Genomic DNA, 72089 nt, shown 5'->3' with positions numbered 1-72089 from the left:
TAACAAGTCCATTTGTTTTAATCAGCTGTTATTTTAATCTCGCTAGTTGTGGATACGGACTTTGTCTTTCAGTACTATGTCCCCTCCCACCCTAAGAGTGCTCTCACATGCATTTAAAAAGACAATATTTAAATAATCCAGGTTTTAGGAGAGGCGAATCATTTGGAATCATATCACTGAAAACAGACTGCCTTAATCTTAAAATAATGGCATTTAGCAACAATAATACTTATTTCCCCTCTCTCACAACTATACTCAGTAGACAGCCCATTACCCGCCTAGTTCCTCCTATGATCACTGGGAATGAGATGCTGTCGTGTCACTTCACCGCTGAAGGGCAACCTTCCCCATTGACAATGGCAACGGGGACACCCGAGCCTCCCCACCCAGGATCTGTAACTGAATGCTCTTGGCTCTCCCAGCCTCGCATCAATTTTCTCAAACTGTCTTGCTTGACATCCCACCCATCAAGTGGTAGAACTCTGTGAAATCCTAATTTACGCTCTGAGTGGACAATCACCTTCAAGCACGACAGCAAGCATCTGTCCTGCAAAAACTGATTTCCAGAAAACTGATCTTTGACATTACAGAGTCACCAGGGATTAAACTAGTTTAACCATTTGTTATGCTCCCTATAGAAATCTCCATAAATTTTACTCTTATTTGTCTGTGAAACACCACAAGAGACTGCAGGCATAGTCACATGAACAAAGCACTTCTGCCCAAGTTCATAAGCCCCGATGAGCATAAAGGCAAGACCACTTACAAGAAGAGTCCTGGCTCTATGAAATGACAGAACAAGGCTTACAGAACTCAGCATATAGACAACCTACTTCATGCGGTGGTCACTAAAGTTAAGTAGTAGAAAGACCAGATGTAATATTTTTAATTGTAATATATAAACTCTAGCAGTTGGTTGTTAAAAGGCTGAAGGAGCACATTCTTGGCTCCGGGCTAGGTTTGGTTTTTTTTTTTCCCTTCAGTTCAGCATCACCTGACTGCAGATAAAGGACTTCGGTAAGATAAGAAGAATGGGGCAGGGTGGGAGGACACAACAGGGAAAAATCACAACGTAATGCCCGCAATTTCAAGAGCCCCAACCCACACATACAAACATGGGGAGACTGAGGCACTCTGCTTTGGGACAGCACAGGAGAGTTACTAAGCTGTTCTGTGCAGTTTGCTCGACTGCTTCCCAACGAGGAGGAGGACAAGGACAGAGGCAGCAGACACCTTAAAATACACTATAATTCATCCAGAGTCACAGAATAACTCATTGCTGTTGTTTAACCTGGGAGAGAATCCAGTTTAAGTTTAGGAAAGAAAAATGGAAGCTAGGTAAAATGCTGAGGAAAGCAAGGAAATTCCTTGTAAAATATATTCATGTCAAATTTCTCATGGAGTTTTATCCAGTAAAGTGGTTTTTGTTATTTTGTTCCACAAATAGTTTTTTCATCCTCAGCCTGTTTAATAATAACGACACAAACATTCTTACACATACAGGGTTTTACACAAATACGACAATCTTGGAAGTACTGAGAGAACTGATCACTACCATGACACAGCCAGAGTACAAGTCTGATTCCCGATGACATTAAGAAAGTCAGTGTTCTTTTTTTTATGCACAACTGACTATGAAAGCTTTCTGCCACAGGTTCGGACACCAGGAATGAGACACAGCAGGTTTATTAGTTCAGTTAATATCTATTCATCACATGAGAGCTGAAGTATGAGAAGAGACTGACTGTGTTTATCTACTTAAGACCAAGTAACTATGCTTAAAAAAAAGGCCAAACGTATCAACACATTAAAGACAGATGACTATAAATAAATATATAAAACAAAATAAATATACCCCACAGTAATAAAATAAGCATTGATCATATTTTATCAAGCTAAAAAGTAAACAGTTTGTCTTTCCCCTTTCAGAGTATGATGGTAAAACACGAACTCACACCTGCAATAAAAGTTTCCCCTCCCCTAGATTAAAAATCATCACATCTATTACCGTCATCAAACCTCATCTTATTACAGCCCAACATACCTGAATAACTTTGTCCACCTTCAGATCTTCCAGGGAAGGATAGAGAGACATTTTGATGCAGTCTCACTGGGTAGAGGGAAGACCAAAAAAAAAAAGGGGGGGGAGCAAACAACAGGGTTGGTCATCAGATATATTTACATAGCAGTACATCCTAAAACAAGCACAAAAGAATAAGAAAGAAAACAAAAAGTGTTAAATAAGTGATCTGTGACCTGCACATCTTAGCACTACAGATACCTGGCATTGCAGATAGATTAAATGGGCAGCCTTAATGGAATTTGTTAGCAATAATACCCTTTGCGTAATAGGCTTAATTGAATATGCTTAGCATTGCCAAAGTTTACATCTCAATGATGAGGATGTCTATACAGAGAAAACTGTTTACATGAAGTATTGCAAAGACAGACTTTAAGAGGCCAGAATGCAATGATGATGAGGGTTAAAAGGAAAAAAAAATCTAATCACTCTCCTCCTACTCCTCCTCCCAACTGGGACAGTATCTTATATGCAACTGTGGAAGCTTCCACTCTGTTATCCAAAGTATCCAAACACTTCCATTAGTTCAAGTATTCCAGAAAGAAGCCACTAAAGCGAACTGGCTTCTCAAGTCCATTTGCAACACAAGAACTGGCTTCCTGAGTCCCCTTGCAGAAAGGAACTATAAACCAGCAAGATCCAGTCAGTGGTGAGTTTCAAAACACACAGAGGCTTCAGGCTGACTCTCATGTGATGTGGGGAGAGCCCTGTGAGAACTCCTCAGGAAGTAATACAGCAAAATAAAAGCAAGGATGGAAAAAAAAGAGGCAAGCAAAACAAAAATCCCACTTCACGTGATCCTCTAAGGCACCACACACTGACACCCAGCTCTGCCAGAGCCAGGCACCTGAGGCTTCAGGAAAGCCCATTTTTCCAAAGCTCCTTCACACATTCTCACTGAGGTCAGCTGAACTTTCCAAAACCATAATAAAACATTTCACATCAACATATGGGAGCATATTAACAATGGGGGGAGAAGGACATAAGAAAACAAAGTGTGATACAGCTTTGCAAATTGGAAAAGGTACTGAGAACACAGTTAATGAGTTCTATTAAAAGCTTTTGGTTTGGGGATTAATTTCCTCATCCAAAGAACAGAGGTCCTTATTTGTGTAAGAACTTAGCAAAAATTTCAGACTAAGAGTGACCACTGCAAATCCTTGAGCTACTGCTTCTCTAAGTGCAGATATTGATTAAAACAAACAAACAAAAACACACCACAAAACACACACACACACTGATGCCCAATGTGATATTTCAGTAACACAGACATCTTTTCATATTACATTAAGCTCTCTGACAGCTTTTCTACTTGTTCAGGAGAGTGGCCAACAGCTCCAGTATCATATCAAACCACAATTAAAACTTTAAAAAAAGCATGCCCTAGATGGGACAGAGATCTAAACTGTGAACGCGTGGCCAGTTCTCTTGCAATAATTAATTGCTACTGACATTTTTGACTAATTGTTGCAACTAAGCCAAAAATAATCAAAGCCTGGAAGCCTTATAAATTAAACACAGAACTTCAAACTGGTTTTAAATGCGTGTTTTAATCCAGCACTGACCTGAAACAATCAAGTGCTTTTACTTAACCAAAATGGATCACAGCAAACGCAAGCCCAGGCGCAGCAAACCCCTCACTCGGGTAAGCGGAGCCTGAACGCTGCGTCCTGCTGCCAGCACCAGCCGAGTCGCACACAGCATCACACTCACCGTCTACGCTACAGATACCCCAGTACATCCCAGAGCCAGCCCAAGAACTGGCACAAGCTCAAAGTCAGCACAGAGGCACAGCTGGGAGAAGAGGGCAGGCTGAGGACGGTGCGTTCCCAAAGCCACCCTGTTTCAGGGCAATGAGGGGCACAGGAGCAGCGTCTTGCTGGTGGCGAGCTCTGACAGCCGCAGAGCACAGAACAAGGTCTGCCAGGTCCCTGGGCCCTGTGACCAGCTTCCACACCACAAACCCCAGTGTGTTCACACGTCGGCCAGCTTTAGTTCCCCTCCACAGACCACTTTCTGCATGCAATTATTGGTGCCGCTTGTCCCAGACCAGAAACCTCAACCTTCCTCTAACTTACAAAGAAGAGCGTGGTCCTTTCTATAGAAAAGTATTAGCAAACCCACACATGTCTTAGTTCTCAGATCATATCAGATGACACTCCAGCAGCTTATCCTCCTACTTTACAGTCTCCCTGGTCACATCCCATCCACAGCCAAGGGCTCACAAATGCAGGCACTTGTCATTGCTACTGGGGAGGTCCCCCCATCACAATCTCACTAGTTACTATTTTTGGTTTTCCGACTAAACAACCAGAATAAATGTCACCACTGTAATTGCATCCAGTGAGCTCTCATAACTTTGGGTATGGAGTTTTCAACTTCTACACAGACATTTGTAACACACCTTGTTAGGTAGTGTGAGATGCACAAAAATGCAGCATTTAGTTTAGAATATGATTTTTTTTTTTATTAACAAGTGCCACTGTCAGGGACCACCAGCAATCACCTGTCCACAATTTCTGTGCAACGTTATCCACAGTATAAAAAAAGGGTTTCCACAGGCACTGTAACGGCTCTTGGAATTGGGGAGTGGCTACCACAGAATGTGAGTCACTACAACCTCCTTTTCTCTCTTAAAAATCTACATCAACACCAGAATAATTTTACTTAATCACTTCCATATTCCCGTGCCTTGTGAGGAACACAAGTATTTAGGAAAGCAAAAGTAAAAAAGGCAGATTGTGGAGCAGGAAGGAGAGCCATAACTCAGCTAGTGACCCACACACCTGGCAGTGAAGACCTCTCCCCGTTTCTCAACACCTTGGTTGTGAAGTTCAACCACCAGCACCCATCAGCTCGTCCCACCACGCAGATCCTGTCTGCCAAAGGCAAGTGTGGGGCCACTGGCCAGAGATTCGTGGAAAGGCGTCACTCGTGACACCCTGGGGCTGCCAGCAGGAAGTGTTGTGTGTGGGAGGGATCCCAACTGCCCTTGGTGGCTCAGCTGGGAGAAGACCGGCTTCCACGCATACTCTCCAGGTCAGAAAGCACAGAGCTGAAGGCAATGTGGGATCCATCTGAACCCCAAGCCTGGCCAGCCTGTAAGCGACTGCTGCCCCTGAAAGCACCAGCAGCCAACACTGGGGGAGGTAAAAAAAAGCAAAACAAAACAAAAAACACCACCCGCAAGTGTTTTCTGCCTGTGGCACATGGAGAGATGACAGCAAGCCACAAAGCCAGCACCTGAACTGAAACACTGGTTTCCACTTCCACTTGGGTAGATGCTCATGAATTCAAAAGTTGATCTTGAAAGCAGATCCAGGGCAAAAACACCTGGAGGTCAGGCTAAGACAGAAGGAACTGGGCAACTGTTTTGCAAGACACGTTCTCCGCCAATAACTCAGAGTTTCCCTTCTGAGCCGTATCTAATTAGCCTCTGAGCAACTGCTCTCATTATGCATTTAGCTCTGAAATCTCCTGCCTCCATTTCAGACCCGGAGAAGAGCTCACTTGCCCGAAAAGGGGCGTCACATCCATTCCACCCCTACAGCAATATTTAGCCCGTGTAAGAAGCCATTAAAAATGCCCGAGTTCATTACAGACACCGGCCGAGAAACACGGTCCTTGCGCAACGACCCTGGAGCCTGAACGAGAGGTCAGAAGACAGTCCCACCCCCAAACCCAAGACCGCGGGAGGGTGCGCAGACGGGCAGGTATTTACTTGCCGTTTTCTCTGGCCGCAGCCCAAGGAGCCCCTCGGGGAGCCGGGTCCCTCTTGCCCGGCAGCGGCTGCCTCCCCCGGCCGGCTCCGGGAAGCGGGTCGCCCCGCACTGCGCCGCCGCCCCACAGGAGCACGACACGGCTCGGCGGCGGCAGCGGGGACAAGCGCTGCCCTCGCAAACGGCACAGCGAAGTCACCTCGGCGCCGGCCGGCCGGCCGGCCTCCCTCCCTCGCCTCGCCGCGCCCCCTCCCCGCTCCGCCATGTCCGCAGCTCCCCCCCCGCCTGCCTTCCTCCCCCCTCATGCCGCCGAGGATGGGCCGCCGCCCCCGGCCCGCGCACAAAGGGCCGCGGGGAAAGGGCCCCCATCCAGCCGGCCCCAGCCTCTCCTTTACCTCCGGCCCAGAAGGCAGCGGGGAGAGAAGCGGCAGCAGCGGCTGCACCAAGTCCCGGCAACGCCGCTATGAGGAGAACGGGGGCGGTGGCGGAACTGGCCGGGCCCCGCGCATGCTCCGCGGCGGCGGGAGGGGGCCGGGCCGGGCCCGGCGAGCGGGGAAGGGGCCGTAGCTGGGGGTCTGTGCTGGGGGTCTGTGCTGGGGGTCTGTGCTGGGGGCTGCGGGGCGGACGGGGGGGTCAGGCAGCCGGACGGCGGTGGCCCCGATCCGCTAGAAACGGTGCCGCTCTGCTCTCTTGTTTTACTCATTGTTCGCTTTTGCGCTGCCTCGTCAGCAATCATTTACCTTTATTGGTGAACAGCTGTCACCTTCGCAAAAGTATCCTTTCTTATTCATTTTACAACTTTTTGTGTTTCCCCCGGTAATTAAGCACGCCCAGGTAACTGCCTTGTTTTCTCTGGTTTCGTGTTTCCCGGTCAGGCGTCGGGGAGTTGCGACACGTCAGAGCCGGGTGCTGACGTCACGACACGTCAGAGCCGGGGGTGCCCACGTCAGCACCTGGAGCAGAGCATTTCTGAAGAGCTCCCGTGGGGAAGGCGTGATGACAAGTGTACCGGCGACAGGGAAATGCCAGAACAAGCTCGGAAAGAGGCTTTCATACTCAATTACCCTAGTTATCCCGTATTTGCCTTATTTTATAGCATGAACTTCTCTAGCATCAATTTCCAGTATTTAAAATCCTTCTCCACTAGACTGCCTATTGTCAAATCTTGTTCAGCATGTAGATAATTAAATGTGCTGAGCACCCTGGACCTTCTCTCCAGGTAAGAAACCAGGGCATTCACTAAACAGTTTATTTACCAGCACTGAGGAAGGAGCTCTGTTCCTACCTCCAGTCTCTTTCTCCTGTTGGCAGCCAGTCCCAGCACTTGTCCAGCTTTTCCATGGGACAGCTTAGCTCGGTGGAGCAGCAGAAATCAAATCCACCAAAAAACAGGGATGTTTTTTTCTGCTGGGTTAGAGAGCCAAACCAGCAACAGAAAGATCTCACAAGCACCAGTACTGGCCAGAGCAGGGGAAGGGAGGGTGTGGCTGAAAACGGGAGAAAAGAGGAGGAGGAAGGAGAAGTGGGTATGAAAAGGAAGGGTGATTCCCTTCCTTCTGGCACTAACAGGCTGTTTCTTCATTAGGGCTGCCTGCACAATTATAACCCTAGTTGAGCTAAACAGAGATTTTGTTGTGATGTATATTTTCCAATCCTCATTGCGTCTCTTGATCCTCTCCAGTTGCCAGCATCTTCGGTGGGCACCGCAGGGGCGTGTAAGGTTGGGATAGCAGCAGCAGCAGTGCTGAATACAGAGGTCCAGCCTCTCTCCAGTTGCTCTTAATGTTGCTGTGTCTACAACCGGCAATCAGCTGAGTCTGACACCTTCCTGTATGAGCATGTGAACCTTTGTCTACCGAGTCATTCAGTTACAGATCATTAAATATATATGAAGTGCAATGTTTGGCTTAGGGTATAAATTCACGAAAATCCTGTGTTCAGTGCCTTCTGGGCTGAAAGGAGGAAGAAAAGTTCTGGTTTAATAACAACAGCTGATTACTGCTTTTGTTGTGCTAAATTTTCTGTGTGGCCAAAGGTGATTGTTGAAATAAGTGCAGTAAAACGTTTAGAACTTTACATGCTCAGAACAAGGCTGTAACTCTTTATCCTGGAGAAGAGAAGGTTCTGGGGAGACCTTATTGTGGATTTCAATACTTAAAGGGGGCTTATTAGAAAGATGGGGACTGACTATTTAGCAGTGCCTGTTGTGATAGGACAAGTGGTGATGGTTTTAAAGTACAGTAGATCCAGACTAGATATAAGGAAGAAATTTTTTATTATGAGGGTGGTGAAACCCTGGCCCAGGTTGCCCAGAGAGGTGGTAGATGCCCTATCCCTGGAGACATTCAAGGCCAGGCTGGATGGCACTCTGAGCAACCTGATCTAGTTGAAGATTGCACGGGAGTTGGACCTTTAAAGGTCCCTTCTGACTCAAGACATTCTATTATTCTATGATTCCATGAGCTCAGTGAAGTGAAGCCCTGCACCCAGCCTGGAGAATCAAGACCACTGTAGTGTCTATATGGAATGGAAATCACAGGTGTGTGATTGACAGTTGTCCAGGTGCAATTCTGCTGGATGCTGGTGCTGACAACTGAAGGGGAATGTTTTCCTTTGGTTAGCCGTTGAATGCCCCTCTCATTTCGAATACATTGCTCTTTTCTCCAGAAAGCTAGGTTGTTATTTGCTATTTCTGCATTACTTTGTCTCTTGTCATGGTCTCTTGAGACAGCTTGCTATCAAGGTATCCATCTGATGGATGTCAGACCTGCACTGTCAATGCACACTTCCTGATTTTACCCATGAGTCTGTAATGGACATTCATTTTTGCTAGGACATCATAATAAAGAAAGTGGCTTCATATAGTCTATTTCTTGCTGGGCATACTCTGTGTGCACTATTAATAGTATGTCATCTAAGAACAAGCAAAGTCCAGGTTACAGGCAGCAGTTCTGGCACAATGTCCACCTGGGGGACATCTACCTTGGTAACAAAAGTGAATTTCATTTTCTCCAAAACATGAAATACAATTTCAATAAATATTTTGAAGAACAATATGAGGATGCATCCTTGCTAAAAACAGCTTTTGGAGAGATAAAATTAACCTTGTACTGAAAAGGTTTCTCAAAGTTATTGTTCATTTATATGTAGGAACGAAACAGTAAAATAGAATGATAATTTCTAGAAAATGACTACATCTAATCTGTGGAGCCAGTGCAGTTTGGTATGTCTCAGGGGCCTTGTCATTCAAATACAGAGACCAGAGGCAATTCCAACTGCAATTCTAGTCTAACCCATGGGTCTGAGTTTCCTTCCTGGGGAAACCAAAGCTTGGAAGGGGATGACACACGCTGCAGTCGCTCTGTGACATGAACTGATGACCTGGGACAAGGGAGATAATTCTGTGCCCTCGAATTCAGAGGGGGGCAGCAGAAGGGCCCAGCTGTACCTTTCTAAGAACTTCACTGAAATTGGGGAGCTCTGAGGAGTCGGAAGTGAATCACCCAAACAAATGGCTCTTGATTAGTGCCCGAGGTACTTGGAAAAAGATTATCTATTGTTTGACAGAGGTGGAACAAATGGCCAAGTTATCAGATTTTGCTCGTTGAAATTAGAACACCCATGGACAATAACATGGCAATATTCCATTGTCAATATACTATTTGTGGGGTCTTTTTACTATTCTTGTGCCAACTTTCAAAGAATAATAGAAACCACCTACTGATCTGTATCAGTCTCAACAGTTGCAAAAATCTTAATAAAATCATGCATGGTTGTTACCCAAAAATCCATGTTTCTCCTTTGAAGCAGGAAACAAGCTGTGCTTTTGTTCGTTAGGAAATTCTCCACCCATTCAACAATGAGATGTTATCTACAGTCACTCAAAACCTGTACGAGCTGTGCAAGATATCACCCTGCCAGTGCTGGAAGTAGAATAGTTGTATTAAAACGGTTCTGTACCTGGGGAAGTTACGAGGGAGTTAACAGGACCTGCTCTAAGCCAGGTGCGAGGAGTGTCCTGACGTATTGTTTGTATTTCTAGAACAAATCAGCCCCAAAACAGCTTAAGTAACTGTGCTGCATTGCACTAAGCTGTGCCAATACACCTCTAGACTTTGTAAATAAGACTTTTTGCAGTTTGCATCTAGAAGCAAGAATTTCAGCATGAAAACCTTTTATACAGAAGAAATTGCATTACAGGAGCTTCACTCCAGTAAAGCACTTACCATTAGAAACTGCTGGGATTAAAGTTGCCCAGGTCACTTTGTTTCTGACTTCCTGTTCGTATATGTTTTATCCCCTCTTTGACGGGCAATGTATGTATTACTTTCATTGTCCCTTCCTCAGCCCACAGGGTGGACGGTGCTCAGCGAATGTATAATTTTCCACTGTTCACTTGGCAGTTTCATGCCTGATTTCCTGTCTGCTATTCAAATTCGCCTCTAAAGATGGAAATACTAATGCTGTCACCGTCTTTTCTAAGTAACACTCCAGTGTCTGAGTGCTGTGCAAACAGTTACTAATTTTCTATCCTAATTCCCAGGATACAGACAGGGAATTCAGGCACTTCCCATGAATACACTCATGATGCATTATTTTGAGCTCTCAGCTCTACAAACTTGTGGCTCATGTTTGTGTGAGAATACAGAAGATATTCTGTTAAATCCCCACCTTCTTGACTTCACTCACAGTTGCGTGCACCCAACACTTCTGAAAATTAGACTCTAGGGCCTTTGTGGGGCAACTGGAAAATGAGGAAAATACAGGAACCACTTGTGGAGAGTCTGGCAAGAGAACTTGTTTATCAGGAGGGCTCTGCGGCAAAGGTGGGAACAGCATCCAACTGCTCAGCCTGACGGTCCAGGGCGTGAGCAGCAAGGTGTTCCTCTCTGCTCCTCAGCCATTAGACACCTTCCAGCCTTGACAAGAGATGAAGCAGAGGTCCTGCAGACAAGAGGCTCCTTCATGCAACGGCCCTGAATCAGTCCTAGGAGAGAGGAGACAGGAAAGAGAGCCGAGGAAGGGCTGGATTTGAGCTCTACGTGGGCAGGCGGGAGTGGTGAGTATGCTCTTCCTGTGCCTGATCCACAAGTGGGATTTCACTGGGAAGGACTTAAATAGCCTGAACAACTCTTTCATATCTCTGACGTACATGTTTCAGTCTTTAAAAACCTGTACTCTTTGTTTTCGTGTTGTAAAGACTAGAAACAGAAGGTAGGCATAGTAGAAATAAGGCATGTATTGCACAATAATGGTGATTTTTTACTGTTTACCTGCTTCCCTAGGAATTCAATGTTTTTTTCCTTTCTCCCAGTTCTCTAAATCAACATTTTACACATTCATGTTAGACACAGTCTAATTCAGACTGTGGTTACGGTCTCTGATTTAGGTGGCATTCTTGGTCTAGACAAGGCATGAAGCCAGACTAGAGGACTACAGACAGACCCCTCTGCCCTCGAAATATGGAGCCTGGTGGAGCCTGCTTCTGTGGTCTGCCTTTACTGGGTCACAGTGATACACTGGAGACAGCTGAACATGAAACTGCAACAAGAATTTAGATGGGTTTGAGTGCCACTGTCCAGGAAGCTCCACTGAGATCATTAGGCGAACAGTCCACTTGAGAAGGACACCCTGGCCACCTCTCCTTCCTACTTTGCAAACACAGGGCACAAGTGCTTGCAGCAAGAGTGGCACGAGGAAATGTGAGCTGTCACACTTCGATGGAAGCCTGGCACCTTGTCTTAAAAGGCCACTGAGGATAAATTTGAGCAGCCTGTGGGCTGGGGTGGTGGGATCTGTCTTGTACTGTTGTGGCCACTGGAGCTGTAACTTCTGGCAGAAGAGGAGAAGGAAAGCTGGAGCTTGCAGTGATGTCAACCACTTCAGCAAGGCCCACCAGTGGTGTGTGTTGGAGAATTATTATGGTGCTCCCAAGGCAAATTAAACAACTTTGTGCATATATATAAAATAAAAAAATTCATGAGCTATGCATTGGACAGATTCCCACCACAATATGCAGTTCTAGATGGAGTCTACAAACATGCATCACAAGCAGATTCTTTAAATACACATGCACCAGCACCAACCCCAAGAGTAGTTGCCTGGGGCACCTTAGTCCCACTGTGGGTCCATTCCCAGTCCAGCTCTGCTGCCCAAGGGTGGCCCCTGAGCTTAGGCCCTTGAGCATTCCCTTCCAGGATGGCTACAAGACAATGCTGAAGCTGTTTCTTATCTCATCACCAAGGGAAACTTCACTCCCTTGGAAAGAGTCTGTTCTGTCCCTGGCATTCCTGCTACCAGATAGTTTAACCCCTTCTTGCAGTTGAGCATCCTTGCCCTCCATGCCAGATCATTCCTCAGTCACAAATTGCCACTGCTGAGCAGTTAAAATTAGAATTTCCCTTTTGCATCTCTCACCACTGTAAGTCTTTAGACCAGCCTGAAAATTCTGGGGGAGGCTGTCGTGGGAACTTGAATTGCTGCGGGTGATCAGAAGGCGGCTTATCCAAGGGCATGGGCTGGTGTTGGCACAGCGCCCTGGCTTTGCTGGGGAGCTGCCTCCACACTGACTCAGCAAGTCAGATGCTTTCCGTGGAGTGGTGTTTTCTCAGGAGTGGTGTTTTTTGGAAGCCTGCCACCGCATTTCTGACTACACCAAACCTGTTTAACTCCTGAGATCAGACTCTTGAGTCATATGGCTACAGGAGCACCAATATTTGTCAATTTGTGAAGAAAAGCAATCATTTGTTCTCATTTATGAACCTCCCAGCTCTTTCAATGCTTTTGTCTTTTACCTTGTATTTTGTCTTTATCTTCCTCAGTTCCTGTCCTCTGCAACACCTACCTGTCATTTCTCATCCATAAGTTTTTTCTTCCTACATTACTGTGTTCTTTTTGTGTATTTCATTATTGCCTTTCTACTTGTTTAAGTCTCTTCATCTGCAAAGGCATAAGAGGTAGATCTCTGGTCTTTGCCTATTTAAATTTAAAAATAACATGAAAATATATAGAAAGAAATGGGTAAAATGCAATATGTCAGCAATTCTGGTAGTGGAAAATCAGTATGACTTGTTAAACATCAGCACATATGGATAGTTTTTCAAATTAGCCATCTGCATTCAGTTGCAATTTGATTTTCTCAGGCCAGAAAGCTGATTCACACATAAAGCTAGTAGGCTGTGCTGTGGACAGCTTGTTTATGGAGTCCCATATTAAGCTCTTTTTAATCTAATCTGGACAGTAGAGCAGCATCAAGCTTTGAAGTTGCTTTCATATTATGTCTATTACAACACCATGCCTTGTTTTTCCTTTCTTCTGCATAATGAAGATGTTGTTCACTGCCAGGGGTCCTTTGAGCCAGAAAAAAAAAAAAAAGGCAGTCTTTGGCTGCATGGAAATATGATCATGAAGACAAATACATCACAGAAGAGGACTGAAGTTATGACTGCCAGATTTCTCGTGCAATACAGAAAGGCCCTCATTCTTCAGTTCTCCACTTGCATCCTCCAGTAAATACTATAATACAAAAAGTAGCACATGGAGATGGGGAAAATGTAATATTCTAGTAGTAGAAGGACACTTGTATTTTCCCTTGGAAGGGCAAAATGTGTCTCAGTCACATAGCTGTGTGCCCCACACTTCTTTGAGTTCTTTGCATTTTGCACAGTCCAGTGAAGCTCAGATCCACATTAAAAGACACATTATGTACAACTGTTCTAGGCAAAATTTCCCATACCCGGGCAACAGGTTACTAGCGATCCACCAAGGATGCTCTCAGGGAACAATCCCTGAGTTCATATATGGATCCAAGGGAAAAATGATAGAAGATCCTGAAACAAGAGATCAACTGTCCAAGGAAAGCTGTGATGATAGATTCTCTCTGCCCACCGGGCAGCCCCCAGCATCTCCAGGTGGCGGATCCTTTCCAGTTGGCATTGTTAATCCAGCTTCTCCATTTCCCCCAAACTTCTGGAGACTTCTCCAATCCCAAAGTGACCACAATAGTCTCTGAAGTCACCATCAAGGGGAACTCACTGATGGTTTCCGACTACTGGTTCCCTTTTGGCCTCTCTCTTCCCTTAGCTCTACAGTGGATACAGCCTGAAGGGTCTCCCCTGTGACTACAGGTCCCAAGCTGGCTCCCAGCCCAAATGGCATCCCACCAGTAAGGTGGTGGACCTTTCCATTTAGATCCACGCTGCAGCGATGGAGGATGCCACTGCACAGGGTGATTGCTTCAGGAGCAAAAGGCAGCATGTAGCCAACTTCTCAGCAACCTGATGCTGAGGGGGCACAAACCCAAGCTACAGGGACCAGAGGGATACCAGCACCTGCACAGAGAAGATGGAAATAACTGCAAACAACAGAGTGGTTCTGAAGATACCACCCTTCTCACAGAATAAGTACTGGCATCACTGGTTATTTTTAATATTTGCTTATGTGCCCACCCAGTCCTTTACCATCTGACCAGCCACTCTCTGCCTTCTCCCATTCTGTTGGCAAAGCCTTGCAGCAATCTTCCAGTCTGTTAAATCTAAAACCAGACTGATTTCATCTACGTGCCTGCCTTAGAGGAGAGAACAGCAAAACAACCCTCTCTCTGCTGTCCTTTGGTGCCCATTTAAAGTGTCTGATGAAACAACAGCCAAGGTATGGTGAAAAGGCTGTATGCTCTCATGGTGGTGGTTGAGCCTCTTTGCTGATTTGGAGCCTTTGGTTTGATTTACTTGACCAGCTTTTTCTCTTTTCCCTGACAATCATGCGATTTAAATTTCCAGCAAGACACATGCAGAACTATCTTACTTGGATATGTAAGTAAAAAGGGGGAAGGTCTTACATATGTTTGTAGAAATACACTTGGGCATACATATTTTAGATGTATCAGGAGTGCAAAAAGAAGCTTTCAGGTGTCCCCTCTTAAAATGCTTTAGTTTGTATTTGGTGAGGCAGGATTGGAATTAACAAAGTGGAACTTTTTTAATATTTAGATTTTTTTTGTTGTTATTTTAGACCTTTGCAATACACGAGGACACCTAATCTGTTCTGCTGGTGAATATTCAGTCTATTGCGCTATAGAGCTGGTATGAAGATAGAAGGAAAAAAAAAAAAGTGGATAGAGTGGGTATCAGGTCTTCAGCACCATTTCACTCTACATATCTGCTCCTATTGTCTCATACTACTTGCTGCTGCTGACATTAGCTTGGGTGTGTAAGGACCTTTCGACATCTCAATCTCTGTGGCTTCTAAATGAAGACATAAAGTGAGTTGTGAGTATGATGAAGTAGGGGATATGAATTAAGAGCTAAACTTAATGGATGGCTAACACAGGCAGATGAATCCATGCAACTAATTGTAAAAGAGCAACTAGTAAGCTACAATGCTATGTGGGAGACAGGATGGGGAACTCAATTCAATGCAGCAGCACAAGAAAAGCCAAGGAAGACAAAGCAAGGCACAAAGTGCTGTTACATTCTCTGCTCCACCTGCTGGGGCAGCCCAGAATACCTTATCATGTTCATCCAGACAACAGTACTGTAGTAATCTTCTACTGGCTTGTTACCTAGCGACCTTTCTCCAAATAATTATTTGATAGGAGTGAGCTGCATTATTTTTGTAATCACATCTGAGCCTTGATTTCTCCCTGTTCAGTGTTTTGAGTAGCTGCAATTAGGCTCTTAGGTGTAATAGGATAATATAGAAGCTGATGTTTTGTTATCAAGTGATATGATTCAACTCCACAGTTAAAAAAAAAAAAAAAACAAAAAACAAAGCAAAACAAAACAAACAAACATTGCTCTAAGAAGGTGCAGTTTGCTACACTGAGTGAGCAGTAATTACTCCTCATGGTTTAGTTTGCATACATTTGCTTTCCTTGCTTTGGTTTCCATCTAAGTTCTCTTTTGTCTCTACTTTTGTAATTGCCCTCTTTCTTTACAGTTTCTTCTCTGTGATACCTAGAAACAAGTAACTTAACCAAATCTTAATATTCCCAATTGTTCCTAGCAACCATAGGTTTAGTAGTTCATTTTTCTACTAGTTTTAAGAGAGCCTGTCATGCCAGAATGCAAAATATTATTATAATACTTTCATCTGAATGAAAGGATGGTATTTGTTAATGAAATCTAGTTTATAATGCTTGATATTAAAGAGTAGATAGTGGCATTGTAAGTTCAAGGTTTTGACAGAAAGGTTACTAAATTCTGAACTGACATTCCAAAAGAACAAAGGAAATCCCAGAGAGAAAATGAACTATATGCTGTAAGCAAGCAAAGTTAATTGCTTGATATATGAGCACTTCTGAGGATACTCTGAGATAAATATGTAAATATTAACTTGGTCGTTAGAGGAAACATCTGTCCATACTATCACTTAAATGCTCAGGGGCAATTGTCCTGAAACAGGATGCACATAAACCCAGTTCCCCAGCCTGTGCAACTTTATAAGCCACCAACATTGATTATCCTAATGCAAATACAAGGCATTGTATATGCAGAGTGCTTCATAATGAAAAAAAGTGGCAGGGTCAAAGATATCACAAAGATATCAGATGACAAGAGAATTGTGCCTCTCCCATACTACATTCAAACAATCTACAGAAAAATAAATAATATTTTTTAAAAAATAAATCTGAGCGCACTATTTTCCTGGAGCCAGATGACTCACAAATTTTGCAGAAGGCAGAGTACAATGTAGACAAAATCTGCCCTTTGAACAACCATGACAGTTGCTAAAATAGAGCTGTAGCATGTTACTGTACTAGCATGAATTTATTCTAGACTGTGTAGATCATTAAATAATTAAACTGATTGCCATTATTCTCTGCAGTATCTTTAATATTGTTTTACTCATATTCTTTTAGATACTCTATTCTTATCTAGGTATACAAGACTTCCACCTTTTCCAGTGACCCAAGAAAACCAGGGAAAAGGTGAATCCAGCTAGAGATCTGTTGGATTTAGTTTTGGGATCACAGTTTCTCTGAAGAAGACACTACATTTCTGGCCTGATTACTTGATAATGGCAGCCTGTTTATGTTCTTTCAACAGAGCTTTAAAATGATTGAGAAAATAAGACAGGGTAAGAAGAGGCAGCAATCCAGAGGTGCTGTAATTCCATTTTGTGATAGTAATTTTTCCTCAAGGGGAAACCACAGTGAAGGCAATGGTGTGTCATTGTTAGAGGTCAGGTCTGTTGTTGCTGCTGGACACAGCAGCCAGCATATCCTCCCCTCCCCTCCCCTCCCCTCCCCTCCCCTCCCCTCCCCTCCCCTCCCCTCCCCTCCCCTCCCCTCCCCTCCCCTCCCGCAGCATTGCTGATGCTTTCCAGTTTCTAGATGTATGGTGGCTGTGTCCAGTCAACACTGATGTTGGACAAGGACCTTCAATTTCTGGACTGTCCGCTCAGCACAGGATCCTGTGTGATGACAGCTGTTGTTCGTTTCTAAACATAGCTGCTTCTCATGGCTGGAGAAGAGGAAAACCCTGATTCTATTGAAGTCAATAGCAACATTTGCACTGATCCCTGAAAAGCCAGGTTTTGAGCTCAACCTCCAGGAACATCAATGGTCTTACCCAGCATATCAGCACAGACAGCAACCCACAGCCTCCAAAACACCCAGGCTCTGAACAAACCTAAGTCACTCTTCCCCAGAAACTAATAGTATAATGGTTTTCATGAAAGCTATACATGTATTTAAATACAAATAAAAATACTTAGGCACGTAAAATAAATACCATTTTTGTTCTTTAAAACAAGAAACACATACTGACTAGCACAGTTCACATTAGAATGCACCACACAAATCCGATTCAAAGTTTACCAGCAGGTGGTGACATATAATTATTTACTAGCAATGTTCTGGCTGCAAAAGATTCTAAGCTACAAGCAGCTACGCCATACAAATTTTTGTTTAGGCTTTCTTTTCATATTTCTCCACCTTTCTGAGATGTCTTTTACATGCTTCACAGCTGCAGAAATGTTTCATAGCTGCAATTGTGTCTCCTGGCTGTAGCATGTCAGACTGCTCCTGCCCTGTGAACTACAGGGCTGCCATCACACTGCTGAGTTGTTTTTTGTGTGGTTTCTGTGTTTTTCATCTGTTGATGAAAAATATTAGCCCAGTTCTCACAACACATGCGAGAGAAAAAAATGTCAATCATTTCTTTATAGGGTGTATGTCTTATTTAATTCCAGTGAATAAACATGTTTTATTGTTAGCTGTGTGCAAATTTGCTATTTACTCCCAAATGTCATCAGCAGCTTCTCGTAACTCCATTACATCCTTCTGTGCCCCAGTGATGCTGAGCTATGAAGCCAGCAGTAACCCTGGAAAAAATTATTCACCTCAGCTTGTCTATTTAAATACCATGTATGGGTCATGACTAATGAAAGCCATATAGCTACAACATATTGGATGATTAGTGAGTTGTTTCCAAGCAGCTGTATGAAGCAAGCCAGAAGGCTTCTCTTTGGATTCAGGAATCACCGCAGGTCCTCTCCAGAAGTAAGCTGGGCCTGTTTGCTTTATGGGAACAGTATTGGCTCCACAGAGGCCACAGCCAAACATACTTCATTGGCTGGAGCAGAGGTGATAGATAAGAGTGCTTCTGGCAGCCTCTGCAGTCAGTGTCCATATCGAGGTGAAAAATGTCTTGGTGCCCTTTTGGGGACAGTAGTGCAATGTAACCATGCATCAGTCTCAGCACATGACATGTCCTGACCCTGAAGGCACAAGCAAAGCCATATCTCTGCTGACCTTGCAACTGGTGTGGACAGCTGGGCATAGGTAGAAGCAGATGCTAAACACATCATACTGGGTAAAATGTCAGCACACTGCTTTGTCTGCATCAATGTTCTCTTGAGTTCTCTTTTTGGACCGGTTCTAGCTCAGTACGTGCTAGAGTTTAACCAAAACATCAAATAACAATTGTTAAACCAAAAGATCTAATGACAGTTGTTGAGAGGTTTTCCATTTTCTAACTACCACCCACTGCACTGCTGAGTTTCTCCACTGTTCTTAAGGGATCAACACCTATGTTCAAACTTGCAATGATGAAGGCTTATACATTCAAAGATACTTGGTGCGTTATTCCTGCTGGTGTCATTGGCCTGAGGGAGACTTGAGCTCAAGTCATGTCAGTTCTTTGCACTAATATTCTTCATATCGTTTATGGTAGGAGTTTCCCTCACAAATTCAGTATGTTTTTCTGACTGCATCTGTAACTCCTATGAGTTGCTACTTTGGGCTGAAGCAAGAGAGCCAACCCCATACACAACACACAATGTGCTGCAGAATATGTAATATCTGTCAATCAGTGTGACAACATGGTGCCTTCAAGCCGTGCTGTACAGATTGATGGCAACTGCCTGTGCTTTGGCAATGGGAAACGGGACCCAGATGTCATGTCTCTGTCTGTCTAAAACTGAAGAGCGCTAAAATACCATATCCAGAACATCAGGGTACCCTACTGGTGCTGCTGAAAAAGTCAGGAAAGCCTAATGCCCACTGATATAAATGAAAGAAGAAACACACTTCTCATCTGCTGACTTTGTGGGAGTATCTGTGGCAGACAATGCTCTGGCTTATGTTTCTCAGAAGAACTTATGTCACAGTCTGTAGCCTACTGTAGTACTGGCTGATTTGGGGCTATAGATTGGCCTGTTTAAGAAATTATATGGGAGTTCATCTAGCATTCGGAAGGCCTTTAAAGTATGTGAGAGTGACTCTGTTCAGTCATAATAGTTGTTTATCAAGGGCACTACCACATAAAGATCTCTTAAATGGAAAAGAGGGGGAATATTTTATTTTCCTGACAGAAAAAGCTATTAATTAAGGTAGGCTGCCAAGGAGCTCTGGTTCTTTTCCTACATCTGGTTACACTTTTAGTATGTTATATATGTACAAATCAAAACTAGAAAGAAGGTAAGAAGCTTTAGAAAAGTTAGTCCTGTTGTGACACCAGGATGCTGTTTATAAATGATGTTCTCATCATATTGCAGCACAACTACCCAATGCATGTAAGGAAAAGGCATGTGTGACTGGCAGCTCTATCTGGTGCAACACGTGATAGTGTGAGGAACCACAGGTATCTGTTGCTGGTTAAACATTATTCCTGTGTATTACATACAAAACTGATGGAAGCTTCTTTTTCAGTGTTGGTTGGACATAAAAAAGCTGAGACCTACACATGCATTAAGAATTAGGCAGAAACAAAATGGTCATAGTTTTTTAGGATGAAGATAGGAAGTGGTCAAAAATGATACACAGAACTGCGATTTCCTATAATGGAAACAAACAGGAAATGGGAAAGCATAGATTTTATAAAGCAATTCTAACAGTCTAAATTCAGCTGTTGAAAAAACAGGTTTTTTCTAGGAAAATATTAGACACACCTGTGCTTAAATGAAAATGAAGTGGAAGACTGGATCTTGAGCTGACATGCAAAAGTTGTTGGCTATTAGATTGAGGGCAAGCCTCAGTCCTGTCAGAAGTTTTTTCTTCAGCACAGAAACTTAAAAATTGCCTCAAATGTAATGACGTTTTCACAGAGCTATCCCATGCCTCACTGTCTTCCTTGGTTTCAAGCCAGGAAAATATTCCTGTCTACCAGATTTGCAGCTCAATGTCTTCAGGGTAGTGCTTGAAGGGGCAAACTTTGGTGAGAAGTCCAAATCTTTGCTGTTTTATTACACAGCTGTAGGGACACCAACAAAAGCAGGTACAAAAGTGAGCCTGGAAAAATGACTAAAACCCATCAGTTTCTGCCTTAGAAATATATTAGGCCATAGATGAGTAATGAGACATCACTATATGCTACCTGAGCTGGCTCTTCAATGGCTCAATGCCAGGTGCTAAGAGCAAGCCAAAGTTCGAAGTCTCACTAGTTAGGAAAAAGGGGAGAAAAGTTCAATCTTATGTGATAAAACTAGCGCCATAATAGAAATAACACATCTGTGCCTTTTTTTCCTATGATCATCCAACAATCCTCACTATGTGAGTTAGTCATGGTACGTGTTCATTTCAAACAAAAAGCAGCATAGCCCTCACGACCTTTTCCTTAACTTTTCTTGAAGTCTTTAACCAAAACGCAAGAGGGGATTTCTATTAAATGTTCGCTAAATTCATCCCAGATTACACTTTCCCCTCTTCTGAGTACCAAAAGTGCTCTCCTACTCCCCAGAGTTTAGCCCTGAGGGAAAGCAGAAGGGAGAAGCTTGACATTCTATCTGTCAGATAAGAGCATGTCCAGGAGCAGTCCCAGCACTGACTCCCGAGCAGCTGGAATGTCTCCTCCAGTTACCTGATACCTGGATTATCTCCAGCCCACAGCTAGTAGGCTTTTTGTTTCAGCCTCCCATTTGGCCCTTTGCAGTAGGTCCCCCACTTAACCCAGTCCTCTCGCCCACCCAGCTCTTCCTGACTCCCTTCCTTCCTTTTCTGATCTAGATAATTTCCCCCCTGAATTAGCAACAGTTGTCTCTCCTGTCTTTCTCCTGGGCAGCCTGCAAGCAGTTATACTTGATGTGCCCCTCCTTTAGGGTGAGGAATATGCCTACAGAGCACTGTAGAAGGGACTTAGCAATATACGGACAGCGTATAGCGGAACTCAATGTGGATGATAGGAGAAAATGGGTACACAGGGATCTATTTAAGCAGAAAGGACTGAATTAGAGAAAAAAACAAAGCGGGGGGGGGGGGGGGCTTGCTCCTCTGAGTGATGAAAATTCAATACATTTTTCAGAATTTTCCTGAAATTTTCCAGACATCATATTCCAAGGCTGCACAGTGGACTGAATTGGTGCTGTACAGCTTGGAACAAAGGCAGAAAGAATAATAATTAAATGGGAAGGTAAATGGTGGATTGGGGATCCAAGGACATAGGAAACAAAATAAAACAAAAAACTGTGGTTGTCTAATCCTGCTTTCTCTCTCATGGTATATTATAGAAACCCCTTTTTCCCTTTCTACCAGAGAAATGTTATTAGAGGGAGTAGGTCCATCCATCCCTGCAGCCATCCCTTTACCTGCAGCCAAACCCCCCAGCATTCCCTCTCACAGTGGCACACCAGAGCCAGGACGGTCCACATGAAGGAGAAGGGAGGGGATGAGCAGGATGGCTGCTACAGGACAACACAAACTGCAACCACCTTTTAGCCCAGTCGGAATCCTCTGGATGCCTGTCAGTAGCCATTTCATAGATTGCTAAACTTGAACTATAAACTGCAATTGGTAGATCTGTAGGATAGATAAAAACACACCTGACAGACCTTCAAATTATCAACTGTTACAGCTCTTTGGTTACTTTGGAAACACTACTGATAGGTGACATCAGCTCAAGGCCAGGTCTGCAACTGTCTACATCAATCCAGTGAAGCTCTCTGCAGAAAGATGTCAGCACAGAGGCAAAACAGGCTCTCTCCAGAAATGGTTAATCAATAGCTTGCTAGTTGGGCTGAAGGCCATTAGATACAGTGGTGCACCTACTGTATATAAATAGTGACATGTCTTCTGTGTCATTCCCAGTCCCCTCTCCTGCCATACTGGTAGTTACCAGTTTTCCACTTGGAAGTTTTTGACCATTACCAGAAATGGTTGTAGCATCGTGGATCTGGGGAACAGTGATAATACTCTGTTGTGGTTTTTGGTTTCTTGTAGGGAGGAGGAGGAAGAGGTAAGGAATCTATTTGCATCTCAGTGTACCTAGTCTTTATTTCTGTCAAATATACTGTGTACATATAGCTAAAAAAAGTGTAATCTTAAGACTGCCACATGGACAGATGCAGGATAGCATGGGCAACAATGTAGTTTGGTCTTCTAAGAGATTTATTTTACAACAGAATTTTATGTATGGGCTTTTTAATAATAGTGAGGTAATACCTAGACATAGCTGTAAGTACAAGTTATGCACAAATGCGGTCATTAAAATATGAATATGCATTTTCTGATTTCCCAAAGTACTGGGCTGTAGTTTTACCTGCATTCTAATCACAGCTAATACTTATATCTAATTATAGTTTAATACCTACTTACAAACATTTTCATATTATCAGTCTATCATCTCTAGTTCCACTGTTGAATACAGATAATATTTATGTACCTTACTGTGTCAACTATGTATTTCTTGAAAGCACATCTGCTGGCACATCTACATAAGAAGCAAATAATTTGCTTAACTATTGTAATTTTGTATTTTTCAGCAGTCATTTTCTTGTTTTACTTTTAAAAGTTTAATAAAAAAGGTGAAAATAGCTAACTTTAACCCTCAGGAATTTATTATAAAAGATAAAGTATTGTCTGAAAGTTATTTAAGTAGCCATAGTGTCCCTATGCAGGAAAGTAGTTTTCTGACTCAGAATAAAAAATATCATTTAAATGTATACTTCACTTTAAGCATATTGTTAACTTAAAGCATGTGCTCAACAATACTTCACCTCAAAGACTAACTCTTATGCTTGTTGAAGATCATGGCAACTTTCCCACTGTTTTCAGCAGGATCTGGTCCAAATGGGATGTGCCAATAATAATAAGCTTTCTATACTAAAAAAAATATTCCCATTGATATTCAAATTGAATTGTAAATACCATTGCCTAAAAATGTATCAGACAATATGAATTATATGGATTATTCATTTATGGGACAATTATTTAGCAGTACATGTTAGCTAGGGGCAACAATGTTTCATTCAAGCAAGTGAAAGATAAATTTCTGACCCAGGGAACAGAAAAATTATAAAATCAAACTATGTTTTATTATGTTTATTATAACACAGGCTGTTAAAGCTAGTCTTGTATACTGTAGACCTTCACAATAGGTTTACTCTTTAAATGAGAGAAAACGATTTGTCAATATACTATTTTTTGGTTAGGTTTGGCTTTGTTTTTTTTTTTACATTTTCCATGTTCCAAAAATCCTAGCATCATAATTTAATTCACCTGGAAGTCCTGGAGGAGACAGCTTTATACACAGCTCTAAATTCAGCTTTTGTTTGTGTTTTGTAGGCGACAAGGTGAGCCGCCCCTTGAAAATGGGTTCCTCCCATACCTGGGCTGTGCCTTGCAGTTCGGTGCGAACCCCCTTGAATTCCTCAAAGAAAAGCAGAAGAAGCATGGCCACATTTTCACTTGCCGAGTAGCAGGGAAATACATTCATTTCCTCACTGACCCTTTTTCCTACCATGCATTGATACGCCAGGGAAAACACTTGGACTGGAAAAAGTTCCATTTTGCTACTTCTGCCAAGGTACCACTTAAAAATTGGTTTTAATATCTAATATGCAAAGTATCTGCTGGTTCTATTGGTTTAAAACACTAGGGTCCTTTTTTCCCTTAATGGAAAGGAAATTTGCAGTGATTTGAATTGTCCAAGAATGATATTATTTAGTCATTTAGTATCCCAAATTGCTAAAGTAGAAACACAAATATCACCATCTACAAAATGATAATACAGCTTGCTGAAGCTGAAATCTTCTTCAGGAGGTGCTCACCACTATGGAAGACTTGGTCTTAGTGCCTTAAAAACTGACGCAACACAATAGGAGCTCAGGCAAACTCTTACTGAAATGAGCAAAAAGTATCCTGTTGATGTCGATGGGAGTTGAATGAAGGTGTAGGTAACCACCTCCATTTATTTGTAAGCATCTATCCAAATCTATTTTCATTTGCCTACTTAACTGCTATGGTTTACTGAGAAAGTATCAGTTCTAGTATTAATAGCCCTTATTATGCTTCCCCCTATTAAGCTATGAAGTTTTACTTTGGCTTTTTCCATTAGACTTTATCATCAAGGTTATGGCAGGCCTTATTTATCATGCAAACAATTTATTTTGTGACAGGCTTTTGGGCATCGTAGCATTGACCCAGCAGAGGGAAACACCACTGAAAATTTTCATCAGACTTTCATTAGAACCCTTCAAGGTAATGCCTTAGATGCCCTCATTGAAGCAATGATGGAAAACCTACAATACGTCATGCTGCAGTCAAGAATGTCTAAACTTCAGCCTAATGACTGGGTGACAGAAGGACTTTATACATTCTGTTGCCAGGTGATGTTTGAGTCTGGCTTTTTAACACTTTTTGGGAAAGAATTTAGTTCAAATCACGATAAAAATCTCTCATCGAAGCAGGAAACTGAGAGAGCTCATATCCTAAATGCTCTTGAAAACTTCAAGGAATTTGACAGGATCTTTCCAGCCCTTGTGGCAGGGCTGCCTATCCACCTCTTCAAGAGTGCCCATAGCGCACGTGAGAAGCTGGGAGAGGCCCTCCTCCACAAGAACCTCCTCAAGAGGGACAACCTCTCTGAGCTTGTCACCCTCCGCATGTTCCTGAATGACACTCTATCAACCTTCAATGACATGGAAAAAGCAAAGACCCATGTGGCAGTGCTCTGGGCCTCCCAAGCCAACACCATACCTGCCACATTTTGGAGCTTGTTCTATCTTCTTAAGTAAGTCCCAATATTTCTTGTTTCCAAACATGACGAATGTTTGTTATCTTTCAGAAACCAGTTAATTAATAGAGGCAAATTCCACTGCTTGATACCTCATCAGTGTGAGAAAGCTTACTGATTACAACAGAAGTGGCATGTTGTTCTGGACTTACACAGAAAACTCCTTCAGTTATCTGGGACAAAGTACTGGTGGTAGCAGAGAGCAATTCCGTAGAAGTTCACGAGTTTTTTTGAATAATAAAAAAAATACTCCAGGGCAATGCTACACTTTGTCCAGAAAGCTTTGGAGTAAATCTATAGGATATGACATTAAAAGTGCTGGTTGCAGTCAGAACATTAATTGTATTCAAGGCTCCCAATATAATTGGACATTTTTAGACCATCTCACCACGGCAGGCAAAATGAGCTTTAACTTCACTAACGTTTTCACAGGTACTTAACAGAAAATAGTTTATATTTTCACAGATCCTACCAAAGTTGAAGTGTAGACTGTTGTTACTCATGAGAGGAGTGCACACACAGTTCAGATAATACTATTAAATGTTCATTTTAGAGTAGGCCTCTGTGGAGTATAATCTGCCTCAGCATGACTTAGTCTTGAATATGTATTTAAATTTCTGACATTTTTATTTAGCCAGTGGCTTGCATCCTCATATCTACCTGCCAATGCTAGTATCTGCAGTTCTTTAGTACCTTTCATTCCAAGAACACATTGTCTTTAGGTCTTCTGGCATTGGAGTCTTTTAACACCCTGATTGGTTGTGCCTTTATCAAGACACAATTGCATCCTGTATTATTATCTATATGTGTTTCACCATAGCTCACATATTCAGTGTCTGTAAGAAAGTCTAGACAGTGAAGAATACTATGTGGACTTTTAGTATTAGGAGGATTCTTTTCAGCTAGACAGAATATTGCCACATAATAGGACATCATCCAGGATAAGTGATGTTATAAAACTGATCTATGATCAGGTTCCTACACTTCCTACCTGCAGTGGGACTATTTCCTAATCTACAACTGACTGTTTTATTTCTTATTCTTGGCACTGCTTTTTACCTATTTATTACCTGAGTTATGCATTCACCTGAGTTCTGTCCCACTTGTCACTGGAGACAGAATCAAATCCTTGGGGTTCTTTTCCTTTTTTTTGAAGCTATTGTATCTTTGCCAAGACATGAAAAAGTGTATTTCAGCATTTTGCTTTAACTTTTTCATTTTAGAAGGTTGTACTTGTCAGTTAACAAACTGAACTTTAGTCAAGAAGAAAGCTAATGGCAAAACATTTTTAAACCATTCTTTAGCATAAAATCATGTTATTCTTCTGCTCTTTTGATCTTAGGAGTCCAGAAGCAATGAGAGCTGCTACCAAAGAAGTGCAAAGTATTTTGGAAAGTGCTGGAGAGAAGATCAGCTTAGATGACAAACATATTTCCTTGAACCGAAAACAGCTGGATAATATGCCAATACTAGGTAGGTATGGTTATTTTATGCAGGAGTACCAGAAATCATCCCACAGCTTTCACAGTCTTCTATTTGTTACCATATAAATGCTTGCTATGGAATTACTATGGAATTTGCCAACACACACTAGAACAAAAACTTCTGTGTTCCTTAGCAATAGTCAACACAGTCTCCCTAAGGTCCCAGGTGATACTGACAGCATAAAAATTCACAGCACTTTTCTGGTGGTTAGTGGCATGTCTCAATACTGCTACACAGCTATACAGCATAGTATTGGAGATCCATGGAAAACTCATAACAATATTTTGTTTAGTAATGACTTTAGGTGTTTCCCAATTTTGTATCCTAATTCTTATGATGTGAAGCAATATGTTCTAATACCATTATTTTTATTTCTTCTTAAGAGATTTAAAATTGTAGGCACATTTTTCAAAAGTGTCTAAGTTACAGAGAGTTTTGAAAATGTCACCCTATAACTATCGTTCTTTTAAAAAACCCATCAGCTTATATTGAAACAAAAAAACCCCTCAAGTAAATTTTTATGAGTACTGTTTTCTATGCACCGTCTCTCAAAGTTTCGGAAAATGCTGATCACTGCACTGTTTTGTTGTTGTTGTTGTTTGGGGCTTTTTAAATGTATCCAGTTTTGACTGGTTTGTTCTTTATCTCAGAGTGAAAACGTGTCTCACTTTCAAATATTCTGTTGCATCAAGTCTAAGTATTTTTCTAGGGGAAGCAGATTATGTTCTTGGTGTTATCTGCAGAGGAGATAACAATGCTAAAAAGAAATGAGAAAGATACCTTCTTAGGCATTTACAAAGTTATTGTTAAAATATTTCTTCTGATAAATGCAGAGTTTGATAATGGGTTTGAAAGAGTTCAAAATGTGTGACCTTCCCCAAGGACAGGTGCATCCTATTTCCCTGGTAATCATTCATTTTCCTCTCCTGACAGACAGCATCATCAAGGAGGCAATGAGGCTATCAAGTGCATCCATGACTTTCCGAGTTGCCAAGGAGGATTTCACTTTGCACTTAGAGAATGATTATTACAACATTCGCAGGGATGATATTGTAGCTCTTTATCCTCAGCTCTTGCATTTTGATCCAGAAATCTACACTGATCCCTTGGTAAGTATTTATTGAAGTGCATTAAACTCTGTGCTGAAGCAGAACCTAACATGCCTTTAAACAGAGCATTTGTCGGGGTGCCCCCATAGCTGGTTTTCTGTCGTACTTCAGTCTGTTCTTACACCTGGAGATGTAATGATAGGCAAGAAAAAGAATAGTGTCGGTGCCAGCACTATCTGCAAAATATGTTTTAGTGTAATCAGAAAGTGTGCTATCAGCTCAAGAGAGCCTTGTACTGACTGTCTTCTTCAGTGAGGAAAGATTACCATTAAAGGGGGGTTTGAGGGAGGACAATGGTAAGGATAATATTTTCCCAAAGGCACAGAATGAGAAATCTTCCAGTTCTGCTGCATGAACAAGAATGCAGGTTATAATCCTTTTTTTAAGAAATCAGAAAAGAAGATCCATAAGCAAAGAACTTGAGATCATGTCCCACATACCAGAACTTCAATATTCATATATCAACTAACTCTTTTGTGGGTTTAATTACAGACATTCAAATATGATCGCTTTCTCAATGAGAACGGAGAAGAAAAGACTGACTTCTACCGCAATGGTCGCAAGTTGAAGTATTACTACATGCCATTTGGGACAGGCATAGCAAAATGCCCTGGCAGGTTATTTGCTGTCCATGAAATTAAACAATTTTTGGCTTTGATTTTTTCATATTTTGAGATAGAGCTTGTGGACAAAAATGTGCAATGTCCTTCTTTAGATCAATCCCGTGCAGGACTGGGTATTTTGCAACCAGTCAATGACATTGATTTTAGGTATAGACTGAAATGTGTATGAATATATATTTTCTACTATGCATATAAAATATGTACTATATAAATACACTACATAACGTATACTTTATATATATTTTATGTATATATGCAAATGAAATATTGCAAGTCTTCGGGGAAAAGCTATATGAAGATGCTAATTCATCAGTCTAATGAAAAATGCATGATGTATACTGTTATGGTGTCAGCATGCAGTGACTTTAATGCACTGTATTGATACAGATGTTTCCCCTTTTACCAGCCATTTTGAAATGCAAGTTGAGATTCTGAGTTGTGCATGCATAGTAGTTCTTTTTTTCCTGTCAGCAAATACTTCCCCAGAGCAAGTTAGAATTTCATCAGCTAATTCAAAATAATTGTCCAAATTCAACTACAGTTAAAACTTGTTCTTTTTTATAATTGAAATGCTGAGGATGGTGGTTCTCCCCACAAGGAAAATGAAAATTTTGTTGTATAAAGGCTGATTTGAGGTGGAGAGGGAAGAATTTCCTGGGGAAGTACCTTTATGGTTTTATGAAAAACTAGAAAAAGACCTGAAGAAAATCTACAAAACTGTTCACGTTCTAGTGAAACTGCAAAACTTGTATTATATTCATTGTAATATATTTCTTTTCAGAAAGTTGTAACTGTATTAAAATAAATGATATTGCCTGAACCAAATGCATAATCTGACTGTTTGTCATTTTAATGTCTTAAAGTTCTCAGAGATTTACACCAAAGCCACTTAAGCCAGCTTTAAACCAGCCAGCTCAAATGTCAATATGGAGATAATTACATAGCTACTGTATATTCACCAGTGGTTCTGGTTGGAATTTGCACCATTCTCTGAACTCAGTGTTTCCATAAGCCTCCATCAGTCATACTCCTTAAGTCTTCCTTGTCTAATTCCATTAAAGTTATCATGAGTGATGTGCCCATGGTGGCATGTCTGTTAGAGCAATTGTTCCAGGAATAATCTAAGATGGTTCTCTGTACCATCCCTATCCTTTTCTGTTTCAAATAATGGATGGATAGATGTCACAAAAGTCCATTTTTAATGAAACATCTTCAGGCCGAAAGAGAAAGCTTTCTTATCATCTGCCAATGAAAAGAACAAATGGACTTAAAATACTCTTGTTATCCTGGTTTTGTATGTTTCTAAGGACTTATGGTTTGACCTATTGTCCTTGAGTCAAAAGTAAGCATCATCACAGAAGATCAGATACAGGACTATTAGATGTTTTCAAACTTCACATTCTGGCAAGACATCCAGTCTAGCTGATGGAGCTTTTCCTAAACATTGAATTCTGGATTGAGTCCTAGAACTGCTTTAAATTATATAGAATCAGAGAATCGTAGAATTGTTTAGGCCAGAAAACACTGCCAAATCCGTCACTAAACCATGTCCCTAAGTACCACATCTACACGTCTCTGAAATACCTCCAGGGATGGTGACTCAACCACTTCCATGGGCATTCTGTTCCAATGCCTGACAACCTTTCTGGAAGGAAATTTTTCCTCATATCCAATCCAAACCTTGCCTGATGCAACTTGAGGCAATTTCCTCTTGCCCTATTGCTTGTTACTTGGGAAAAGAGACTAACACCCATCCCACTACAACCTTCTTTCACGTAGTTTTAGAGGGTGACAAGGCCCCACCTGAGCCTCCTTTTCTCCCAGCTAAACAACCCCAGATCCTTCAGCCGCTCCTCATCAGACTTGTGCTTCAGATTCCTCGCCAGTTTTGTTGCCCTTTTCTGAACCCTCACCAGCACCTTAATGTCTTTCCTGAGGTGAAGGGCCCAAAACTGAACAAAGGATTTGAGCTGCAGCCTCACCAGTGCTGAGTACAGGGGCACGATCACTTCCCTAGTGCTGCTGGCCACGCTATTTCTGATACACACCAGGATGCTGTTGGCCTTGGCTACCTGGGCACACTGCTGGCTCATGTTCAGCCGGCTGTCAACCAGCACCCCAGGTCCTTTTCCACTGGGTTTTCCCTGTAGAGTTGCATGGGGTTGTTGTGACCCAAGTGCAGGACCCAGCACTTGCCCTAGCTGAATCTCACACAATTGGCCTCCACCCAACAATCCAGGCAGTCCAGATCCCTCTGTAGAGCCTTCCTACCTTCCAGCAGATCAACACTCCTGCCCAAGTTGGTGTCATCTGCAAACTTACTGAGGGTGCACTTGATCCCCTTGTCCAGATCATTGATAAAGAGATTAAACACAACTGTCCCCAATATTGAGCCCTGGGAAACAATGACTGGCCACCAACTGGATTTAACTCCATTCACCACAACTCTTCGGGCCCGGCCATCCAGCCAGTTTTTTACCCAGAAAAGGGTACGGTCATCCAAGGCATGAGAAGCCAGTTTCTCCAGGAGAACACTGTGGGAAATGGTGTCAAAGGCTTTACTAAAGTCTAGGTAGACAACATCCATAGCCTTTTCCTCATCCCCTATCCATTTTTCTTCTCACTAGCCACTGCGCTAAATATTCAAAGGTAAATAAAAAGATTCTGTAGTGTGTGAATATGTATTACCTGTGTGTTGTCTTCATAATTTATTTAATCTTCTTTCATTTTCAAAGGAGAACAGAGAACAACAATTTGTTGCCATCTGCAATACTTATAACATTAAACTATTATGTAAGATACAAGTGGTTTTGAATAATTAGAGTACCTTGGTTCTCTTGGTAAGCTAAGCATCCAGTCTTTAAGTACAGCTTGTTTTCATACTTTTGTCAATAATATTTTTGCATTATTTATATAAATTATAGCACATTCAGTGTAAGTTAGCACTGACTCGGAGAACACGTGAAAGCCTGACATTCTCACAATTACTTGTCTTCTGGCACACATTATTACCATTAAAGTATCTACTCCCCCATTCTTAAACAAATCCTGCTTAAAACAACAGTTTTTGAGGGTAGCAAGGCTATGCAATGTTTTAAGCAAAATACTCTTTCTTGATGGAAGGGAATTCAACACAGAATTACAACAGCAGATACAAAAGGTAAGAAGATGACTGCTAAACTAATTCTAGGTTCCCTGTAAAATTAAGCCTTCTTTTACAACCACTTGTCTCCTTCAACGGACTGCTCTGGACTGCTCTGACTGTGGTTTAGTGTTTTCTTTCAGTTCCCTTGGTCTATAAGAAATTGAAGTATTCAGTAGCTCCTAGAGTTGATCTGACTTTCAGCTACCCAAAGAATACCAACACTGGAATTACATTCTCAGGGATGTGCCTGACTGGCCCAATCTCATCACCCAGTCTCCCCCACAATGCCAACAGTGTTTGCGTTAGGTCAGATGCCTGTTTTCTTCCCTGGGACACTGAAGACCAGTCTTCCCTCAACTACTAAATCTTACCCTTGTTATAGTCCCTTTTCACTCCTTCTGGACACTTGCCACATGGGCAGATCTACAGAGTGTATTAGGAAAGGCAATGACGTGGTCTCTCTGTTCCTTCAAACACTTCATAGGGACTTTGGCATTTTAACTATAAGTTCAGCTGCCGGGAATTGTGACACATTTTTCATTGCAGCAAGCTTAATAGGGGGTAGGAAGAAGGCTCAGTTTCTGTTGGAGGTTTACTTTTTCTTTTTCAGTGAGGATTAAATCAGTCTTTAATATTCAGAATGTACCAGATAAATGCTACAAACATGTTAGATTTTGACTATAGCCTTCAGCCAATTTTGTACCAGGAAGATAAAGAGTAAGCAAATAAAAATTCTGAAGTTCTGTCAGGCTGGACTTTTATTTACAAATTTATGTTTGGCTTTGTAGTCAGTGCTTAAATTGTTGGCATTCTAGAACAAAAAGTGCTTCATTGCAACTTGCATAAATCCCTATACATTTCTAAAGGAAATAATGTAAATTGATAGTCTTAAAAGTCTATTTGCAATTAAAATAACTACATTTAAAAAAATGTAACACATATCGATGTCTATGGTGAACAACTTTGCTTTAAAAATATTTACTCAAATACGCAAAGTACAATGCTTAGTTTTCAAAGAAATATTAATAAATCCAAGTCCAATGGAAAAGAGATCTATTACTGCTAGGGCAGATATAACTAAGGAATGGCCAGAACTCCCAAATGTTCATGCAACGCAACTATCTTGTAATAAAAACAATACAGATCTGCATACTTTAAAATGGCCAGCTTTAGTACTTCACATTGCTCTCCTGGAGAGCTAATTCACAGGTTTCCTAACAGAGGCAGCGATACCATTCCCAGGCAACAACAACAACAGAGGCAGACCTGAGGGTCCGTATCCATCCCACCCAAGTCCAGCATCCTAACTGCAGCGTCATCACAAATTGGCTGCAGCCAGTACTGGTGCCAGACCATACTCAGGGTCGCACAGTGGTGGTTTGGGTTCTCCTGTCGAAACTCCTGCAGGAGCATGGTCCTCACCACTCAGCCTCCTGTCACTCCTCTGTTGCTGAGGTAGCAATTCTCCATGGACAGCTGGACCCATAACCTGTGGATTGATATTCAGTGTACAAAACAACAGAGGTGACCAGCTCTTTTTTCACAGTTCTGAATTCATGTAACTTAAGGAGGGTATCACCACATCACCACATCTTCAGAGGCTTCTGCGAAGCAATGACACTTTTTAATGTTGAGTTAATGTTATGCAGCTGAAAAGATCCAGTATAACCTCCTTTGCACTCTTGTGACAAAAGACATATAGAGGAACAGTTTGAACAGTTTTGGATAGGGATTTCTTCTTCTTCTTTTTTTTTTTTTTTTGTATTGGTCTATATACAAGTACTTTAGTTTGCTGCCATGGATGCATTTCTAACCTCAGTTAAACCCCTGTTGTTAGGGTCACACAGATGCAAGTCAGGGGAGAAGAGAGTACAAAGTCTGTGGGTGCTGTGTTCAGCTAATGTAATCAAATACTTCAGCAATCGATAGTCATCTGCCTTGCTAGGGTCATGGACACAACGAGGTTATCACAAGGCAGTTCTCTTCACCGCCTCTCCTAATAGCAGTATTTTTCTTAAGACAGGAGACCAAAATAAATAAGACTAAAGACTGTAAGAGCGATGAGAAAAAAAATTTGCGTAGATCCAGGCTGGTGGGAAGGAGACAGCCTCTGCCATGGGTTGTGTGAGTATTTCACATTACACGCTTATTAGATAAAATGCATAAAGCGATATGGGCAGACGAAGGGCAAAGACCTTGCCTCCCGAGTGAGAGCCCTAACCATTAGGTTAGCTCAGGCATTCACTCCTTTTCTTCAGGAATCTGTAACCTGTTTTCTCTGAAAAATGGAACAGATCCAACAGGACAATTCGCTTGACTCCCCGATGGCCCCCTTACCGCTAAAATGCTCTCTTAGCTGAGAAAAGAGTCAACATCGACATGGCATTGTAGAGGAGGGAACTGAGTCCAGTCTCTTCCACACCCCAGGGGACAACTCTAACCTTGTGGTTCTCCTGTAAAGGTTAAGTAAGAGCAAGAGGTTCCTCCCTGAGGGAGGTACAAACACATTTTAGGTTAGTCATACCAAGGAGTTTAAGTGCTTATTTGGACCCAGATGAGCTCTGCATGGCGCTAGCCAGCTGCCTCTGCGCAGTGATCTTTGGATTAGGAGCAAGACACAGGCAGCTGAATGAGAGCAGGTGGCTCATAACCCAGCAGAATGAGGCATTTTAGCTAAGCAGATGGAATCTAGGCAGTGAAAAATTTTGTAGTTTTCAGGCTAAAAGAAATCTTTACCTCATCATGGAGTTCTTGTAAGTGACATGATGACCTTACTAATGAAAATAGACATCTTATCGGAAAAAAAGACAGTTTTACATTTCTGAAGCCCATTATTTGTGCTTCACAGAATCACACAGAATCACAGAATCGACTGGGTTGGAAAAGACCTCAGAGATCATCGAGTCCAACCCTTGGTCCGTTTACTAGATCATGGCACTAAGTGCCATGTCCAGTCTCAGTTTAAAAACCTCCAGGGACGGCGAGTCCACCACCTCCCTGGGCAGGCCATTCCAATGCCTGACCACTCTCTCTGTAAAGAATTTCTTTCTAATATCCAGCCTAAATTTCCCCTGGCAGAGTTTAAGCCCATGCCCCCTTGTCCTATTGCTAACTGCCTGGGAGAAGAGACCAATCCCCACCTGGCTATAACTTCCCTTCAGGTAGTTATAGAGAGTGATGAGGTCACCTCTAAGCCTCCTCTTCTCCAGACTAAACAACCCCAGCTCCCTCAGCCTCTCCCCGTAGGTCTTACGTTCAAGTCCCTCCACCAGTCATGTTGCTCTTCTCTGGAAGAGCAGCTATGCTGGCCATAGCTGTTGTGCACCAGCTTGGCTTCATCCACCAAGAAACTACCCCAGGTAAGCTTTTGCTGGTTGTTAAGGGCCTCATAAAACTGCCCTGGGCAGAGTCATCTGCCTCCAGCAGGCTGGACCAGCTCCTTTCCAGCAACACGAGCAAGAAGCAGCAGCAACCACACTTGAAGGCAGCAGCATCAGGCTTGGGAGCAGGAGGATGCAGCATGGAGGGGCTTTTGGTTGTTGGCACCTGGCCCTTGTGAGCTACAGCACACTGCTGATCCTCTCAAAGTTAAGGTTCAGCCTGGAACTCCTTGACACCATGAAGCTGACACTATCCTAGACACGTTTTAAAAGGATGAAGCTGCCACTGCATTGTGTGGGGGCTTGATCTGAGAGGTTTGCTTTGAGGAGCACCCCCCTGGCAGAGGGAGAGGACTCCTCCTCTATGGATCCTGATGGGTTGAGGGTCAAAGCTGTGTGCAAAGCGCTGCTCTTCTCAGTCAAAACTGCAACACTTCTGTGCTCAAACAGAATCAGAACTGTGGGCATTTAGCAACAGAGCTGCCCATGAGTTTGGGCAGCCACTCTTCAACTTGTCAGCTGTGGTTTTGGTGACTGTGGTTTTGCAAAAAGATTTTTCAAGTCCTACCTAAAGCTCTTAAACTGGTTTTGGATTTTACTGTAGAAATATCAGGATGAAGTGCTGTTTATAAAAAGATCTTTTATGCATGTTTCCAAAGACAAAAGAGAAAGCAAAAAGAGGAAGAGTCATGGGGCATTTTTTCCTGAAAGCATGAAATAAATTATATATAGATAAATATAATTATAGCTTAGTTATCAGTTGGGTGCTTCAAAAGATATTGTTCATGGTCTTGTTGTAAATGGATAGCTGTAGCAGTGTAAATAGGTATTAATTTATTGATGGTGCAGAGTGCTACAGTCACATGTCAGCAGCCTGAAGATAGGGCCAAGATCCTTATTCACACCACAATAAGGTCAACACAGTTAAGCAGCACACAGAAAGCACATGATTATAATGATGCCTGCAGCGTGTCCCTCTTCGGCTAGCTGCATACAAGAGGCTTGGTGGTAAAAGCAGTCGTTGTCTCATTATAACCTTGGAATTAAACAATAAAAAGGTTACATACTATTAAGTGCACTGATTGTCAGTGTAAATACCCAGCTTGCTAACTGTTGTTGACTTATTCTGTTTTCTGCCAAGACAGACAACACTGTGGGACACACTTCAAAGCAAATGGTCTTCAGTAGTCCACCTGTCATGAAAAAAAGAGGTCACTTCAGAGCGATTCACTGAAGAGACACAGATTTTTAAAAATTAAAAGTTCATTTTACATAATTCACAAATAAATAAGATCCTACAGATCCTACTTAACTTTTAAAAGATAACAGTAATTTCTGATTTTCATGTCATCAGATAGCAGGATCCCATAGAGATTTTGAAAGATCAAAACACCTTGGCTGACTGAATCCCTCTTGTTATGAGAGCTCTTCAGTGTGGCGAGCCATGTAATTATTTCTCAGTAGCATTTAAGTAACAGCTGATTTGGAAGGGATTAGATATCTCTCAGTCTCCAGTAACTGCAGACAGGAGACATATAAACATCCACAAAAACATGATTAAAGACTGTAGACTGGAAAATGTCATGCTAGAGGTTCACTTCAGCCTGGGTTTCTCTTCTGAATAATGCCCTGCAGGTGCCAACAGAAGTACATGGGGTTATGGCAAGCATAAGTAGAGCTTCCTTGGGCTTCATACAAGACTCCTAAGTAGTGGACTTGCTCTCAGAGGTACTCAACCTACAAGTGCTCAACACATTTCAAGGAAACAATTGGTTTTCTGTGAGGTTTTGGAGGGTTTTGGGAGGCTCCCATCCTTGCATTAGCTACTGGTGACCACCTCATGTGAAGTGCTCCCTGGTGGGAGTGTGAGGCCCAGCCCCACCACCCCTGTGATCTGCCTGTGCCGGTTGCACCATGGCCAGCCTCACTTTTGGTTGGTTTAGGGAGAGATTAATTGCAGATCCCCTGTCTCTTCTCAGCCCGTGCTCCATACAGACATTTGGCCTACATAGCACCTTTTGAGTGCCTCAAAAGGTAAATCAGAGCCTGCAAGAGAACTGTGGGCAGATGCAAAAATTTGGTGCCTGTGAAAACTTTGTCACTGATCACCACAGGTTTGTAGGAGTGGTCTGAAGCACAGGGTGAGGAACACTGCCGAAAGGGTTGCAACAGCAAGTGAGGAGATCTGGGCCTTGCCGACCTACCATGACTTCAGCTCTGCTCCCTTCTTTAATTACGATTGCTCATTACACCAAGGAACACTCCTGCCTTATGTGACATTTCAGCTTGACTGCTCTACCCAAGAGAAGCCTCAGGAAAGGCAAACAAAAAAATGCATCTTCCACATTGAACTGACTCATTTCATGATTATTTTATTTCCCGGATGTAATAAGTTGGAACAAGGAATAATAGCCTTATGAGGATTAAAAGCTGATTTTAAAAAAGACAGGGGACACCATTAACGACACAAGCAACAGTCAGTTATCTGAGTTCTGTTAACTGTGCCTCATACTCCTGGTACATAAGCTTCTTACAGGTATTATTTAGACACAGCAAATCTGTGTAAACAGATCAAAACCACTGTTGTCCATTGAAGCTATGTGTCTGGAGTTAGAAAGGATTCTTCTACGTCTACAAAGAGACTATAGTTGAAGGACTTTTCCTGAAATCTGTTGATACAATAAAGCATTAGGAATTCCGCAGAATCTGCAGAAACCACAACCAGATGCTATGGATGCCGGATACAGATATACAGAGATACGCTAGACTGCAGAGGTATCTGCAGAGCTATCTGCAGATATTAGATTCCTAGTGGAGGCATTGCAATGCCAGAAGGCAGATGCATGTTTGCAATTCAGAAGACCCAACTAACTGCTGAGGGTCCTGGTGCAGGCAGAGCAGAAGTGAGGGCTGAAGGGCCAGCCCCATCTCACCCCACGAGTGGTTTCTAATGCTAAATGATGGCACAAGTTACATGTTTATTCCTTGGCCTCCCTATTAAGAACATTTTTACTATTGTTATTTATTATTGATATTATTTCCACATAAATCAGGACTTTGTTATAATTATACAGAGAACAAAACCACCATGCTTCTCCCAAGGATGTCACAATCTAAGGAAAAGACAACGTGAAAACCACCCTCCTAGAGGAGGGCAAGGAAATCACAAGGCAGTGTTGCCAGCATTCCAGCTTGTGGTCTGAAGAGACCAACAGGTTGGTTAATACCAAGTTTGTCACTGACACTAAAGCATCTTGGTCTGGTCAGATGTAAAACATGAGAATTAGACAGTTAATATCAGATGATAGATAGGTGGGGATTAAGTCATTAAGCTCATTGTAAGTGAAAAACGAACTGTTTATCTTTGGTGCTATACAGGATGCAGGAGAAGAAGGTAAGGGAGGAGGGATCACAGTATAGATAAATGACCTTTGCAGCAAAACTACAAACGGATGTAACAGGACATGAGAGCACCGGAAAATTGCTACAGCACAAGAAGGGAGCACTTGGATCAATGTTTTGTTAGAAGAATGGCTAGGAAAGGCTATATCTTAACAGCAGCAATGCAGAAGCCAAGACAACATTCTAAGAAGAGGAGTACCACTGTGACAGAGATTGCTGATGGGTGACCAAGGGTGAGCATGAGTTACTGTTTTTGAGACTTTACCTGACTGAAGACATTGGGAAGCAGTGTCACTTGAGTGAAGCAAGTATAAATTCAGTTGATGAGAAGCCAGAACAGCACTTAAAAGCAGTACTCTGGAATGTGATTTTAAATGGTGCCTCCAGCAAGCTACGAAGCAAGAAAGGGATATGGCATGATCACCACTGAAGTAAGCTTGCAGTAGGTAACAAAAGAGTGAGGGAGAACAAAAGGTTAAAGGAAGAAATGACAGACAGGATGACTCTCGGAAGATACAATAGGATGGAGTCAGAAGAAGAGGAGAGCGAAGTAAAAGTGCTGATTTACTGGAAACCATGAACCTCAATCTACAGAATGGACCTCAGATTCTGTTCTTGAACAGTTACTGCTGTAAATAAAACACAGCAGACTGAATCCACATGCATGTACTTATGCAAATATTTGCTACCACACTGATCAAAGTTATTAGGTGATAATGTTCAGCCTTGGAAACTGGCCTTGAACAGCGTTTATTAAGGTGTTCCACTACTACAGCTATTGCTAAAGATCAGTACACCAAACTGCACCATCAATCAGCCTTGAACCTTTGAGCAGAGGACTACCAGTAAAAGCACATAGAAAATAATGTATCTGCAGCCTGCCAAATAAAACACACATGAAACTACCACCAGCACTATAGAACCATTATTACAATTTATCTATTGTCAAAGACATGCTGGGTAACAAAAAATAAATGCAGAAATACAGAATTTTCATTGCTTGTTTTGCTTATCTGGGGGATAATCATAATGTTTTTGAGGCAGGTGTTTTTCATAAATTAATAGCCTTTATTTCATGTTCCCAGCTTCAGTGTAATATAGATTTTTGTAATGAATATATAGTGACCATACAAGAAGGAAAGGAAAGGAAAAAATTAGGTGCCAGACATATAGATGAAAATTATTTATGCTGTAGTCTGAAAAATAAAATATTAAATTGTGCCACCACAGACTATGGGAAGATATAACTAAAATAGTTTAAAGTCTTATTTTGAGAGTGGCAGAGTCAGAGTCAGATCACAAATTAAGGAACCTATCTGTACATGTCTGTATATGAACTAGGTTTCAAAACTTGCAATATAGCAAATGGAGATCTGGCCAGCACAAGCAGAGAGCTCAACACCAGCAGCTGCCAAAGTATATGTGTCTATAAACCAAATAAATCTCTAAACTGAAATGATGGCACTAACAAGGAGTTTGACTGAAATCCAAACACAGGTATCTAGACCCATTGGGAACACCCTGTGGTATTCCATGTAATCTCTAGACTCCCTTCATAAAGGCACGTGGATCCCATAAGTCAAGTGTCAAATCTACCAACTTCATGGTGTCCTAAGAGCCTGAAAAACATCTGGGATCTGACTGTGGGATGGCAACCTTAGCAAGCCCTAAGCCTCCACCAACTAGAATGGGAGCTGGGCACCTTGCTCCTACGTAAACTTGTATGGGTAGATACCTATACTCAAGTGTCCTAATCTTTGAACTGAATCCCATTCTCAGAGTTTTGAGTACTGTCAAAAAACCACAAGCTTTGAATTCAGCTTTGGTCACTGGCCTTTAAAATAAATTTTGATTTCTACAGGAACAATGGCTATAAATTTTGTGAAATAAAAAACCTGCCCTGGAGACTTTTGCTCTGAATTACCTTCTGAAAGGAGATCCTGGAGTCACAGTGTTCTTGGTTTAGGCATCATATCATGTTATTTATGCATAAGCCAAGGGAGTCAAGTTTGCACAGATCTGGCAAAACACTTTGGCCAACAGCTTTTGTGGAAAAAAATACAAATTGTAGTCAATCAAAAGTTATACATGCTTTGTGTTTCCTGAATCACTTGGATTGGAAATAAGCAAATTATTTTTTTTCCTTTCACTGTATTCAAAATGACACATTTCTGGTTTTCTTCCCATTTAAAAAGATCTTTCATTTCAAAATTACTTCAAGTTAAAGGATTAAAAGATGAAAAGCACAGCACTTTGTTTCATCTGATCTACACTGGCTGTCACAATGTTTTGCTTTGCTGAAGATTCTGATATATTTTACTTAGATTGGCTAAATGGCTATCATCCAACTCCTTCTGAAAGAAATTATTTTCGTAGCTTCCCTAGTAACTAAAACTTCTCTTTTTCTATTTTAACTATAGAACCATTAACTTTTTCCTACCATGCATTCAAATATTGAAATCTACGTAGACTCATAGCATTTTATTTTGAAAACATTTACCAGACACTTGTTTTTGGAATTCTTACACAGTAAAAGTTCCCCAAGACACTTGGCGTTGGTTTGCTTCCAGTGTTGTCTACATCAGTAAGAACGTAATCTGAAACTTCTACCACAGAAGAGAAACCAACATGTAGTCCTCTTAAAAGCCTCCTCTATAACCTCTACTATAAGGACAGAAAATGGCTTTGTGTATTTCTGTTAACTTGAAATCACAGAAGAGATATATCGGGGCAGATTCCAATAATTATTTTATTGGGGCAGATTCCAAGAATTATTTTCTACCTATTTCTCTATGCACAAATACAGAACCATCAAAGTACAGAGATGTTTCTGTCTACTGACATTAAATTTTGCTATGCAGTGTCTCATGACTATCACAGCCATCCTGTTCAAATTATTTGGTGAGATGCATGTCGCACAAACCCTTTACAGTAAAAGTTCAGCTGCAGAAGTGCATCTTTCTTGTTTTCTTTAAAATATAACAGAAAAGACCTAACCAAATTCCTAATCACAAATCAGTCACTGACTGTCATTTTGTAATACTACTCTACTTTTTGTTTTGTTCGCTGTTCATTCTATTAAGCTTCTGTGTATTTATGTTTGGTGCTACAGATGTTTCTTATAAACATGAGAATTTCATTAATTTGTTTGTTTTATGTAGAACTACAGAGAATAACCTCTGCTAACAGAAAAGAAATAAAAGTGCCTGTCTCACTAGGTTCATGGGTGCAAGTCAAATCTGTCTCCATCATTACTTTCCCCCTCTAAACCCCAGAAAGAAACCTGAAAACATCTGGAAACCTGAAGACATCTGGAAAACTCTTCTGGGTAGGAGCTATATTCTACCCTAAATGACAGTCTCACTAATGTATCATTGAAAACTGAGTTGTATTAAAAAAAATATAATGATTCTGTGCGCAAAGACTATGTTTAGGCTTTAGGGTGTTTCTGTTTCTTAACACCTACTCCCATCCTTTGTGAAATAAGGTGTATCAAGGCCTTGTTCTAAGAGTTGTCACTGGTGGCGATGCTGCCAACAGGTCCACAAACTTCCATCATTTCATTTGGCATGTGCATCACAGTTACCTGTTTTTTCTGAACCATGGAAATCCCAGAATCATAGAATAGTTTGGGTTAGAAGCGACCTTAAAAGGTCATCTAGTCCAACCCTCCTGCAATGAGCAGGGACATCTTCAACTAGATCAGATTCCTCAGAGACCCGTCCAAACTGGCCTTGAATGTCTCCAGGGATGGGGCATCTACCCCGTCTCTGGGCAACCCGTGCCAGTGTTTCGTCACCCTCATTGTAAATAAGTTCTTCCTCATGTCTAGCCTGAACCTTCCTTCCTTTAGTTTAAAAACATTACACCTTGTCTTATTGTAACAGGTCCTGCTAAAAAGTCTGTCCCCACCTTTCTTATAGGCAAGAGCCTTTAAGTTCTGGAAAGCCACAATAAAGCCTCCCCGGAGCCTTCTCTTCTCCAGGCTGAACAAACCCAGCTCTCCCAGCCTGTCCTCACAGGAGAGGTGTTCCAGCCCTCTGATAATCTTGGTGGCCTCCTCTGGCCCCTCTCCAACAGGTCCATGTCTTTCCTGTACTGAGGACCCCAGGACTGCATGCAGGACTCCAGGTGGGGTCTCACCAGAGCAGACAGGGGCAGAATCACCTCCCTTGACCTGCTGGCCACATCCCTTTTGATGCAGCCAAGGATAAGGTTGGTCTTCTGGGCTGCAGCGCACATGTTGCTGGCTCACGTCCAGCCTTTCATCCACAAGTCCTCTGCAGGACTGCTCTCAATCCCTTTACCCCCCAGCCTGTATTGATACCAGGAGCTTCCCTGACCCAGGTGCAGGACCTTGTACTTGGCCTTGTTGAACCTCATGAGGTTCATGTGGACCCACTTCTTGAGCTTGTCCAGGTCCCTCTGGAGGGCATGTCATTTGCTGAGGGTGCACTTGATACCACTGTCTATGTCAATGACAAAGATATTAAACAATACTGGTCCCAATATGGACCCCTGAGTGGCACCACTCATCACTGATTTCCATACAGACACTGAGCCATTGGCCAATGGTCTCTGGATGTGAACATCCAGCCAATTCCTCATCCACTGAACAGTCAACTCATCAAATCCAATTTAGAAAGAAGGATGTTGTGGGGGACTGTGTCAAAGGCTTTACAGAAGTCCAAGTAGATGACATGCTTAGCAATTCCATCGTTCCCTGATGCTGTGACTCCGTTACAGAAGGCCACTGGGTCAGTCAGGCAAGACTTGCCCTAGGTGAAGCTTATTTCATTACCTCATACTCCATGTTTCTCACCTGCAATTTCACAGATTTCCTGTACTACCACGTATTTAAATACAACCTGATCTGTTTGTCCCTTATTAAGTCTGGAGAGTTGGCTGCAAGGACCTAGGGTACAAATAAAGAAGATGCAGCTTCCAACCAAAATTATTCCATGATTCATCCCTCCTGTTTTATCCCAGTCTTGGTTCTGCAGGAGGGAAGGGAAAGCTTTTAGTGACTGATGCAGTGCTCACAGGAAGAGGTTCATAAGCACAGTCACTTTTTGCTGCTGGAGGTTTGTGTTTTGGTTTGGTTTGTGTGTGTGTGTGTGGTGTTTTGTTTTGTTTTTTTTTTTGGTTTTTTATGCTTGTTTTCCTTTTAACTTCCTCATCTAGAAAACACCATCAGCTCACAGAATGAGAACAAACTCCTGCTGACTTTTGCAGCAATTCACTCTGACTGTTCTGCTTTAGAAAACAGATAAACAGGAAGGAAAAAAAAAGCAGAAACAAGAGAAAGGAGAAGTTGTCCCACAGCTCGATTGCAGCTTTAGCAGTCTTTAGCACATCATGGGTTGACATATCAGCTGCAATGACAGCTAAAATCCCATTACTGGGATGAAATCCTGAGAGCTGGCAATGTTGTTAAAGAACTCAGAACTTAGATTAAAGGTGATAATTGTCCACTCAAAAGATGTTGAGGAAAATGGCATGTTCTAGCATGCAAAAGACAGAAAAGCAATGGGAAAAAAAATAAGTCCATCATCTAATATTACCATGAGATCCAGCCACCACTCCCCCTAATGCTAAGCAAGGTCCTTTCTTGTTACCATTCACTTATGTCTACTATGGTATTGCACTAGAAAGATACTGTGGTCAGAGTATTTTAGCTCACTGAGTAAGAGAATAGTCTCATGTCTCCAGAGCAAGTCTTGCCTTTTACCTCTGCCTGAAAATTAAAGGACTCCATTTTGACCAGAGCAGGGCTGAGAAACATCTAGACACCAATATCATTAGAGTAGTGGCAACATATTCAATGTCTTTAAGATGAAAAATTTAGCTTAGCTATGGCAAAAAAGGAAATGCAGAAAAAGGAGTGTAGAAAGCAGAATCCATTAGTGACGTTTGCATCAAACACGACAATCTTTCACTACTGAGTTGAAGAAGAGTTGTTTTCGTTTCTGCCACTTTAATACGTCTTCCAAAGGATTTCTTAAATATGCACAAAAATCTGGCTCTCAGAGAGGTGAATCCTTCAGATACAAACTATCACGATCCATCCTCAAGGAAGTAATTTTTCATCAGAAAACAAACTGCTACATGATCAGCCTAATTAGCCACTAAAGCAACTCATTACTCAAACAGAAGTATTAATTGCAGAGGACCAGGTAAAATGGATGAGGTGCAATGTAATAGATGAGACCCCAAGAGTACAGAATGAAAATATGTTGTTAGAAGACTTCCCTTGGTTTCAGTGACAGATCATCAAGTAGGCAAGAATACAAGAAAAGCCACGACATACATGAAAGACAGGCAGCTCCCTGTGTGGGAAGCGCAGACTGCAAGCTCTGTGGGGGCTACAACAGCACAAATAGGAAGGTAGTGACTTTTATCATCACATCTGTTGAAACTTTCTTGCAGAAATACCTGATACAAATTGCACTATGTTCCTTCCTCAGAATGACAAGAAAGAAGGAGAAAAAAAATCTCACCCTAATCATTTGCTATGATCAACTTGAACGGTGTTTGTAATCAACTGCGCTATGTAAGGGCAAACCAGAAAGGAAAGCCGGGCTCTACTGGTATTAGCAGCTGCTTCTCAATTGCTTAACTAACATTCAAGTCTAGTCTTGAAATCTCCAGTATACTCAGGCTTATTTTAAAGCCGAACACTTTCCTTTTGTCATAAAGCACAAGTTATTGGCAGAACCTATATCCCTATTTCACTGAGGGAATTTAGACAAAATACCACATCCTGAACAAAACATAATATAGTTCATTCTTGAAGATTAGTCTGATTTCTTCAGACCAGCAGCTTTGGCAACTCCTGCTTGGTGGCATCTATAAAATCCTAATCCAAATAAATTTTTCCTGATAGTATATTTATGGATTTTTTTTATCCTGTCTTGCAGGAATTAAAAATATCCTTGTAACTGTAGACAAGCTTTCTATAGCAATGCTACTGCTACTATACAAATTTTCAAGTTCTTATGAATATATTACAGAAATCCATATTATTGACTATCATGTTATCACTCTATGGAAAAGAGACTGATTTTTCATCTACGAGTGGACTTAAATCCAGGAGCAAAATGTAGGTTTCTCCATAATAAAGATATCTCACTACTGTAACAGCATTTTACACTTAGTTACTGTGCCTGTACAAAGAGAGCAGCACTATCTGACCTTGCATATGCTACTATTCTGAGAAAATCCCTAAAATTAAATGCGTGTTTGTTGGTGGCCTTGGCCATGAGTAAAGACTATTTGGAAATCACCAGCTCCAGGTCACCTCTACCTTCTCTGCTTGCGCAGTCGATTGGGTAACAAAGCCTATACAGACAACTAAGGCAAACAGACCTTGCCAGGTTGACATGTTCTGACTTTTTATGGGTTCAGCTAAACTGCTGAGAGAAAACAACTGTTTTTTCTTTTCCGTACATTTTCTCTACACCAAAGCTACAGCTCATATGCATCGATGCATAAACCTTGGAGATCCATGGGACTGATACTATAGTATCAGTCAAGTCACTAGGAGCTAGAATTTGTCCAGGTACTAGGAGCTCAAATTGGAGAAACAAATAACAGTCATTAAACTGACTTTTTTTATTGTTTCAAAATTTTACTGCATTAGGGCCTGAAGATCACAACTAGAACTAGGCAGCCACTGTTTTTAGGAATTGCACACATGCTAAGAGACATTGCACCAGCCACAAAAAGCTTAGGTATGTGAGCATTAGACCCGAAATTAATTATTCTCACATGTGCCTACAGGCAGGTCAGCAGCCTCCAGAGAGTTCCTTTGGAAGACAGGCACTAAGCACTGCAGGCTCAAGTGTCTTATACAGAACTTCTGGAGGTTTTATGTACACGTATGAGATAATGTTTAGCTGAGCAAATAAGTAAATACTGCTGTGTGGAAGAGGTCAGTTCAGGTTAAAGGAGAAACATGGAGAATCAAAGTTCTTCCAAAACCCTTTCAAGGTTCTAGTATTTTCCACATGTATTTGCTGACACCATGACCTACTCCACATCTTCATCATATGTGCAAACTTAGATTTATTTATTAATTTGCACCATGAGAAACTAGAAAATATCCCACAAAAACCAGACAGAACTGTATTCCAAAGGCTGAGCTCTGCAACAACAGCAATACAAGAAGCACTAGCTGAGTAAATATCACTTACTAAGAGTCCCTTGGGGAGTTGTCAAAGAATTGTCAGATTTAAATGTGAAACATCAAAACACTGGAGAACTCTGTGCAGCCTGTAATACACAATGACTAACTGAACTTTATTTGCTAATAAACCAAGCAGAAAAAAACAATAACAAAAAAAAATTCTTGCCATAGTGAAGTGCAGACCTGAGGAAGAAGAGCTGCCCTCACGTGAACTCCACAGGCTGGAGTCCTTGGGCAGAAATTATCTGCCAGCACCATAAGCTTACCAGAAGGGATGCAGTCAATAAGCAAAATTTTGATTGTGTAATTCATTTTGTTGTGGCACATGTATTTAAATCAATTAAACAGAAGTAGGGCAAGTGCCTTATAAGTGACATGATGAGAAGACAAGGCAATGCAAACTTGCTTAATGTACCCAGGTTAAGCGTTAGTTTAGCGTACCTTGGGGTCTTATGCTGAAGAAACTGGATGAAGAAAAGTATTGAGGGAAAGGGGAAGACTTCAACTCTGCCTTTTGTAACAGACTCTTGCAAACCACTAGAATTGTCTGTCAGAACTGACATCCTGCAGGCACTATTCTACCAAACAGAAGTGACCAGCAGAGACAAGAACCAGTAGATAGTTAGGGATGAAGGAAAGCAGGTGTCAGAAGCTCAGCAGCCTGGAGTACCAGCTTTGATCCAGCTACCAGCCTCTCTTAGAACAGTGACTCCTCCAGCTGGGATGTGTTACAGGTCCCCAATAAACAAGCATCCTCTCCTGCCTACATTTGCTGAGCATGGTTGTTCTGCCGCTCCAGGCCCAAATTACCTTCAGGTTTGTCAGACTGACACATCCATCAGTCCCCTCTCCTCTGTTTATTTAGCTCCATTCATTTAAGTAATTGCTTTAGAGAGAGGGAAATAAGGACTGTGGAGAGCCAGACAGAAACCTGGAAGCTGAACTGCACTACATTTTCAAGAAAAACCCTTTTGAAATTAGACCCCTTTGTCAGCAAGCAAAAATGCCTCTGCTAACATCAACACCTTAAATCATCACATTGCAAAGAATCTTTCATTTCCAATTTTCCCACGTCAATGTGACAGGAGGCGTTAATGCACCACGGGCAAGACAGAAATGTTCAGAGGATGTCCCTTTGGCATATCCCAAAAAATAGGACTTAATCCTCCATTAAGGGTTGTAACTGATGCCAGACCTATCTGTTAGGTCTAGCTGAAACTTAGAATGTTTTATTTTTGACTCTACCAATGCTGATTGTTAGCCTCTGTCTTCAAGCCACCTTGCAATACAGTCAGGTCAGGAACAGTTAGCTCTCTCCTTGCAAGCCAGAGTTTATTTTTACTGTTTTCACAAAGAGCAGAGGGAAGAGCACCTTCAAAACAACTAAAATCAAGTTTAAAACAGCCACTTTCCCTTTGGTGGATGAAAAGATGTCCTGTTTTTGTTAAAAACAAGACCAGTTCTCTTTTAGTGATTTTTCTTTCAGCTGAGTTCTTCCAGGTGGCTATACTTTTCTGAGTTTTAGCCTGCATATTTTTCCTCAGATGCTGTACTCGATGCTGATAAGAAGACCAATGGAATGCTGAAGAAGCTCACGTTTGAATTTATTACTATGATAGCCGAGAAAGACTGATAAGTTTTCCCACGTTCCATTGTGAGAGGGGCGTGTTTGAGGAGGGGTGGATGGAACAGGTGACTTAAATTGACCAGTATTTCATCCCATAATCTTTATATCCCCTGTATAACAGGGTGATCATGAGAGTCACTCGCTCTTCGACCATGGCCAGCATCTGGAGAGGACCCTGCCTGTCTGCCTGTGATCTACAGGCCTCAGGCCCTGCATCCCTGCAACCAGGTTCTGGTTTGCTGTGAAGTCGCTCCCATGACTTCCAGGGGCCTGAGCTGCACCTGCTGGAGCCGCCAGCCCCGCACACCCAGCTCTGCTGCTGGAGTGACGCCAGCTCCACATCGAGCATTCGAGATTGGTTTTGTATATTTTGTATATATTCTCTATTTATTAGTAGTGTTAGTAAAACCCTTTAAAACCTTCCAACTTGGAGTCTGTCTTCCTTCCTCCTTATCTTTCCTATCTTCTTTCCGATCTAAAGGAAGGGGTGGTGGGAAGTGAGGAGGTAGCAGGGAGTGTCTGCCACAGTTTATTGTCGCCTTGCCTTAAACATTGACAAAAGATAAACCTTGAATACGCATACACAGCACAGTGGTACAACTGATCTTTCCCAGCGTGGGGATTTAAGATAAGATCTGGGCTCACTTTTTTCCCCTGAGAAGATCCTTTTAGGGTCTAATGGTCTGATCCCTCAAGATGAAGCATTCACACCTTTCACACAGATCAAATCCTGTTGTACAAGATCTTGAGTGATGACCAAGGTTACCAAGCAGTTCTAGCTGGGTCTAAGATCTGTCTCTGTTTCCAGAAAAAATAGTGTTCAGGAAGACTCTTTAGAAAACCAAAAGAACTATTAGACTCTTATGAACAGGAGCAAATAATTCAGTGAAAAATATTTTAACAAAACTGTCTGCCTATATCTACTTACTCTCCCTCTTCTGCTTTCAGTGACTCCTTTTAGACAATTGTAGAATTGTAGACTGCTATGGGAAGTAGCACTACATTAAAAATACTCAGGAATATAATTTCATAGCTAGAAGAGTTGAAACCATAGACATGACATATTCAAAACAAGAGAATTAATATACAAAAAGTGATAAAGTGGAAACAAGTATTCACGTGTATCAAGGTACCCATTCATGGACAAAAAGTGGTAGCAGAATTCCACATTCTGAGCCAAAGTCATCCCCATTGAAAATGTATCAATTTCTTTTAACAAGAACCAGTTTACTAAGAGAAGAATTCAAATGCAAGTATTTAAGTTCTTCTCTATTAACTGCAAGCTTTCAGAAAAACACTAACACATTTTCACATTCAGGCATAGATTCATAGATTTTTATTTGTAAAATTTAATTTAAAATGGATTCACTAAATTGGCATGAAAGACTGTAAGGACATTTTCATTGTGAACAGTTGAATAATGATGATTTATTTTAACTTGATTAGGAACAGCTGTAAAATAAACAGAAATGAATTATGTTCACTGAAATAGAACACTTGTCCATGGTTTGCACAATGTAGGCACTAAGGTCCTGAGGCTTCTGTTGGTTCAAAACATTGTAGACAGCTATTACCATGAAAAAGTTAATTATAATTTAATTTGGAAATAAAAAAAATTAACTTGCCCTCAAAGTGCAATTATTTGGTAATTTTTAGGGTAGAGCTAGTGTCACGGATGCACCCCGTAGGTTAATTTAAGGGACAACAAGGTCCAAAACCAACTTTTATTAGACCGGCAAGGAACAGGGTTTTAGCACTCCAAAAGTGACTTAAATACAGGTTTGGATATCAGTTGAGGAAAATTATTGAGGCAGCAACTAATACAACAGGCGGTCCACAGTGTGCATGCACGTGGCTTCACCCAAAAATGCCGGAGCTGTCCCTGTGTCCCGGAGAAATACACACTTGCCTGAACACGGTGTGGGATTATTTTTAAAGAGATACACGCACTCGTAGTGAGTACGGGAAGTGTACACTAATATTGTGTGAGGGTAAATTTATAATACACCCACAATCCTGCGAGAGTTATTTTACTTACACATGCAAATGTGCACGGAATACTACATGTGATTATGTGGAAGCACGGGAGGAAAATACACTCGCGATTGTGCGAGGGGCTCTCGGCGGCCACTCGTGATTGTGTGAGGAAATAAAGTACTTGTGCAAATGTGCATGGAAAGAAAATACACCCGCGATTCTGCGAGAATTAATTTTACACGTGCTCATATGGAGCGCGGAAAGTTATACGTGCATATGTGCACGAAAGTATAAATATACTCGCAATCCTGCGAGAAGTTTTACTTACACACGTGTCGGCGAGGCAAGCGGAGTCCCCATCCCGGGGAGGGGGCTCTCGGCGGCAGCATCTTGCTTGTGCTCCGAGAGACCCGCGGCAATGGGCCGAGTCTCGACGAGAGTCCCGTTTTTATACTGGCTGATCAGATCTGACTGTTGGCACTCTAGGAGCTTCTCTGCACCCCTACACTGTCTGTGGGTGCCCCTGAAGCCCCCAAACATCCCCCACACTGGGCGCGGCTCAGTGTGCCTCAGCACTCCCTTCTCCTAATGGCCCTGGCCAGGGTGCTCTGGGGCCAAACAAAAGAAGCTGCTAGCCTCAAGTAGCAGAGAAAGAGGGAGATGTGCCCACTCCTTCCATACTGAAGGAGGGAGGGGGAGAGAGGGGGGGTTGCATTCTGCCACAGCTAGTAAATACTATGAATTCTAATTTTTTGCTAGAATAGACAATCAAAATTTTTATATCAGCACCTAGTAAGACACAAAGAATTCCATGAAATAAATACCAGCTTCATTGCCCTGCATAAATGATTCTGTCTATTCAAACATCACCTAAAAATATTGTATACGAAAAATGACACCTGGGTATTCCCATTTGGCAGTACATGCTCATTAGTACTTGAATGGTCTAAGACCCCACCAAATTAATTGGGACTGAAGTAGATTTATAAATATAAAATATAAGCTCTTCCAGAATAATTCCCTAAAGGTGTTGTTGTTTTTTGTTTGGTTGGTTTTTTTTTGTTCCACAGTTAAGAATGTCTTGCTCAGTTTACCTTAATGCACTTTGGAATAACACATCTATCTTCTCATGCTCCAGAAAAAGAACACAAATATGTAGCTTATATATCACACATTTAACTCAAAAGCGGACAGCTCTCAGCAAACAGAAAATAACTCAATACTCTCCCCAATTCTCCATTTTAGAAGACCAATTTTTTGAACTTAGTTTCTTTCCTTTAACATTCAGATGTGCTGCCAGACAGCTCTTCAATTGTGGACAGAACAAGGCCATTACTAAAGGAGAAGAGTTGCAAGTAAGAAGTGTAAGAATGTGACTTCTGGTCTGTAATTTGAGTTCTGTTAATCATCTCTTTGAAGTTCAGCAGACTTCTTTTTTAAATGTCTGTAATGAAAATATTGAAGATGCACAGTGAGGTACATGATGTTTCCAGCCTTTAAATATGAACTACACAGCAGAATTTATTGATTGTAACTATGATCAGACAAAGGCAAAGTAAACTGCTTTCCAAAAATCAAGCCATCTTATTTTACCTTGTTGTCTGAGTAGCAATAATTGGCATTTGGCTGGATTAAGGATGCAACTGTCCACTTGCTACAATTCACTAGATGTTCATCATAGTTGCTGCCTACTGTTGTTTGTCATTGCACTAAACTAAAAAGTACCAGTCCTACTTTTAATCTCTTCAAGAACCCCTTCCAAACGCATACATCTCATGGAAACGCCACAAACTTACTGCTTTTGGGGTACCATGAATTCAGTATTTATTATTCCAGAGTCTTGATGCTCACCCTCTCATCTGCCCATAGAACAGCACATGCCTGCATTGAGGCCTGTCAGGCTTAACCAGCACAAGCAAGGGAAAGTGCATCTCTGTCTGGCCTCCCTGCACAGATTAATAGTGATCATGGGAGCTTTACTGCAAGCAACTGAGCAGGGAGCTAGTAATAGCACCTCAGAGCACTTGCATGCTCTTCCGTGGTTCATTTAATATTGGACAGATTTTCACCAAAGAGTGAGAACAGCATGAGATAACTGTTAACATATGCTAATTGTACAAGTGTGTCCAGTAGGCTGATTAAAGCAGAGTGTTTAAAAACGTCTCAATGTGCTGCTGAAAAAAACAGAAAAATCCAAAACCTACACAGCCTGATTGTGTTTATCCAGAATCAATTACTACAAAGATGGGAGTAGTGTCCAAACAAAACAAAACAAAACCAAACCACAAACAAACAAAAAACAGCAACAACAACAAAGAGAGAAAAGCACAAGTATTCAGGTCCAGAGTTTCTTGAGAGAAAACATTCAGTTCTGGATTATTTGGCTCTTGTGTGATAAAAGATTTCCAGGAAAGACAAGCGGAGGCAAAGTCTGAACCTTTCATTAGCTGCCTACAAGAGCAAGTGGCAGGATTATTACCTGTATTTCACGGAAGCTAAGAGGAATTCCCAAGAAGCTCAGCAGCCTTGCTGTGAGGGAAAGAACATCATCTTCTACCAAGTTCGTTCTCCTTAGTTTGTCGTCTCCTCCCTTGTCACCAGTCTTAACTGCATATCCACATAAGTCTATACTCAAAGAACCGTTTTGTGCCAAAAATGCTAAGATGTTGGCTACATAAGTGAGAATTTAGCATTAATAAAAGGTAGGACATAAAATTACGAGACAGAAGATTCTACAGGTTTTAATGTACTGAGAAGCAGTGAAATATATAAACACAAGCATTGATGTATTTTCTTAGTGCTTGACAAAACAATGTCAACTACTGGGTCCCCCAGTTAACTCAGCTGCTCCTGAACACTGAAAGTTACCAGCTATTTGAAACAAAGAGATTGTGACAATGTGCCGTTGTGGGTTTTGGCATAAGAGGAAAAATCCCTCAATTTAGTTAACCACGGTCCTTTATATGTCAGTGCTTAATTAATGATGGGCTTCAGAAGTAATAAGCAATGTAACTTTATCTATATTCTGCACTGAAATATTCCTAAACCACAGATTGCCCAAGATAGATCTCACGATACTGACTGTGGTCTTGCATTTGTGTAGAGAAGTATTAGTATATTGAATATATGCATAGCAAGTGCCCATTCCTTTCTGGCACACAACACAATCACCACTTTATCACAATATAAACTGGGAAGAAACCAAGAAGCGTTGGCTACGGTCTTTGTCTCTTAAAACTTTAATTACTTAGCACGTGAAATTAGTTATGGTTAAAATCATGCAGATATTCAGTGTACAAAACAGAATACTTTAAATACAATTGCACGTTTAAAATTTACTCAGTCAAATATCTACTTTGAGGTAAAAATGTAAGATTAATCAAATATACTGAGCAATTATAAGCTTGGCATAAATAAATAAGTATTGATATTTTAAGAATAAAATAATTAGCGAAACCAGCATTTTAACACATAGATCGGTACAAGAGATACAGCCCATTTACCCTTCTTCAGAGCATGATCCATTCATCTGATATAAATACACAAATACTATAAAACTGCATTCTTCTAAACAACAGCAGCCCGTTTGCCCACAACATAAGATTCCTACCTGCATACTGCAGTGCAGGGCCAAGTTATTTGAAAAAATATATAATTTCAAAGATCAAGGGGTTTAATTATACAGCTTACAAAGAAGTATAGTGAGAGCTGCACAACTACATCCCCACTGAATATTACAAAATGCCTCTGGCCAAAATTTCAAATACAAAGACCTGAAATTCAGGTCAAAAATACCTGATCAAATAACACATCTACTTTTGTGCATGCAAGTGACAGCACAGTGTTTGTGCACCTTGGTGTTTTTTTGTTTGGGCTTATTTAAGTAACTGTTCATGTGAAGAATCATGTAGCTGTGCAAAGTTCAACTGCATATTCAGGTTCAAAGTGACCACAGGCCCACTCTTATGAAATCTAAATCACAGCATTTCTCCAAATGACAATGGTCTCTCTCATTTCTTTAACTTCGAGAAGAAAAAAAAAATCATACTTATTTTCACCACAAGTAAAACAACTAGAATACAAATGAGAACAAACTACTGTAGTCTGCAACAGCTGAGGTTTGCATCTCCTGAACTGATTCGCTCATACAATCTATGATACAGGGAAAATTACATAAAAACTAGAATATAAATATTATACTGCACCATGAAACACTATAAACAGAATATACAAAAATTATATTAGGGCATCAACATATTAAACAGAACACCTTAATATTATTAATACAGCTTGGAAGGTAAACATAACCTACAGGCTGTTTTCAAATGGCTGTTTATCAATGCAGCATTAAAACATTTCCATAGTGCAAATCTTACCAACTGTATGAAAGATACTGTCCCTTTCAGAAAAAAACACTTCTCCCCTGTTCTTCCCACACCCCCCAAATAATGAAAAGTCGTAAAGTCATATCTCATTTCACATTTAGTACAAGATATGGTTTAATTTTAATACTGAAAAAAAGTTCAACAATGTAGAAAAATTAAAATGTTAGATATGCTATAGCTGGAAGACACAAAACCCAAAAATCTGATCTGTGGAAGTGAAGGAATAAAAGGATACTAATTTTTGCCTTTTTGTCATCTGTTGGAAATAGATTGTATGACAGTACAGCACGCTCCCTATGTTGTACCAACTGTAGGATTACTTTAATTGCTGAAGAATCACAGTGTTAAGTATATCTGCTTCTTGTAGTGTCAAGTTTTCATCTGTTAGTTCTTTATTTGGAAAGGTAGTCACAAGAACAAAATCAGTTGTTGCAAATTCTGGACGGGACTGGATAATGAAATCTCGAATATCCTTAATCCTGTGGAAAGAACATGGACATGAAAATTGTATGATTTCATTTTGACACAAATCTCTGAAAATTAAGACGATAAGAGAACACTAAACCTTTTAACAGACTAAACATTCAATATGTCCTATTGATTTTTAAATTTCCATTTGATCCAGGTGACTAATGGTTGTATTCTAGAATTTTATTCTTGAATTAAAAAAACTGAAAAATTAAAATTAATTTTGCTTATTTTCTCAACAGAAATAAAATGTGTAATGTAGGAGTATATTGAAAACTGATTCTTAGACAGTCAAGCTATGTGACAGTGAGGAGAAAGCAGAGGGGAATTATTAATGCACTTCAATGGCAAGAGGTTTCCCCTGCTTTCAGTTGGCACCAAACTTCTGAACAATAGTTCATAAAACAGTCACATCAGCAGTATCACAAGAATAATTTAGTTTTATAAGACAGAGAAGAAAAATGAATAAGATTCTAGAGATAAAAACCTGAAATTTGAGGCTTCTCTCCTAAGACAGTAAGCTGATCTATTAAAGAACTATTGTAATCAGTAAGGAGGCAGGTTTACTGTAGCCAAATGAGCAGGGACTTAACTTTCTATCAGTCTTCAAGGCTTATGACACAAGCCATGCACTTTACTAGCTGATTTTGATCATATATACGGCAAAGATAACTAAAAAGATTCACATTGAAGAGAAAGTTAATAATGATTAAAATAAACTTCTGTCAACACACCCTTGATTACAGATGTTACTGGGAAGTTTACCACTTCTGCCCTTTCAAGCAGACAGAAGAAAATGCATCATGGCTGCAGAGGGTCCCAATAAGCCCAACTGTTTGTCTAAGTCACTTCTCCAGCAGGTGCTGTGGAGAAAGGATCTGGGCCTGTACTATCAGTGTACAATATCAGGTCTGATAAAATATGAAAAAATAATGCTGTATCTTCCTCCCTATTGGCATCTCTGCTAAAATTGCCTCATTGTGGTCTGTGTATGTTGTCAGGTGAAGAAAGCTGCAGGTTGGCTCTACCCTTATTCTAAGCCAGAAGGAAAAAAAGGAAACAGGTGAACTCTCCATTTACTAATATTAACATGGAATTGGGTCCATACAAACACCACCTCTGAGGCAGGATTCAAGCTCAGTTTCAGCTGTATTCTAATATAACGGTGCAGATTTCAGATCAGGTCTGGCTTGAACCCTGTGAAGTATGGGTGAAACTAGTGCCCAAATCTCTGCCCTCTGCTCAAAGTTCTTTCAGCCATGCGGTGCAAAGAACTGCTTTGCAGAACCTTGCACTAACACAACCTCTTAGGCAAATAAATGGGGTCAGCCAACATAATTGGTGGCATTGTCCCAAACATGTCAATAAAACCGATGGCAAGGTCTAATCAGCAAGCTACTAACAGATCTAAAAAACCCACCAGATTCACACGCTGAAAATTCCTAGGAGACGACCATCCAAAACAAAACAAAGTTTGGTTCTCAGTATTATGTCCAGCCCACATACCAGAATTGCAGATGAGTATGTTATATCCATATACCCTTCTGCATGTGGGCAGCAGTCTACACTTATAACCCATGTCATGTTTAGTCACAGTCTCAAGTATAATGAGGTAGAAAGCTGCAGCTCTTGATGATGGGCCACAGGATTTCTCTGCTTGTAGTGAGAGCTATATTCCAATTGACACTAACCTACACACATTGCAGTAAAATGCCTTCACAGTGCCATTCGAGCCAGCCACTTGCTTCTCCCAAGAAGGGCCCAGGGTTGGGATGACTACATAGTGAGGCTGTCCAGATTTCAGCAGCCCTCAGAACAGTTATGGCTGGTACTGTATTCTTACAGGACCTAACAGGTCATAAAAGTTTGTGATTTTGCAGTTATCAAACATCTTGTGTTTCCAAGTACAGAGTTTTGCTTTCACAGTCAATTTTTCAGTGCACCTATGTTACAAAAATTCACAGAATTCACAGAATGGTTGGGGTTGGAAGGGACCTCTGGAGATCATCCATTCCAACCCACCTGCTAAAGCAGGTTCACCAGAGTGGATCGCACAGGAATGTGTCCAGCTGGGTTCTGAATATCTCCAGAGAAGACGACTCCACAAATGACACAGAGCTTTAGAATTTCAGTAGAGCTGTACTTATAGCCTTTTCTGACATCCTGCTGATATTAATTTAATGACAAAACACAAACTTATGGAAATAGTTATGGTCACCTGCACTGATGCAGGATCAATTTACCTGTGTGTTTGATTAAATCTTTGTATTAATCGGCTTCCATCTGCTAATCTAATTTGAATTTTAGTTGCTGGCATAGAATCATCAATCAGAACAGGTGCATTAAGAATGGATTTCTCCTCCTCCTCTGGGGAAGAAGGTGTGCTGACTATTTCAGGTGTAAGGCTAAAGGATGGGAAAAAACAAACAGACAAACAAAACAAACCGGTTACTAATGGAGTCAAACCAGAACTGAATCTTTCAGTTGTCTTTTTCATTGAATGACTACCATCTATAGCTAGTACATATGTTAAGCTTTTCTAAATAATTAAATTTCACTTTTTTACTACATATATGAACTTCAAACTGTAGTTGGAGATGACACTAGAATTGGAGGAAGTGGGGGCTCCAACTGTAGGTTAAAAGTTGAGCTGCTCCTCTCCCACAATCCAGGTTTTGCACTATTATTTCACGTAGGGAATCATGTACAATTCCTCCGGTTTTTCACTTTTATAAACCCAGCCCCTACTATAGATTTTTGAAGCATCATTTGAAGTTTTAACCAAAACCTAGTAAAAGTTGTGAGATGTAGATACAACTTATTGCTCATTTATTTTGGATCAAATTTAAAAAAAAACAGTTTATCAAATTATTTCTCTTTCTTAAAGCTAACACACTTGCCTGGTATAACTTACAATGAATGAATGCTTACAACATTACATTTCAGAACAGCATTTCTGCTGCTTCATTCCAGAAAAAACTATAAAAGACTTGCTCCCATACAAAAATACTTTCCATCCGCATTAAGTCAGGCATCAGCCATGTTACTGTTACAGCATCTCCTGTTCCCTTTGTGATGATTCCAGTGATAAAAGACGATATGCACTGCAGCTAAGCCAGAGCAGAGGCACAAAGCATTTAGCACATCTATGAGCAGTTCCAACAGAGGACTAACATGTAACTTTTTTTAAGATTACTTATAAACTTTCATGAGTACTGGTGAATTTGAAATTGAGGCTGACTTGTGGCACAGAATAATTTTATATTGCTTTTGTCATCTGATTAGCTTCTCCAACAGTTTCCTAATTGACTAAATCCAGCTCTTGAAATAGCATACAGACACAGAACAGAAAACCTAGTGTTTTTACCTTCCAAGTTTTTGCCCTTCGCCACTGAAAGCTTTGAATCGCAGTCTAGGTTTCACATACTCCTGTTCTTGGTGGTCCTCCATATCCAAATTAACCTGGCCACCATGAACAAGTCGCTGCAGTTCCACAGGAATTTCCCTTAATTACAAAAACAAAAGTTTCCCAATTATGTTTTGAACTGCAATACAAGTTTACACAAAAACCTTACACAGTACAATACAAACAGATACTATTAGTATGTTTACTTTAAAGTCACAGATGTCTGATTGTTTTAGTAACTGATTTCATCCTAAAGGAAGAAAAAACCAATGACTGAGCTAACAGTCAAAACCTGGAAAGTACTGACAGCCATAACCTAGAATGCACTGAAAAAATATGTGGAGCTAAAAGCCATCTGTGACAAGTAACATTCAGAGTTAAAGCATCAGAAGGAATCAGTGTGTTCAAAATTTTAAATGCCCCACACATCTGATGACAAATACAGGATATATTTTATGAGTGCAGACGGAGAAGAAGCCTGGAGCTTTCAATAATTATAAACATGCAGAAAAAGCATTTTTCTTCATTTCACTTGAAAGACATATGTCAAAAAAGTTGTCATGTTAACTCACCCTCTTTTAACAGACTCAAGAAACTGAGCATTTGTTGGGTCTGAATAGGATCTCAACTCGCCATCATCTAAACTGAAACCATTCCTCCAGAGTTTCAGCAAAATTTGAATCTATGAAGCAAGGACAAAAGAAGAATACAGCATGGCACTGTACTGACCATTGTTAGAATACATTAAAGAAAGCAAGTAATAGTTACAGACTACTATCTACTTCAAGACCACTTTTACACCTTGGGAAAAAAAAACAACAACCTCTTAATTTGCTATCCATGTCATAAGAAATGATATAGTGACTGTGTAGCAATCTTCACAACATTCCAATTACTTTCAAAAACAGAAAATGTTTCTCGTTGATAAATTATGAAATAAATCCACAAAATTACCAATTACTGCTGATACACTGTTACAGCGAAAACTATTCTCTCCTCAAATTATTGCACGCTGAGCAGCAACAAAGTTGGTACCAGCTCCATTCAGCTCAAACGCTGAGAATCCTGGAAAGCAGCCTCCTTCATTCCCTTTTTATTTTGCTGTGTGCCTGTGCACCCAGCCAGGGCCTTTCACCTCCAGAGCCTGCACTCTCTCCCCTGCAACTGCCTTGCAGTCCAGCACAACGAGGCTTCCCTAGCCAGTCAAGCTGACTTACCTGGAAAACTGTCCCACCCACCAGTTATGGTAACCCCACTGCAACAGGCTTCTGTCTCAGCACAGCTGGACGTTACGTAGAGGGCAGAAAGATTACTGAAGAAGGTAGAAAGATTACTGCAGAGCGTAAAATGTAACAGCTCCAGGTGTGACATGATAGCACCCCCCAGCCTCAAACATATCCTTTGGCCTTACTCATTTCTGGCTTTTGTTTCTAAATAAGCTGAACATTTGCTCCTACCATTCACACAAATGACAAAGGGTAGAGAACTTTGTGTTTCCCTGCTCCCTCTCTCTCTCTCTCCCCCTGCTTTTTAAGTGAGAGGAAAGAAATGCCAGACAATATTCAAAAGCCCTCTAACCTGCTGTTTCACCGTTCCTAGAAGACATCCATGCCCTCCAGTTTGAGACTGGCTACTTTCTAAGCCACAGCAAGAAACAATTCCTAACCTAAGAGGATTAAAATGTTAGCACAACTAAGAGAATGCAGAACAACAGCTGGAGTAAAGTAATTGAAAGGAATGTACGCTAAGAATTTCAAAGTAATTTACATCAGAAAATTCCACAATGGAGGTCTTAGGGGTATCCAAAGAACATCTGTCTCCTGTGGACACTGACAATTTCTACTTACCACAGATCTAATATTTAGATATTAGTTTTTCCTCATAGATATAGTTACAGTAATCCAGCATTTCAAGCTGTAAACATGATTAAGCAGACATCTGTTGGAGATTCTGTTTCCTGATATTCAGAATTTTACTTACATCTTGATTTTCTCCGTATATGTATTCAGAGTGCTTTTGTGATGAGTCACCCAATCTATATCCGCCACCAGAAAATGACTGAAAAAAATATATAGCAAAGCTTATTGAAATAAATATCTGAAACAGTTTATTAAAACTCATACATAGGTGCAAACAAAAGAATCAGCAAGCTTGCTTCTGTGCTAAAAAGCAAATAAACTCTTCCAACCTGTATACTTTCTAAGTGGAAAATTGTACCTAGTAACCATAATCAGGCTAAGCAGGTTTTAATCCATACACTTTTTCAAATATTAGTAATTCAACAGATAAGAGATTTGATTTGGGTGCAATTGCAGTTCATTTTTTTTTAATCCATTTTAATTAAAAAGAAAGCAAATAATTCCGGTTCAGGTTGACTTCTACTAATGATTTCCCCTGAAACTGTGTAGTTCCTCCCTGCTTTATTTTCTAGAGCAAGCTATTTGAGCACAGATAATACATAACTGTGTTGATCAAATCCTCTGCTATTTGCAAACCACAAAAAGGCATATTTGCTCTCATGTGATGAGTTTCAGATAGTCTAATGTAAACAGAGATAAAAATATCTTCTAACTTTTACCTTAGCTTTACTGAAATCACCAGATGCTCTTGAGGCTTCATCTAATGGGACAGCCCCATGTTCTTTTGCTTCCTTGAAGAGTTCAGCAACAATTTTACTTGGACTATTAGAAGCCCCAGAAATCTGTAATCCTCTATATTCCGAGTCACCTGAATAAAATCTTTAGAATAGTAATGTTCATAAGCAACAACGTTTCAAATAACAAGCAGAATTTTCCTCTTCCCATCAAAAGAAAAAAAAAAATTAACAAAGACCCAAGTTTGGCATAAACCCTTTTCATTCTGATGATAGAAAGGTTCTGCCTGGTTCTGACCTTCCCAGCAATCCAAACAGTACGACTCCAAAGACATTTCACAAACAAAGCTACCAAGGTGCCTTCTGGAACAGACCCCAGAGGTGTGGGGCCAAGGTCGTATGTCTAAGTGAACACAGTCCTGATGTAGTCGTGGCTTTACACAGCTCATCTAATGTGGACGCCCCCTGCTCCCAGAAAGACCAGTTACCTCAAGGGGTGTCCTGTACATGGGACTGTGGCTGGGCTGGTCAGAATACAGGGTCAAATCTAACACTGCCTTGGCAGAACATGCATAAAACTCTCCTTGGAAAACCTGAAAAATGCTACAATTTGATCTTTTAATGTAAAGATCTAGTATACTTCAATTCCTGCCAATACCAGAAATTGCAAGTTTTTAATAAGTTTATTTGATCTTTCGTGGCATTCTAAAATCTGCAGAAACTGCTGTGAAAGCCAATTTGTGTTTTTTTTTTTTTTTCAACATAGCCCCATTTCCAGCTAAAGATAAAAGGTTAAAATACAAATAATTATATTTAAAACTGTATCTGCTTAACTATGAAGATCAAGATCTTCCTTGAGAATTATCTTGCGAAAGGTCCTATAAATCTCTAAATACCAATGGAATAGATGCTGTAAAAAATCTATATATATACACAAAACCTGGCAAACTTGAGAGTGTTTTTTCTTTGATTACAAGAAGCATTAATAATTAATAAAGTAAGGGCTTTCTACTTTACTTAACCTTAACCACTTGGGGCAAGGCAAATAAATTAATCCATGTGAAACTGTCTCTCAGGCCAATGTCACCAAAATGCTGTTGACTCCACCATATTTTACAACTACCCAAAAGCAGCAGCAGGCATGAAAGTGCTGGACAAGTACAATTAGGCTGGTTTTACTATACAATAACCTAACTGGCAACCCCTTAGTACCATCTCTCCTTTGTACATAGATCTGTATCTATTATCTCAGTCACCATTTATATACAAAATCTTTAGTTATTAGATTTAAAAGAATTATAGTGGTAAGATGAACAAGAATTCTCATCAGAGCTTGTATTCAATAAAGAAAGGAAGTACTCAAATATTTGAGTAATGCGTACACAGAACAATTCAGAATATTTGAGAAAAAGCAAAAAAGCTTTGAGCCCAAGTGTAAGTTGCAACCTACACATCCATACTGTCAAGTGTTGAGGCATATAGAGGTCCTACATGACTGCAGCCAGATTCTGCTAAATATAATTTTACTCCATCAGTGTACAACTAACACTCTAAAAAGTCACATAGCATATCTGTAGTTACTAGTTCTTTGCAGGACAGACTTAGCTCACACACATTTTGAAAAACAGGGAACAAAGTGCGAGTGTCACAAAAAAGAATACAATTACCTTCATGATTGTTAAATTTTTTGTTTATTTGTTTTAAAAATACCTTTGGTTTTCCTTGTCATCGCTCATGCTTCTCTCTGGTTTTCTCAGCCTTCTGATAGAATCAATTTTAAGACTGCCAAGAGAATAAAAGAAAACATTTGAGGATGACTGGTACACACGCTTCACTAAGTACTTCATATCTAACTTCTGAAACTACTTATTTTTCAAAAACTAAGCATATCACATTGTTGGGGTTTTTTTTTTGTATTCTCACCATACTTTTTTGGCCCAAATAACTAGCCATGGATGCTTCTCAGTGAAAAAGCAGGAAAAGGCACATATGTGGCAGAGGCATTTTGCAGCAACAGTTGGACTAGCTGATCATGGGTAGGTCCCCTTCAACTGAACTATTCTGTTCTTGCATGGGTTATGTAGAATTCTGCTTTATACCACTGGTGGTCCCACAGATACCACAGGTAATACGCAAGTGCAACAGCTGTTCAAGAACACAGCTTACCAAAATTAATTATACTTCAAATTCTTTCCACATTTTAGCTGTTTTTGTCAAGCGGTAAGTTGCCTAGTGAAGTCAACATTGGTTTTCTTTGATGTCCTAGAGTTCCTGTCTGTGAGGATCCTAAAAACTAAAAAGTAGTAGTTCTCACTTCTATTTTACACAACTGTAAAAACATGTTGAATGGTGACATTGTGAAGACTTACAAGAGACAATTAAAATACAGAATGAGGTTCTGTTTTATGATAGGGACAGATTGATAAGTTACCACCAGACAAGCTAAGGTTGTTAGCTTATAAAATACCAGAAAAAGCTGTACAGATACATACTCTCATCCTGTAATAACTGACTATAAAAGTCATTAACACAAGATGTATACGAGGTATCTGACTACCACGAGATAAAAACATACATACGACCTGCCACATGAGTGAAGGCAGCTCACTAGTTCAGACTTATGCATTTTTCTGATTTCTACACCTGTGAAATCAAAAAGTAGCAGAGCAGGCCATTGTTTTTTTTAAGTATCAGTGCTGATAAATGATGTAATTCTATATCCCAGTGAAGAGCTGCCTCTTATTACTTAGAAAAAAATGTATTGTTATGTACTTAGGTCAAGTGCACTAGAAACACTTTAATCTCTTTTATTTTCTTCCCTTGTTCCATTGTAGGTTTTGTGGGACTTGTATTTTTGTGCCAATAGTCTTAAGTTTCTTAAAGGAGTTTACACAACATGACAACATATATAATATGGTATTTGTTCCAAGCAGGGCCTAGAGACATTCTTCTATAGCTGCAACTGTGGAAGGCAAGCCAAGCAGATGACTTCAAGAGTGGCACTATGTTTCCTTGCAATTAATACACCGCTCATCAGAGAGCAAACTGAAGTCTACTGAAAGAAAAACCTCATTTTGGATGCCAGGCAAAGAGCAGCCATCTCTTCTTTCTCAGATTCCAGTGTAACTGCCAAAGAGCAAGTGTTTGCCAACAGCTATCACATGGAAATAGATGAGATACTCTTATTGCAGCTTTTCCTTCAGGTGGAGTGGGAAGTTGTAACTTCATTATATGTATCAGTATACGGAGCTGTTTGCATTATTTGTTTATAAACTGTGTTCTACATAGTTGATTAGTCAACTTAGGTGGTTTCACCAAAACAAACTAACAAAAAGAAACAACAAAAAAGTTATTATTTTCCAAGCGTCACATACTGTGCTAAAATCCCTCTTCCTTAAGATGTGCATTTGTAGATGCCTTTGAAGGATGACTCTGATGACTAAGATCTTTTCTGCTCCTTAACCTCCTTTAAAACAGAGATTCATATTGGCAACAGTGATTGAAAGACAACCCAAATATAAGACTTGCTATGGCATCGCTGATGGTAATGTTATAAAGACTTCTTTAAAACAATTTAAATAAAAATTAATTAAAAACTGGCAGGTTTCCCTAAAAAAAATTAAAACCACATTGAACCTTCAAACGCTATGTGAACTCCAAACACTGCAGGCCAGTAAAAGTTGCATTTATACAGATACATCTCTTTCCTTCTACCTGCCAAACCCAGACAAATTCACTAAAAAGCCCTTCTTATTTCCCTCACCCCACAGAAGCCTACTAATGAACCTACGAATAATTTTTCAAATTAATATTTGTCTCATCAGGTACAGGTAAGTACAAGACTTCAAGCAGCTCACTTGCCAAGTTTCACAGAAACTACTGATTTGCTGAATTTTGAGGGAGCAATGAACTCCAATATTGTTCTGAAGCAGCAAATTTCCAAAATCTATCTGTGTGAACAGAGAGCAACACTGCATTTCACGTATAACACTTTAACTTTATCTGAAGTTGGTTTAAAGTGTTTTGGAATACCACATAGCACAAAGGCTCCTAAATAAATACAATTTAAAAAGCATTCTGAGAAGACACAGACTATGCACTATTATAGGGATTCACAATTCTGGATTATGAACTGCTGTAGATCACTTTTTGTACAAAGAGGAGATCAAGTAAGTATGACAAAGTTATGTGAGCTAATACAGTAACTATTCAACACACTTCTGAAGTACAAAGCACACCTCACCTCTGTGGTACTTTTGTGTTACTAATCTTTGCAGTGGTTGGTTTGTCAGGACACAGTGACTGCCTTTTAGCTTCATCTTCGTATAACTCTGCCAAGGCCAACTGTAGGAAACAGAACTCTTTTTAGAAGTCTGTAACTCTAGAACTACATATGGAACAGAAATAAGACAAAAACTAATGCAAAATGCATGCATCCCCAGAAAATTAGAAACAGGAGAAACCCCAACTACTTCTCTAAACTCAACTTCCAGACAGGAAGCTTTATGAAAAAAAACACACGATGCTTAATGTTATTGTGACTTGGAATTTGTACTCTGCTGTTGTTTGGTTCACTAGTTACATTCAGCCTGTATTAGATTCAGAATCACAAGACTATATACACATGTATATATCAAGCATCACCTCAACAATGATAAAAAATTGAAATAAATTTGCTAGGTAACTCTCTGATAAGACTTGGAAGCACAATAAATGTAATCCAAATAAGCTTCTACTGGAATTAAGAACTAAGTCTGCCTTGCTGGTTTGAATGCAAGACATCATTGTAAATACTTAAAAAAAAAAAATAATAATGCCCAAAGGTTCCCTAAATGCTGCCATATCAGTGGTAAGTTCATTTTTAGGAAGTTGTGTGAGACATCTCTAACGTGTCATTTTTAGCAATCTTACTTTTGTCTTGAATAATACTTTTCATTTGCCAAATCATCCTTAATTTTATCCTCAAACCATTTTGTTCACACTATGCAAGTCACATTAACATTTTATCATACACACCAGAACAGGTAGTAGGCTACAATTTCACTGCAGTTTTGTGTTCAAGGAATACACATTAAAATTAAATGAAACATCTGTCCTTCAACACACACTGCTATGAACACAGGATATTAATCCCATATTATTGTGAGGCATTTTCAGCAGCAGGAAAATATGAGCTGAGGTATTATTCCCATTACGAAAATTAAACTGAGCAACAACACAGATCAAGAAAACCACTGAAGACCTCCATATTACCTGAGGATACAAGTAATTATCCTTTAGATATGTATTTCTTATGGGGTAAGTCATAGACACAAGTCCAGAAGCAGACACTAAAAGGAATAGGCAAAGACGTACCCTGTGCCGTCCCTAATCCCAAAACCGAGCAATGCTGAGAGAGTGTAAAAGGGCACAATCAGGCTTCTGTTCTTTCTTCATGCCACATCTCTTATGGTGTCATGACAAATCAAGGCCTCAGCTGGATGGATGGATAGGTAGCTACTCTGACTCAGGAGGGCATTTCTTTGTATTTTAACATTCTATCAATAATCTTCTATCTCAAACACCTGTCTGGTTCAGTTGTCTAACTAAAGGCATTATGAACCAAAAAGTATTAACACAGACTTTATTAGTGTTACATTTTGTAGCAAAGTTAATCTCAGGAAGAACCTATGAAAATTGCAAATAGTAACCAAGAAAAAAAGAAAACAATATCCACCTTTCTCTGTTAATTTTTTAAATTAAACAAAATATGGGCAGTTTCAGTTAATGTAAAGTTTCACCTGTTTTCCAACCAATTTGTTGCTAAAATATTTTGAATCTTCATACGGTTTCAAAGTCACATGCAAAAAAAGGAATACTGTTAAGAGAGTCTGCAATTACATCCTTAGGTACCAATCCTGAGTTACATTTGTGCTCACACTCTCTCGGAACTTTCCCCAGATAAACCTGGGAAAAGATCTTGTCCTTAGTCTTACACCACGTTTGCGGAGATTTTGTCATGGGAGGGGGAAGGACGCTCCTCCCAAATAATCAATCAGGAAACACAATGGCGCCAAAATAACTTCAAGTACAGTTAAAACCCAGCTACTGAAGCGCCGGGAAAGCCCGCCCAGGTCCCTGCCGAGCTGAGCACCACACAGGCTGACCGACCACCGCTTCCCAACGTGCCCACTGCTGTTCAGAGGCGTCCCTCCCTTCCCAGCCTCAAGAGAGGGGAAAAAACGAAAGAAAAGACGGCAACAGCCTCTGCCCGCGGGCCCAGCGCTGCCTGGCTGCGGCGGGGCAGCCCCGGCTGGCAGCTCCGCCCCGCCCCGCCGAGGGAGCGGGACGCCCATCTCCACCCCCTCACCTGCAAGTCCCGGGCACTGGGCGGGCGGCCGCTGCCGCTCCGGGGCTGCCGATCCCTCCGGCCGCCACCGGCCCCCGCGGACACGTCCCCTTCCTGCTGCGCGGGAGATGCGCCGCCGTCCGCCATCTTCCGAGGGCGGTGGCGGCGGCGGCGGAGTGGGGGGGGGACGGGGCGGGGCCAGCGCCGCCAAGGCACTTCCGCCGCCAGCGCGGCTGCCATAGCAACGGGATGGGGCGGGGCCTGGCCGGCCTAGCCACGCCCACAGGGCCGTTTCCATGGGGACGGTGGGACCTGTTACCGCCGGGCTGAGTCAGGTCTTAGAATCACAGAGTCACAGAATGTTTGGGATTGGAAGGGACCTCGAGAGATCATCTAGTCCAATCCCCCTGCTGGAGCAGGAACACCTAGATGAGGCTACACACGAAAGCATCCAGGCGGGTTTTGAATGTCTCCAGAGTAGGAGACTCCACAACCTCCCTGGGCAGCCTGTTCCAGTGCTCTGGCACCCTCACTGTGAAGAAGTGGAACCTCCTGTGTTCCAGTTTGTACCCATTGCCCCTTGTCCTATCATTGGTTGTCACTGAGAAGAGCCTGGCTCAATCCTTGTGACACTCACCCTTTACATATTTATAAACATTAATGAGGTTGCTCCTTAGAATCTCTCTGTGTGCCACAAGCACATTCTGGCCGTTGGGCTGACACCACCATGTGAGGGCTGGTGGTCTCCACCAAGGCCTGTCAGCAGGCAGGAGCCTTCCTCCATGGCCGGCTGCTGAGAGCAGGCTGCAGGCAAACCCACCCTCCTGTCCATGCCCGATGGGAGGAATACGGCTGGGCCCACGTGACACGGACACACAATATCCCTCCTGGGCAAGGGGGACTGAGGGCACACAGACAGACACACACACAGACGGACACACTCCCCATAGGACTAACACGCCAGAAGGCTGTGCTGCCATCCAGTGAGACCTGGACAGGCTGAAGAGCTGGGTGGGGAAAAATTTAATGAAATATAACAAGGGCAAGTGTAGAGTCTTGCATCTGGGCAGGAACAACCCCAGGTTTCAGTGTAAGTTGGGGAATGACCTATTAGAGAGCAGCGTAGGGGAAAGGGACCTGGTGGACAGCAGGATGACCATGAGCCGGCACTGTGCCCTTGTGGCCAGGAAGGCCAATGGCATCCTGCGGTGTATTACAATGGGGGTGGTTAGTGGGTCCAGAGTGGTTCTTCTTCCCCTCTACTCTGCCCTGGTGAGACCACACCTGGAATATTGTGTCTAGTTCTGGGCCCCTCAGTTCCAGAAGGACAGGGAACTGCTGGAGAGAGTCCAGCATAGGGCAACGAAGATGATGAAGGGAGTGGAGCATCTCCCTTATGAGGAAAGGCTGAGGGAGCTGGGGTTCTTTAGCTTGGAGGAGACTGAGGGGTGACCTCATTAATGTTTATAAATATGTGAAGGGTGAGTGTCAGGATGATGGAGCCAGGCTCTTCTCGGTGGCAACCAATGATAAGACAAGAGGCAGTGGGTATAACCTGGAACACAGGAGGTTCCATTTAAATTTGAGAAGAAACTTCTTCAAACTCATCTAGGTATTCCTGCTCCAGCAGAGGGATTGGACTAGACAATCTTTCAAGGTCCCTTCCAATCCCTAACATTCTGTGGTTCTTTGATTCTCAGTGTGCTTTTACATGCAAGGCTGTCTGCAGTACTACAAAGTACCATTGATGATGGCTGAAACCAAACTGTGTTGTTTGCTTAAAGTGCTTAAGCAAATTCAGAGGAGAAAGGGATATCAGCCTGACAAATGCTGGCTCTGAGCACTTGGGTGGTGGCTTGTGGGTGCCAGAATAACAGGCTGGTTTAAAAAAATGTGAGATTTTGTTTTCTTTTTGACTCTTACCCATGAAGGATTTGAAACATTTTCCAAATGTGGAAGTTAAGTTTGTCACTTTAATCTTATGGTTGAAATACTCTGAAACTTTGAGAAAAATCCTCGCCCTCTTGTTGTAATTTTGTAGTCAGGTACCAAACTCGACCATGTTGCATGTCAGAAACTAAAGCTAGGATCTTAAATGTAAAAACTTAAAGATCGCAGTTGCCTGTGATGTGATGGGTTGACCCTGCCCACCCAGTTGCTCACTCACTCCCTGCCAGTGGGATGGGGGAGAGAATGAAGAAAAATAAAAGCAAAATCTGAAAACTTGAAAACTCATGGGTCAAGATAAAAAGCAGTTTAATAGGTGGAGCAAAGCTGCTCATGCAAACAAAGCTAAATAAGGACTTTATTCACTACTTCCAATTGTCAGGTGAATGTTTAGCTGCTTCATGCAAAGCACAGCTTCATCACACATAACAGTTACATAGGGAAACAGACACCATAACCCTGAGCATCCCACTTTCCTTCTCCTTCCCCTGAGCTTTTACTGCTGAGCATCACATTGTATGATAAACGATATCCCTTGGTCGGTTGGGGCCAGCTGTCACAGCTGTGTTTCCTCCCAGCTTCTGGCTCACCCCCAGCCTACTTGCTGCTGTGGCAGGGTGGGAAAATGTAAATCTGGATGCTATGCAAGAGCTCCTCAGCAACAGCCAAAGCACTGGTGTGTTATCAACACTGGTTTAGTCACAAATCCAAACCACAGCATTTATGGGCTGCCATGAAGAAAACTGATTCCATTGTAGCCAGATCCAGTACAATGAACTGTTGAAATTTTATGTGCTAATCTGCAGTGAAATAAAAAAAATGGGTGCTATAGGTAAGACCTGGAATGACCCTAAATGTAACTAATGAAGAGCGACTAATTTTTAAAAGTGGATGTTTTCAGTTTCTGAAGAATAAACCTAAGACAAAGAAAGATGGCAATGAAAGAAATCTTGAAATGCTCATCAGACATTAGAATTTACCATTTGGTTTATAGGGCAAGACTTTGTGACAACCAGGCTGACTGCAAACATGTTCTTTGATATAAAACAAGGGGTTTTATATATAACAGGAAAGAAGTATTTCTAATAGTACAAATAGGAATCAATAGTTCAGTTTCCATTTCAATATTTTCTGAAGATGTGGGTCCACAGTATCTGCACACAAATAAATCACTGCTCCGAGTGAGACCCATTGAGCTGACTGGCACTTGAAAAGTTTTGTAATCCAAACTGGTGAAAATGCAACTATTTAAAGTTTGCAATCAGGATTTGCTTTGGAATTGTGGACTGGCAGCTAAAATCGCTAACTATCCAGAACTCATGCATAATGCTTGATTACCCTCAACTGAGCTTTCTAAGCCAGACTAGTAAACCATGAACTTATATCTGTGCCTTCCGAGTCGGCCAAACCCTTGGTTATCGTGTGGACAGAATGATCTGTTACCACCCATGAACAATGGGGAGAAAGCTGTGGGTGGGAACCCAGATCCATCTGAAGGGTCAATGCTACCTGTTCTACACTGATAGCAGTATTGTTCTTATGAAGAATGTGAATATGATTGGGTTTTTCTGCAGAGTTTTTGGGGGTGTTTGACAAAGAAGAATGGCACCACTGAGGATGTATTTTATATATCTATATCTATATCTATATCTATATCTATATCTATATCTATATCTATATCTATATCTATATCTATATCTAAGATATAATATCTTTCACACAGGTCCCATGTTCTGAACTATATGAGCTGCTTACGTATGCTTGTAAAAAACTCCTACACTCTGCTTTATTTAGGAAAAGAAATTGACTGAATAGAAATAAGATTCCCCTTCAGTTGGCTCCTGTACTTGAAGCCTTCATATTCTGAATATGTCAAGAATAAAAATGTAGTTATGTGTGGTTTCACTGAGCCTTCCTTGGATTGGTGTGTGTTACACAGTTGTTTTCCAAGTGGTGGTACAGACCGAATTATCAGAGATGTCTAAACTGTAATCACTTTAAAAGCCAAATAACTTTATTATTAAATCAGTTTTTTATAATTAGGTGTCTCATATTTTGACAGGCGTATCTTCCCTAAATATTGGTGTTATTCCTGTCTGTCTTTCTCTATGATTGCCTCCTCTTTGACTAAGGCTGCCAACAATGTTTCAAATCACCTGAATGCAGATTAGCACATGATTTTTTTCTCAGTGAAATTTATGTAGTCACAGGCATCTGGAAATTTAAATCTGTCTATCCCAAGCAGCCATTTTCATTTGCATAACATCATTATTGTAAACAATGGTTTCTCACACAGCTACAGATTTAAAACAGTTAATTACTATCTGGCAGCTCTAGTTCCTTAATTGAAGTTGATTCTGTATTTTATTTATGTCTGAAATACTCTTCAATTATCCTAGGTATTTTCCTCCTAGAGATTAATACTAGAAGCTTTTACAGTCTTATAGTTAGGAGTAACTCGGTTGACAGACAACAAGTCTTTTATTTTCAAAATTTCACTACATTTGGTGCTGTCCAGAAGCAAAAGTATAACTAAAATGCAACAAGAAACAATTATTAAAACTCAACCTACCCACCACCCCAAAATTCGGATGTAACTTAAGAGAGAAGGAAAGAAGAATAAAGTTAGAACAAAGGTAAAATTCATAGTAACTTTCTTAGAAAGGCATGTAAAATAAAAACATTGTAGAGGCTTCAAAAACAGTGATCAGGATAGGGATGGGCAATAAAATGTCTATTTTTAGGTTTATAAACATTAAGGAACAACCAGTGTAATGGG

The 72089-nt window shown here is 41.0% G+C and overlaps 3 protein-coding genes across 7 annotated transcripts in view; 1 reads left to right on the top strand and 2 right to left on the bottom strand.

Moving 5' to 3' along the window:
- Positions 1–7294, bottom strand: part of SDCBP (syndecan binding protein) — a 16344-nt gene extending 9050 nt beyond the window's left edge. Inside the window, exons 1-2 of one of the 4 annotated variants that reach the window (XM_065053616.1) lie at positions 7085–7294; positions 2045–2110 (exon numbers count right to left, since the gene is read on the bottom strand). In XM_065053616.1, the coding sequence (XP_064909688.1) occupies positions 2045–2095 (51 nt within the window). In that variant the 5' untranslated portion in view covers positions 2096–2110; positions 7085–7294. Of the gene's footprint in view, positions 1–2044; positions 2111–5801; positions 5908–6194; positions 6333–6539; positions 6704–7084 lie in introns of those variants that run through there. The other 3 variants (XM_065053615.1, XM_065053614.1, XM_065053617.1) reach the window with 3 other exon arrangements.
- Positions 7295–22268: 14974 nt separating this feature from the next.
- LOC102098419 (cytochrome P450 7A1) lies at positions 22269–28886 on the top strand. The gene is made up of 6 exons (XM_005506490.3): positions 22269–22469; positions 23798–24038; positions 24631–25244; positions 26590–26720; positions 27666–27841; positions 28334–28886. The coding sequence occupies exons 1-6, from the start codon at positions 22387–22389 to the stop codon at positions 28631–28633; spliced, it is 1545 nt and encodes a 514-aa protein (XP_005506547.2). The 5' UTR covers positions 22269–22386; the 3' UTR covers positions 28634–28886.
- Positions 28887–53406: 24520 nt separating this feature from the next.
- Positions 53407–67560, bottom strand: UBXN2B (UBX domain protein 2B). 2 transcript variants are annotated; one of them, XM_065053608.1, is made up of 11 exons: positions 67385–67560; positions 65279–65379; positions 62746–62817; positions 61021–61180; positions 60423–60500; positions 59015–59124; positions 58404–58541; positions 57280–57441; position 56577; positions 55171–55197; positions 54737–55075 (listed from the first exon to the last, which is right to left on the bottom strand). In XM_065053608.1, exons 1-11 carry the CDS (start codon positions 67508–67510, stop codon positions 54977–54979), a joined length of 1074 nt encoding a protein of 357 aa, XP_064909680.1. In that variant the 5' UTR covers positions 67511–67560; the 3' UTR covers positions 54737–54976. The 2 variants fall into 2 exon arrangements, with proteins under 2 accessions (XP_064909679.1, XP_064909680.1); XM_065053607.1 differs by lacking the exons at positions 55171–55197; position 56577 and having other exon boundaries at positions 53407–55047.
- Between the last annotated feature and the right edge of the window lie 4529 nt (positions 67561–72089).

The sequence above is a fragment of the Columba livia genome, chromosome 2 (genome assembly GCF_036013475.1).
Source record: "Columba livia isolate bColLiv1 breed racing homer chromosome 2, bColLiv1.pat.W.v2, whole genome shotgun sequence".
Taxonomy (NCBI): Eukaryota; Metazoa; Chordata; class Aves; order Columbiformes; family Columbidae; genus Columba; species Columba livia.
This window is presented reverse-complemented; position numbering and strand designations above follow the sequence as displayed.

Bases quoted from the DNA above. Each gene is read 5' to 3' on its own strand.
- LOC102098419 (XM_005506490.3), top strand. From the start codon at position 22,387: ATGGTTGTAGCATCGTGGATCTGGGGAACAGTGATAATACTCTGTTGT. The intron at 22,470-23,797 runs GTAAGGAATCTA...TGTGTTTTGTAG, and splicing joins GTAGGGAGGAGGAGGAAGAG to GCGACAAGGTGAGCCGCCCC. The intron at 26,721-27,665 runs GTAGGTATGGTT...CTCTCCTGACAG, and splicing joins GGATAATATGCCAATACTAG to ACAGCATCATCAAGGAGGCA.
- UBXN2B (XM_065053607.1), bottom strand. From the start codon at position 67,510: ATGGCGGACGGCGGCGCATCTCCCGCGCAGCAGGAAGGGGACGTGTCC. The intron at 61,181-62,745 runs GTATTTTTAAAA...ACTATTCTAAAG, and splicing joins GATGACAAGGAAAACCAAAG to ATTTTATTCAGGTGACTCGG. The intron at 57,442-58,403 runs GTAAAAACACTA...CCCATCCTTTAG, and splicing joins GAAGGGCAAAAACTTGGAAG to CCTTACACCTGAAATAGTCA.